Source organism: Falco rusticolus, chromosome Z, assembly GCF_015220075.1.
Source record: "Falco rusticolus isolate bFalRus1 chromosome Z, bFalRus1.pri, whole genome shotgun sequence".
NCBI classification, from domain to species: domain Eukaryota; kingdom Metazoa; phylum Chordata; class Aves; order Falconiformes; family Falconidae; genus Falco; species Falco rusticolus.
The window spans coordinates 81,010,164-81,081,709 of NC_051210.1; the positions used below are offsets into that span (position 1 = coordinate 81,010,164).

At 49.4% G+C, this 71,546-nt stretch overlaps 1 protein-coding gene across 1 annotated transcript; it reads right to left on the minus strand.

The window, feature by feature from the left end:
• Positions 1–9,764: 9,764 nt before the first annotated feature.
• On the minus strand, positions 9,765–20,074 carry ZBTB7C (zinc finger and BTB domain containing 7C). The gene is made up of 2 exons (XM_037374564.1): positions 18,888–20,074; positions 9,765–13,526 (listed from the first exon to the last, which is right to left on the minus strand). The coding sequence occupies exons 1-2, from the start codon at positions 20,060–20,062 to the stop codon at positions 12,890–12,892; spliced, it is 1,812 nt and encodes a 603-aa protein (XP_037230461.1). The 5' UTR covers positions 20,063–20,074; the 3' UTR covers positions 9,765–12,889.
• Between the last annotated feature and the right edge of the window lie 51,472 nt (positions 20,075–71,546).

Sequence of the window (71,546 nt, forward strand, 5' to 3'; positions counted from 1 at the left end):
CCATGATGAATTATGAAGATGCTGGAAGACAACACACTCATGCAGATCCTCTTAGGCTTTGGTCCTGCACCAGCAGAGACAACTGCAGCTCCATCCTTGAGCCACCAAGCTCAAGGCTTGCGTGGCTGGGTTCTCTCTCTCATGTGGGCAGGGCTGGAGCTTACAGGTTCACAGTGCTGCAAGGACTCTTCCTTCCCCCTGTGCCTGCACGCGTGAGGAGCTGGATTCTTCAGTTTACAGGAGATGAGCTCAAAATGTGAACTACTACAGCTGTAGGTCCCATTGCAGCCCCTCGGGCATGCAACCCCGAGCAAGCACTTTCTACCCTTCAGGGGGTCCCGAGCTGAAGCAGAGGACAGGGTTGAGGATGGACTAAAGTTCTTTTACTAAGGACTGTTGCCATGGTGGGTGTACTACCTGAAATCAGGGTCGGTTTTGGTCTACAGACTGTAGAAGAATGGCTGCAGAAGCATGGCTTTAGAATCTCTGAAGAGCTGCGCAATCCAGGCCTGGTATCAGAATAGGCCTGTAATCAGAATTGTGCTGAAGTTGCTGTGCTGGAGGTAACAAGAAAGGTAGCCTTGAGCTACTCTTGAATCCTGAGACCAAGTCATTATGTTGTGCCAACAGGCCGTGGCTGTAACGAGCTACAGCTGCTGGGAAAGAGGTGCAGGGCCAAGAGAGATAGGGACCGTACGGGAAAATAGGGAGTAACAAACTACAAGGCTGAAGCACAGCAACACGATTAGCTACATGGATAGAATGCTTATTTCAGTCATGATAATTAGGGGTGTGAGAACCGCACGCGTTTAGAGACTACTAACCAATTTTATTTCTGCTTTACGAATATGCATGTGTATCGGTTCTATGTGAGTAGTGTTAGAAACTAATAAAGCTGAGCAGGATGCATAACTCATATTGAGCGTCTTCTTGACTCCGGCGAACCCTTCTTCCAACAACAGACATCTTCCTAGCTTTAAGTATCTTAGTAAGGAGACCTGCATTTGAGCAAGAGACTCTGGGCTCCCCTTGAAATCAGTGGAAAACCACCAGCACTTTGAGGCATGATCCATTTGTGACATCTAAAGGAAGAGAAGAGAAGCTATGCCCTAAAAGCACCTGTTTATCTGCAGTGACTACCTGAAGATGTCACAGCAATGAGCTTAGATGGTCCAGCTCTAGCATCAATCCAACCCAACATCCCACAGCCAGATCGCAGGGTCCTTGCTTGCTGTAGGTGGACACAACACAGCCCAGCTTATGCCAAAATTCTGGGCAGGACAGGGAACTGAGCACATGTTTTATATATCTTGGGTTAACATGTTACCAGAAAAACATCTTCTCCTTTCCGTCCAGGTTTCCAAACCTGAAGCAAACCAAAAGAAACTCACACCAGGGTCAGTTCCTGCAGACTGCCCGCGTCCCAGAGCACAACCATGGCTTCACTTAGTAGCCCACAGTGGCATTGCTGGGATTTTTAAACGCCTCCTAGCAATTAACAATCCTGAAGCAGGCTGAGATTTTTCCCTTGGATACCACAGCAACAGGAACAAGGGCATATATTGGAAGAAAAATGCTTAACAGCTGATGGTGGCTTTAAATACTGAAGAGTCTTTGGTCAGGGTACTGGTGTGGGGCACCTGAACTGGTTGCATTCTGGACATGATCAACTGTGTTACCTATGACAACTGTGACGGAAAAGGCATTGTTTTTTTCAAGCGTAATCGTTTAGTTGGAAATTTTGTCAGTCATAGGAAGAAAAGATCGGATGACAGGGCAGCACAGCATGTTTAGTGGTATTTACACACACACACACACACCAGCCCTCATCCCTGCAAGCCCGCCTCATCCCATCCCACTTGATCCTCCCACGCTAGCGCTGTACTTGCCCTGGCTGTGTCCGATGTGGGGAAAAGAGCAACTCCCAAAGGGGTTTTGCTCACCCAGAGTTTGATATTTGTCCAGAAGGTGCACCTGTGACTTCCCCAGGACATCAGGAGACAAGACTGTGTGCTGCCTTAGGCATTAAGCTTGGGTGTGTACAGTGAAACAGGCTGAATTTAGGGGTTTGCCTACACTGCTGGGTTAAGTCCCGGCCCAAACCCGCTTCCAAGACACATCCCTGTCCACATCAATTCTCTGCCCAGTGCTTGGCAGGGAGGCAGGAAAATGCACTCTGTACACTTCAGCTTATGCTTTCTAGATGGATCTGGGACCCTTTGTACATCCCTGCCATCCATTAATCTCCTGGTAGTTTCTCCTTTCCAGGCTCCTAGAACTCCTGCTGTCCCACCACCTCCTCAGCTGCCATTTCTTACAGCTTCTTTGTCACCTCCTTGTTTCAGCTTTTGCACTTTTCATGCTTTTCAGTGCTTAGAGACATTTCCCATGTCTTAGCCGATGGTGGACACACACACGAGCATCAGTACATGCACACAGGTTAAGGGCACAGTAAGACTCATCTCTCCTTACAGTTAACCCCCCCAGTTTCTGCCTGAGCAAGTGGCTCCCTGGTTGCCAACAGGGATGAGCACGTACCTGCTCCCCTCACGACACTGAGATGAGCTCCCAAATCCCTCCCTCCCCTTCTCCACTGGCAAGTCCCACCACACCCTTGGAGTAATTACGGCCATAGCAGGGAAGCAGCATCCCAATCAGTATGGCTAGTACGTGCTCTCACACTGGGCTCCCTCATCGGGGCACAGCAGAGTCTCAGATTAAGCAGTAATCCTCACCACAGCCCACAAAGATGGATAAAGTCATCATTTCCATTTTACAAACAGAGGAGCTAAGGCGGAGAGATTAGCCGCCTTCCCTCGAGGAGCCCAAATCTCAGCCCTGAACTCAAATGAGATGAGCTTCTCTCTAAGCAGGGAGATGGGGCAGGTTACAGCCAGGGGCTGGCAGTCACAGCGTGCCTGGGGTAGGTGGTGGCAGAGGGCACATGGCAGTTTATTAAATGTAGCAGGAGGCCTCTAAACCTAGCTTAGGCCTCTTGCTTTATTTGAGGCCAAAACTCTAATATAAATTGAATTTTCAAGCCAAAAAGTGGTTTTTCAAGCATTCTAACTAACCTTTTGCATGATGCAGGTATCCCCTCTCACCTGGATCTGGCTGAGCTACTGAGGATGCAGGAGAAATCCCATTCACCCCACAGCAAGGCATGAAGGAGGTGCAGATCCCACCATCCCCTCCCCTGGGAGCTAGGATTAACTCAGCACAGCCTAAAGCCCCTTTCTAGCGCTTTGGGCTGAACCTGTGGAGCTGCAGCTGGTTGTGGCCCTTGTTAGCCCTTCATCCAGCACCTAATGAGCTGTGGGCACAGCCTCCTGTCTCCCTGCCCTGCTGATCCATACAGGGAATTTTGCTGTTGGTACCATGCTGTATCCCACCCCAGCATTTCAGTGTGTCAGGCTTTTCAGCGGTGGTTAGTGAAAGCTTTGAATGGAGTTTGCAGCAGCGCTGGGTCACTGTGCAAAGGACCCAGTGCTTGGCAGGAGGCTGGTAACCAAAGGGACAGTGCATGAGAGGGGACACTCAGGACACACATCCTCCTTTCCCCATGACTGGAGAGCAACCAGCACTTCAAAAGTGTCACTTATGTGACCCATTTCACATGTTTACCGCATGAGTGATTGCTCCCAACCAGTAACTACAGGAAGAGTGTAGATGGCAAGCTGAGGCATCGGCATCTCTGGGTGTCTGACCTAGATGAGCTGCATTCCATCCCTTCATCCATCCTGTGTCTGCCACCCAGGCAGGAGATGCTCCCAATGTGCAGAAACACCCAGCACCTTCAGATCTTTGACATTTTTGATATCTGATATTTTTCATAGCTTGCTGGTGTCTTCAAAATCCCTTTTCATAACAAATTTTGCACGTGCATCTTCTTGCCAAACTGGTTTAGAGAAACACATTGCAAAGTGTCGGTGATGCCCTCCGACACCTCCTCAGAATCTCCCAGCTCCATTTTTAGTTGTTTCACATCAGGGGCCCGTTGGTGCTGTTGGGCATGGAGCCACTTGCCCTGTGCCTTCCTGCATGGGCTCACACCCACTGAGCATCCTTCCTGCATCTCTGGTCCCCAAGGCCTCTCTAAACCATGTCTGCTCCCACGTGCTCGGATATCCCTTTTCCTCCCCTTAAGTCCCATGCAAGCATCTCCCCCCATGGATGGAGCATATGGCCTGGCATATGGGGCCTTAATGCAGCAGCTGGCACGCAGCGGTGCGGGCTTCGGTGCGGCAGGCGCACGCGTTTGCTGCAAACAAGAAACTCATGTGCGTGACGTGACCATGTTCCGTGCTGTGGGCATCCCTGCCTGATTAGGGGGGGGTGGCGGCAGTGGCTGCATCCCCTCCCCACTGTTGGGGTTTACTCTGATGCTGCTTGTAGGGGCATCAGGAGCAGGGTTTCTTTCCTCATCAGCATTCAGAGTCATCCCTGTGTTTTGTTCTCCCTCGTTCTCGCCCGCTTGCTTCAAAGCATCACCGGGTGGGTCATGGACATTTCTCTCTGGTGTTGCTCACTCTGTTATTTTTCTGGAGGGAGAGGGGGCAGCCTTCCACCCTTGGAGACAAACCTTTACCGCAGATGCCTGTTAAGGCAGTGTGGTCCCCTGAACCAGCCACAGCCACACGGGTTCCTGATGGCTCTTGCTGCCCTCACTGGCTCATCTGAGCACAGTCTCCTTCAAAAAAGTCCTCTCTTTGTCACTTTCTTTTTCCCTCTTGCTCCGAGTATCTTTCTCGCTGGCTGGCTGGTGATTTGCGCAGTGGCCTGCCACACCAGACGGGGATACTGGAGGCGAGGAGACAGGGCTGCACAGGGTGCCCCCGCCTAGCATTAAATTGAGCGGGCTGACGAAGCCGTTGCTAAGGCTGACCACTCCCCAGTGACGGTTTGCACCTGCACAAGGACCCTGTGTAACGGGCGGGCTGGCAGTGCACGCCCAGATACTGATCCCTCTTTACCGATATGAGTAAATCCCTATGCCTCTCTGTGCCTCAGTCCCCGTGTGCCCCCCAAAGGACAAATAATATTGTCTTCCAGCTAAGATCTGGTAAGGATAACAGCTAAACACATATTATGCATATGTAGGTCTGCATATGTATGCATATGTATTTACATGTACATTAGGGTTGTTGAATCTATCCTGAAGTAGCTACATAGGTAGCCAGCTTGGCCATTTCTGCTCCAGGGAAAAAGCATCCCAGGTGCTTGGAGCTACAGAAACTTTTGTCATGGGCTGAGCTGATCAAGCACTAACGAGCAGGACACCAGACAGCTGGGTGAGGAGCACATTGACACCTGGGCTGCTGCTCCAGCGGTGGTGGTTGCCCTCAGCCCCACCATTTCCCCATGGCAGATCATTTTCCTCCCCCAGTGGAGCCTCTGCTCGCTCCTCACTTTCCTCATCCAGCTCTTTTCTTCACATTTTGGTGCACCACAGCCCAGTTCCTTCACCCCTGCAGTGACCATTGGAGCAAACCACCACTCGTCCTCACTTGGGATCCAAGGACTGTGTCTCGGGAAGGCTGTGAATGCTGGTGGGCTGCAAAGTACCTGGGGAGAACTTTGTGTTGCCAACTGATTTTGCAGTGATGACTATCAAAACCTCCTGACAACAGCCAGGGCCAGAAACATCTCATAAAAACTGCTTAAATGAGAACCCAGGTTCTGAAAACTCAAGGGCAAAACCTTAAATATTCCCCAGATGCTGCAGAGCTCCAGTTAATGTGGGAGAAGCTGGTCCCACCAAGAAAACACTGTCCTGTTTACTATGGAAACTGAGTTAACAGCTACACCTTAAAGGCAGGCAGGTTTACAGCCGTCAGGATAAGGATTTGCTGGCAGTTACCCAAGAGCAGAGGAAGGCTTTAGCTGACAGCCAGGGTCTGTCCTTAAAACCTCAGCCCCTGCCTGCTCCGGGCGAGCCAGCGCCTTGTGTGCTTTGCATCGCCTGCCTGCAAATTGGCTGCCTGAATTTCAGATGACCCCCGAGGCTCGAGGCGCTGCATGAACTATTAGGAAGCCTGATCAGATTTGTGACATCTCAGTCAGTGTCATCTCCGCAGGAAGAAAGAAAGAAAATAAAACTTCCAGTTGTAAAGGGGTGGGGGTGGCACTGCTTCTCCCTTGGTATTTGTATTTGTTTTTTAGCCTCAGTTCCTAAGGAAATGAGCTTTATCCAATTGCAGGAGATTTATATTTGCCCCCTCTGCTCACCTGAACTGGGCAACATTATTAGTGGTACCACAAGGGAAAGAGGGAAATGGCAGCTGGGGCCATGCTGGGCGCCAGAGGGTCCACCCCTGGCTCACCCTCGGGCTGCAGGGAATACCCTGTCTCAAAATTAGGGTCCCCACAAGGTCACTGACGGTTGTGGCTGGGATGTCCCAAGCCTCACTGGCCCAGTGATTTGGTTGTGGTTGATTGGGGTGCAGAAGGCAATTAGAATCATAGAATCCTTCAGGCTGGAAAAGACCTTTCAGATCGAATCCAACCGTTAAACTTGTCTTGACGTGGCTGAGGTTTGCATTTCCCTGCCTGGCAGGTAGCTGCGGCTGGGTGTGATGGGAGGCAACAGAGGATCGTGCCTGTCCTGGTGCAACCAAGACCCCCAGAACACCTCCAGATGCAGGTCCCAGACCACCGATGTCCCCAGCATCATTCTGGTGGCAGAGCTGTCACCAGGCCACCACACGAGGGCACTGCAAGTTTGAGCGTGCCAGGGAGCAGGAGGAAGCAGATGAGCAAAAAATGGGGAGAAAAGCCCCAAATTGTGCTTCGTTTGGTTCTTTTTTCTGCAGATTCCCTGCTGGAATATCAGACATCACCACACTTGTAGTGGCAGCCCAGATGCCACACGAAGGGTCACCCTGGAGGGCCACCACGAGGTGGGCCATCACCCGGCTCACCAATATTCGATGCTCTGACTTCTCCAGCCCCAGCCCCACGGCAGCATTAAGGATCCACGAGCTACTCACTGCTTCAGGTAATAGTTTATTTTCTCCAGGGGTGTAAAATGTGCAGCAGGTACGTGTACAGGACTGCCATTTTCTGCAGCTAAGAGGAGTCACAACCAAACAAGAGACCGAAACAAAGAAACTCTACAGTAGCCTGTCCTACAGCAATTAGTGCAAGTCATGTAAAACATTGGTTCAACACAGGAAAACAAGGAAAAAGAAAGGCATTTTCAAGCCACAGGTATTTCACCTCCTGTCATCAGGACGGTGGGGATCCCCAAGGTGGGGTGGGAGGCCGGATGGTTCACTTGGGTTTTTTTTGTCTTGGAAAGAATGACATGTGTGGAGCAAGGAGGTGCAGGCTGTCAGAGGTGCCAAAAGGTGATGGCAGACCTCAAACACCCAACGGTGGGTGACCTGCTGCAAAACACATTTTCTTAGCGTGACATGGTTGGGGTCTTGCTTCATTGACTCTCTTTTCCTCTGCAACCACACGATCTTCCAGCTGCAGGGCACTGAGAATGTAAATAAAGCACTAATCCCTTCCAAAATGGGGGTGAAAATGCCCGGGGGGAGGGGGGGCACGGCAGGTCCCAGGGGGCTGTGGGCAGAGCAGGAGCAGGGCAGAGATGGGGCAGCGTTTGCAGCCCTGCTGGTGTCACTGGGAGTCCTGCTGAGAACCACACACGCGGCCCTAGAGCATTTCAGGGGGGGGTCTAAGAAATTATTCACTTCCCCCCCACCCCCCCCACCCCCCCGCGGTGCCTGCCAAATGCTGAAGCCTCTGGCTTCCCAAAGTGCAGGCTCTTTCTTTCCTTTTAATTTTTTTGGTGTATTATGCCTCTTGCACAACCGAAGGAAGAAGCGTGTGCACTGCTCGCCAAAGGCTTTCAAGCCAAGGACACGGAGTTGCCCATCCAGCTCCGTGCTGCTCGTACACAAGAGATGCTCCTTTTGCAGCAACACCTGGTGCAAACAAACGCTGTGTGCGCAGCAGCACACTGGCACTATTTCCCCTCCTGTGGTCTGGATGATCCGGCAGATAACAGCAGCTGTTCAGGAGCAAGAGTGTAGCCATATGTTGCTGCTAACAAGCATTTACTGAAGCTGGTTTCTTTCTGTGATTCCCATGTGTCTGATTAGTGCACAGCTCCTCCGAGCAATTTTCAGAATTTTCACCTTCCCCTTCCAAAAAAAAAATAATTTTGGCATTATAAGCATTATAAGCAAACCAGAATATGAGCATAAAATGGGGTTAAAAGCCGCAAGATTAAAAAAAAATATTTAAATAGCTAAAAAAGTAATTCACTTAATTTTCATTTTGTATTTTTTGTACTTAGAAACACATTGCTTCTGTGCTGCCCCTGCCACGGTCCTCTGGGCTCTGAGCAGATGACATGCTCAATGACCGACTGCCTGCCCTTGGTGGGGGGATTGATATTTGCATCGTCTCAAGCCACGTTTTCGGACCGTGCCTGGAGGTCCAGACCCCTGCCCGAGCACCCAATGCTGTGCGGCGCTTCTTGGGAGTGTGAGGGAAGGAAAATAACCAGTGGCTGTGAGAACTTGGTGTGTTTTGCTGCAATTGCAGTGGGGCATATGACTCATGAGCCCGAGACCCTGGTGCCCAGGCTTGTGAGGGTGGGCTTGGACCCTTGTTTCCCATTGCATTCCCAATGAAAACATACTGGGAAGAAGTCAAGCTGACTGAGCTGGGAATGGTCCCTGGGCTGTGCCATCTTTCCATCCTCCTGGGAAAGGTTTTGCCAGGGACTGCCCCATCACCTGAGCAGAGAGAAGGGAGCTGCAGTGACGGGAACGTCCCTCTCCACGGCTGACCTTGTCTCACAGCAGCTATGGGAAAAGCAAGCAGTTTAGTCCGAGCTCCTTTTTCCCAACCACGCTGGTAGGTAGCAGGTAGGTGCTGTGGAAGGTGATTCATCCCACTCTTGGGAGGTCCAGCGTAGGTGGGGTGACTCACCCTCCAGCGGTACCTGCCTCCCTCCAGAGCCAGGACAGCTTCAGAGGAAGGCTGGAAATCACGTTGCAGGTTAGGACACCCAGAACTGAAGTGTCAACATGTAGATGTCTCAATGTGCGCAGGGTGTCTGTTACTTCACTTCCAAATGACTGAATGACGTGGGATGAGTCCCACCGTTCCTACTGGGAACCTATTTTCCAGGGGGTTGCACCTCTTTCAAAAATAATGAGGAAATTTTGCAACTCCTCAGCGGCAACAAATTACAGGGCTTGTGTTCATGTCAGCTCATAGAATCATCAAATGGTTTGTGTGGGAAGGGACCTTCAAAGTCCCTCCAGCCCAGCCCCCTGCCATGGGCAGGGACACCTTCAGCTGGATCAGGTTGCTCAGAGCCCGTCCAGCCTGGCCTTGGATGTTCCCAGGGATGGGCCATCGGGCACCTCTCTGGGCAGCTGTGCCAGTGTCTCACCATCCTCATCATAAAACATTTCTTCCCTCCATCTAGTCTGAATCTCCCCTCTTTGAGTTTAAAACCATCCCCCTTGTCCTGTCGCGACAGGCCCTGCTAAAAACTCTGTCCCCATCTTTCTCCTGAGCCCCCTCTAAGTGCTGGAAGGCTGCAGTAAGGTCTCCCCGGAGCCTTCTCCTCTCCGGGCTGGACAACCCCAGCTCTCCCAGCCTGTCCTCCCAGCAGGGGTGCCCCGGCCTCTGACCATCCCCGTGGCCTCCTCTGGCCCTGCTCCAGCAGGTCCCTGTCCCTCCTGTGCTGAGGACCCCAGAGCTGGATGCAGCACCGCAGGGGGGTCTCACCAGAGTGGGGCAGAGGGGCAGAGCCCCCTCCCTCGCCCTGCTGGCCACGCTGCCCGTAACACAGTCCAGTGCTCCCCAGTACCTGCTGCAGCCAGGCCCTAGGAGCCGTGGTGAGAAGATGAACAAGAAGCCACCACGCTGTGAGCTGGGAGAGAGCCCTGTGTCCTTCCAGCCCCAGGCCTGTTGCTCATCACAGCCTGCCTGGCTGGGGGAGGCGAGCAGAGCCCCGGGAAGGCACCTCCGCACTCAGCTGGGCTCCCACCGGGATACCTGTGGCCTGGAGTCACTGCACAACATCAAAACAGGAAGAAATAGGCTTTTCTCTAGTTGTCCCTCCCCACCCCAAGACATGATCAATGCCAGCACCCAGCTCCATCCGACCCAACCCAACCCAGTGCAAAGCGGGAAAATCAACCTTAACTTGTTAATTGTCATCAGCATCACAACGCCAGCAGCCTCCTCGGGTTGGAGCCTGTACCAGCTAGATGCTTCATTCATCTGTGATCAGTTTAGCTTTCCAAAAGGTGCCACTGGAAAGCACCAAATCTACGTGTCCAGCAAACACCCATAGACCTGAGGCCATGGGGATGGCCATGCCAGCCTGAGGAGGGAGGCCGCTCAGCATCTGCAGCAGCTTCGCCTTCTCAGCATGGCCACAGGCAAGAGAACCAAGTCCTGCTAATAATTTAAGAGCATCAATAATACAGTTTAATAAATACATAGAAGGATCAAGTCTCTTTTTTTTTTTTCCATCCACTTTCTAGCATTGATGAAAGTTAAGGGTGATTGTCCCGTGAGTAACTAAGGCAAATTTGTTTGTGTGTGTGTTTCTCTCTCCTTTTTTGATTTTTTTTCCATTGTTTTGTACATAAAGCAATCACATAAAAATAGTTATAAATAGAAAAATTGCAAAGGTTTTTCCCCCTAGACAAATAGGAAAAAAAAAAAAACCAAACCCCAACCAACCCAACAAACAAACTGAGACACAAAAAACACCTTGCTTCAAGTCCTTGTAGATTATACAGTACTCAGCATCTTTGGATACTTTACAATGACTCCAAATCGTAGACAAAAAAAACACCTGAAGTAACCAGTCATCTGCAAAACGTCGCTTGTGTAAGAAGTTGATATGGATTAAAAAAAAAAGTTTGATGCAGTTTTAAGTTTTCCTTTCTTTTTTTTTTTTTTTTTTTCCCTCCATTGACTTGTTGCACGTGGAGTCTTTGTGGATTTCTTTTTGGAGGAGGAAGTGAGTGTTGGGCAGTTCCTTGGGATCGTTCTGCTGTGGATGGTCTCAGAGCAGAAGTCCTTCGTGCCCTCATGGGGGTCTGTGGATCCTAGACCCCCTGTGTCCCCACCATGCTCGGGTGGGGAGATCCTCATCCAGCTACTGCTTCAGAGTGGCACCATTGATGGGAAACCCAAAAAATTTATGAACCCATGGTCCTCTCATGCCCTTTTGATTCTGCTGACGTTGAAAGGTAACAGTAAAAAAGAAAGAAAAAGACCTAATTTGTAACATTTACATTTTCAAGTGCTGGTTTCATGTAAAACCAACTTCCCGGGGCACCCACCACAAGCCATCTCAGCCCACCACATCTGAGAGGAGACTCAGGTGGGGTCCCACCACATCTGAGGAGCTGTCGGATGCAGGTGGCCATCAAAACGCCTTTATCCTCAAGGGTAGCTCATGTTTTTAGGGGCTGAAGGAGGCTGACAGGGCAATTCCAGCCAATTGTCTACCAATTTTTTGGTCTCAAAAGAATTATTAGACAGGGGTGGCCAAGCCAGGGTCTGCAGGGATGTTGCAGAGGACCCCGGACCTATTGGCCACCATGGGCGACCTTCAGCTTGGAGCACCCCATCATATGCTACTGTCTCATCTTTTGAAGCAACAAATGGTGAAGAAACGGTATTTCTGCTTGCTTGCAAGTAGACAATCTCATCTGCAAGACATCTTTAGTGGACTCCTTTCCCACAAAGATCCCTTCAGACAAGCAGCAGTGATATTTGCACATCCATTTTTTTCCCATCAGCATCGCAGATTGGGGGACACTCAGGTGTTTTGCAAATTTTTGTTATCAAAATATATATATAGGAATTAGGGGGAATTAAGAACAAAACCCCAGATATTTCAGAATGGTCAGCGGCAGTGAATTCTGACTCTGGTTTGAAATGACTTTTCCATTTCAAAATTCCCACATGGTTTATTTTCACATAGTGAGGGTTTAATAAAAGCCCAGAATAAAACATTTCTGATCCTTCTAAAAACGTTCCTTCACCTTTTCAACCAACTGAAGTTAAAATACTCAAAAGAGGCTTTGGTTCTCCTTCTGAAATTTTGAAATGGCCAAAGAACCAAAACAAGTAAACCCCTCCTTTTCCACCCAGATTTGCTCCTGGATGTTTTTCCATCTCTCTTTTTTTTTTTTTTTTATTATTATTTTTTAGGTTCCCAACTCATCCTGCACAGCAGGGCTTTCACCAGCCCTGCAAATCTGATATAATGCTGAGAAAGGCAACAGCCAGCATCCTCCCCTTCCCAATGCGGCTGCTTGACCTTCCCCTTTATCCCCTTTAGAATAAGTTTTGTTGCCAGACATAGGAATTGATTTAAAAAAAGAAAACAAAAATAAAACAATCCTTTTGACCAAAAGGGCCAAGGAATGTAACGTATCAAAACCAAGTCTGGACAGTTTGTCAGTGTCCAGCAGGACTTGCGGGTGGAAAACGGGGAACACCTCCCCCAGAAGAGCCATCTCATGGTGATGGCCATGCCCTGGACTAAGGCAAGTGACATTTTCAGGAGTATTGAAGAGAGCAGCAGTCCTGGCCTGGCCTTCCCAGGCAGAGCCACGAGCGGTGGGTGGCTGGACAGGGCAGTGCGTGCCCCATGGCCCCAAAGCCAAGTGCGTTGCAGAGTCTAAAGTGCCGGTGGCCATGGGGCGCAGCACCGGCCCCCCCACCCGCTGGTCCCAGGGCTGCCCTGTGCCCCAAGCCCTGCGGCAGGCCACAGTGGCGAGGGGATGAAGAGCTTCTTGGGAGCCAGATGATGTGCAAGGGCAGGTGGGGACCCTGAGGGAGCCGGTCGCCCTGCTGGGAAGGGAGTGGACCCATGGTGGGGCCAGGTTTAGTTGCTCGTCTCAGAGATGGGAGCCACGTGGCCGAGCCCTGCCAAGCCGCTGAAGCCTGTGCTCCAAGGATCGGGGAGGGGGAAGAAGGGTTGGGCAGCGAGGTTTTCGTTATGGCCCAGGGCGAAGGCAAAGATGCCCGCGTTCCTCTCCATGTCTAGCTGGGCTCGCCTGAAGAGTTCCATCTGGGTTTCTTCAAACTGGCTCTCCAGCTCCTGCAGGCTGAAGGGGGTCTCGGCCCCGCTCAGAAAGTGCTTGGGGCTGGGGCCGGGAAGGCACATGGCCGCACCGCCAAGGTGGCCACTCATCTCCTCCAGCGTCGGTGGCATCATGAAGCTCTTCTCCACTGGTGGCCCACCAGGAGCAAAGAGCAAACTGGCCGCCCTCCATGCTGCTGGCTTGCGTCCTCGCCGGGGCCGTGCGATCCGGCAGCTCTGGCGTTTGATGTGGCGGTGGAGGTGGTCAGAGCGGGTGAAGCTTTTGTAGCAGAACTCACACTGGTAGGGCCGCACGCCTGTGTGGATGCGCATGTGGTTCTTCAGGTCATAGTTGTGCACAAATTTGGCGTTGCAGTGGATGCACAGGAACGGCCGCTCTCCCGTGTGCTTCCGCATGTGGATTTTGAGCTTGTCCTGCCTGCAAAAGAAAAGGCGCTTGGTCAGGTGGTGTGGGCTGGAAGGGATGTGGGTGGGATTGCTCCTGGGATCAGGAGAGGGAAAAGCGATGGGAAGGTGCGGAGCTCATCCCGGGGCTCCCCGCAGTGTACGGATGCTCTCGCAGGCTGGCATTTGTATCCGCCTCCTTCCCGGTGTGACGGCACCTGAGCATCGCAAACACTTATCCCTCCACAGTAGGAGTTTGCAGCCTATCCCAGAGACTTCAAAACAGCCTAAATTGGAAGAAAACTCCCTCTGGAATAAACCCTTAAAACGTATGGGTATATCTAAAATAGTACAAGCTATATTCCTGGCTGCAAATAAGGAAATCAGTTGGGTTTTGAGAGCCGGGCAATGTGGGGTAATACTGCTCAAATGAAGTCCCTCTTGGAGGTGATGCTCCTTCCCTTTTATCCTTGCACTGACCACTGGGTGTCTCAGGAGCTTTCGTTTGAAGCAGGAGCACGGCAGAGGGTGAGGCAGGCAGAGATGCCACTGTGCACCCCACTGTCCTTCCCTGCCATGTCCCCCAAGGCCAGCACACACCCAGCCCCACACCCATTCTGGAGAAGGGTTTTAAACACAGCCGTGGGACAGCATAATATTCATCCCAATGGCACTTACTTACAAATACAGTTTGGTTGGGTTTTTGTTGTTGTTGTCTGTTTTGTTTTTTGTTTGGTTTTTTTTTAAGGGGAACATCTAAAAGCCGGAATATTTTCCCAAGCTGGCAGTCTGATCGCTATTTTTTTTTCCCCAACACACGTTTCCTTTTGCAGTCTACAAAAATCACAGCTAAGGCACACGATTATAAAAAGCAAAGCTCATCGTAGCTGAGCTGAGCCGAGCTCGCTGCCTAGGTTGCACCAGCAGAGTTCAAGTATGTGAAGAACAAAGTGGGAGAATTCAAATTCATCTTGCTTTCCCAAATGCTTTCAGTATGATCCCCCCAAGACGTTAGTCATGTGATTAAGAATATGTAGATTATATGGAGTCACGTCATTATTATATATAAAATATGTAAGCATGCAAAAAAAAAAAAAAAAAAAAAAAGGCAAAATACACCCAAAAAATCCATTTACACTGGCAGGGCATGCCCTCAGAGCCTGCAAAGTGCTGCCTTTGCACTAATTTCTGCCAACCTGCCCATGTGCATCTTCAAATAGTTTTTGGTGACACGACCGGTGGCACACTGGTGTCAGCTACACCATGAGGAGTGCAGCCCTGGGATGGACATCCCTGCAAACCAGTCCCTCGGGATCAAGGATGCAGAGAAGCATCCTAGCAGGAGAGTCACTTCCTCATCAGCTGATGCTTTACTGCCTTCGGGGACCGGTCCCAGCCTGGTCCCATATCTGCAGTGGCAGCGCTGGCAGTGGACATGCTCCCTGCCTTTACAAAGGCTGTAACGAGGTTTTTAGGGAGACAGAAAAAAAGCCCCTCTCAGTCCCCATACCAAGCCTGGGGACTGCTCCCAACTTCCCACTCCGCAAGTTTCAAAGATGCTGTTATCCCAAGATTTTACCAAGGGCCCGTTTCCCCTGAAAGGGCTGAAATCAGTTCTCAGCAGCAGCAGACAAAGCAGCATGGAAAATTTGATCCCGACCAGATAATGTGCAGTGAAGTTGTAAGCAGATGAACGCAGGGGCTCGTAATGTGAAGAGCTGGGAAATGTTAATAAAAAGCTGAGTTACCAGCCCCACCTGTAATATAATTTAAACCTATATATGCAGTGTTTAACCTAGCAGGATCACTTTTCCTAATAAACATGCAGCATGCCAGGACCGTATAATGTAAATACAGGCAGAGGTTTTTTCAGGCTGTTACCCATCTCTGGCAGCAGACAGGGAGAAACTCAATCCTCCCTGCCCCGGCAGCATCCCTGTGGGGTGGAAGAGAGGTTTTATGGCTTTACCTGGAAAAGCTCGGAGGCTAGGGAGGAGCGAGATGCTCCAGCTGCGGTGAAGCACCCAGGGGAGGATGTGGCACGGGAAACACAGGCTCTGCGAGATGGGAGCTTGGCTCGCAGGCTCTCCGGAGGAGAACCGCACTCCGTGTGTGTGAATAACCTTAATGCAATTGCATTAGGAGAGCGATTAGGGCTCTGCAAGCTGTCACAACACAAATAATAGGAATAAATAACGTTAACCTTTCTGCCTGGAACGGTTTCTCCTTGAGCACTCCGGGGTTGTCTTGGTGGAAAAGCTGAAATATTTGCAGTTTTCTCCAGTGTTTTAGCAGGGTAAAACAACAGACTAGAAGCTGAGCAGCCTTTGTTTAAGGAAAAAATTAATGAGCTATTAAATGAAGTCCTGCTTCCTGCGATCAGATAACCCTGGGAGTCAGGAGCAGCAGATCCAGGTGCATGAGGGGTCCTTGCCGTGGGATGCAGGATCCCACTGATGGGAAGGGATCTGATGGGGAGGTTGGGGGATTCCCCACCCAGGAAAATATATTTTCTCTGTTTCCCCCAGCAAATTTGCTCCTCCACAGTTCCTTAAACACAGAAATAATGCAAAGGACTGATGCATTCAGAAATCCCATTTGGGAACCTCCGCTTCCCTGCACTCTCATTCCCAGGGGACCCCAAAGGGGACAGCCTGGGCTTGCACCTCCCAACAAAGGCACTGCTCGCTGCCGTGGCTGCAAGTCTGATGTTTTTGGGAAGCACAAAATACCCTCCTCTGAGAGCAAAGCACCTAACACAGCGGCAGCGTTCAGGAAATCCGGGCAGAAACCTCTTTCTACATCTCAATCACTGCACTTTGCTTAGATACTCTTTCCCCTAAAGGAGAGCTCTCACATTAGAGTAATGCTGAAAATGACTTAAAAAAAAAACAAAAAACAACCACACAAAACCAAACACCTGCGTGCTACTCAAAATACTTCCAAATGCATTTAAAAATCAGCCAATGTTTTGAGATTTCCACTTTGGTCAGGGTGTTAAAGAAGGAAAAGCCCTCCAGCCTTCAGCTCTGCGTGGGGTGACACAAACAAACAACTTCATTTTCATGAATGATGAAGGGAGACTGCACCGTTAGGTTTATCCCAATCTTCTTTGTGATTATTTTATCGGACTGTAGTCCCCCTGCCCCTGTGCTTTGTGTTTAGAAGCTGTTGAGAATACGGGTGGGGGTGGGGAATGTAGAAGCCGTTGGGTTTAAGCCTGCCTTAGTAAGGCCACGCTAGACCATCTCGGTGGGGAGCTTTTTAACCTCCAAGGTGCTGATTCAATCTGTCTGGAGCAGTGGTCAGGATACCTGAATTCCCAGCTGAACCCTCCTACCAAACTTCGAAGTGACTGTGAGTCAGTACCAACATCTCTCTGTGCCTTAGTTTCCCCAGACGAAGCCAACAGTGCTGCCCTTGCTTGTGCCGGACTTTGGGAGCCCTCTGGGAGGGCTCAGCTCTGTCCACCCTGTTACGGAGAAGGTCTCGGTGATGGGTCAAGCCAAGCTCTTTCCTCATCAGCAATTAGCACCTGCAGCATTACACTCAGGAGAGGGATGGGGACAGCGGGAGGGGCTGGCCAGGTGGTCCCTCCGGCTCAGGATGCAGCCACACTCACCAGGCTGAAGGCACCCCGCTCCTCCCAGCAGAACCTGCGTCTGGAGGTGATGATCCAGTGCTAACCTGGGGATGCAGCACCAGCAGGAGCCGGATCCAAATTCCTGCAGGCAGGTATTAGCACCAGGCAGCGGCCTTTCCCCTGCAGATACCAGGGTAAGCCAGCTCATGTCGCATACATCCGCCCAAGGCATGATGCTCCCCGCATTATAATATGGTGTCTGCTGTGTTAATGGAGGGGAGCATGGAAATTTATTTTCAGGTCAAATCCTCATCATCTGCATAACTTCCACTCGAATGTTATCACAGGGATGGCAGAAGAAAAGACAGGCTGAATGTGGGAGCACCCCAGGTGTCTGGCCATTGTCAGGAGCTCGCCTTTGCCTACTGTGCATATTATTTTCCTGTGGTTTGCTCGCCCCAGCCTAATAGGGCTCTCTCTCTCACACGCAGCCAGGAGCTGAAATACCATGCTCTTGTCAGAAAGCTTTATTATTATGGTAAAGATTGTACTCATTAGATATTAATTATACCCAGCAAGAGCAGGTCCAGGAATCTATTTGTCTCTGCTCGCCGATTAAATTTGCTCAGCTTTTCAGAGAAGAGTTGCAAGCCGTAGCATTAGATTTGTGTAGCCCGCTCTGATTTATTACCATCGAGGGGTCTGCTGGGGCTGCGAGAGGTGCAAAGGCTTTTGGTACGAGGGGTGGATCCGGCCGGCCATGCCTGCCTCGGAGCAGCCCATGCCGGGGCTGGCCTCATCTAGCTTGAGATACCTAAAGGTTGCCTTAGTTTAAGCCCCGCAAGTTGTCTTTGTGGTCAGGGGTGACGCCTTCGCTCATTCCCTTTCCTCTTCTACCTCTCTGAGGGTGCTGATCTCTTCCCACTGACCATGGAGGGAGTCAAGGTGCCAGGCTCGGGTGGCCAGCATTTGGGGCGATGAATCACAGAATCGTTTAGGGTGGAAAAGACCCTGAAGATCATCCAGTCCAACCGCTAACCCATCACGGCCAAGGCCACCGCTAAGCCCTGGCCCCGAGCGCCACAGCTACAGGTGTTATAAATCCCCCCAGGGCGGGTGCCGCCAGCCCCCCGGGCAGCCTGTGCCAGCCTTGGCCACCCTTTCCGTGACGGGATTTTCCCTCATTCCCAACCTAAACCTTCCTTGGTGCAACTTGAGGCCATTTCCTCCCATCCTATTGCTTGTTACTCGGGAGAAGAGACCAACACCCACCTCGCTACTAACATACAATAATTAGGACCGCTCCAGCCTCAGAAAGCCCAGACGCTGTCATGCCTAAACATGTGCAACTTGGTTGTGGTCTACACTGATGCCAAAATGTGCAAACCCAAACTAATTACATCCCACAGCTGAATGGCCCTCCCAACTCAATGCATCTCCCAGCACATTAGAGATGAAGCCTCCTTGGCTGTTCGACCATCTGTTTTCCAGCTCCCTCTGGTCCAACTGTGGTGAACGATGGTGGGGTTGAAAACAGCTTGTTACTTATTTAAGCTTTTGTCCAGCAAGGGGATGGATCCAGTGAGTTGTGGATGTGATCCACAACCCACCAAAATCAGTAGCTTTGTTTTCTTCCTCCACCCTCCCTTCCTCCCTTTTTTCCTGAAGGGGTAGAGATCGTGCCCTGCTTTCTTTGCTGTTTTTTGGGAGGGAAAAGAGACGTGTGGCTTAGGAATCAGCCATGGGTGATGATGTGGCCCCTCCAACCACCCCACCCCCTCCTCACGCACGGCAGAGGTCACCAACGCATACCTGGTAAAGCGAACTTCACAGATATTGCACATATACGGCTTCTCTCCCGTGTGGGTCCTCATGTGCCTGGGCAGCTTGCCGGCTCCCATGATGACTTTGTTACAGATGGGACATTGCTGGGACGCCTTGGGTTTTATCTTCCTCTCCTCCTTCAGGGGCCATGGGGGAAAAACTCCTCCAAACTGGGTAGCGCTTAGGAAATTGAGATAAGCGCTATAGTCAGTCTCTGCCTTAATACGCCCTAAGGGAGCTGCTGGGGTGTTGGTAAACATGTCCTTGAAGAAGTCATTAGGGAAAGGAGGCGGAGGCAGGTCTTCCTTCTCCTCCTCTTCCTTGATCTTCCTCTTTTTGATCACCAGATCCAAGGGGCCGTTGTCTACTTGTGGCTCCTCGAGCTGGGAGAAGGAGCTAAAATCGCCATTCCATAGATGAGGGAAGAAGCTAGGGGCGAAAGGAGAGAGAGCTGGCCTCCTTTCTGGGATGCTCGCCTTAGGGTACAAGTTTTCCCTCAGCAAGGACTCGATGGAGAAGTCCCGTATCATGCCCAAGTGTCCAGAGGAGTTACTGGCTGGGTAGTGATTTGGAAAATCTCTAGGTGCTTCCGTATATGCTTCTTCGGTAAGATCAGACTTCGAAGGGCTTTGGTGACAGCTTACTTCTTGGACATCGGTTAGGTTCTCCTGACCGACAAAATTTTCCACTTCTTCCTCCTCCTCTTCTTCCCCTTCATCTTCATCTTCATCATCATCTTCATCCTCTTTGTCATCTTCCTGCTCCGCCTCTCTGTCGGGCTCCATGATTTCAAGGCATACGTTGATAATGCACTGTATCTCCAGCATCTTGGCAGCGCTGAGGATGTGCTTGACATTTGAGGTGGTGATGGTGAGGGTTGAGGTGTAGGCAAACTCCAGGATGGCAGAAAGTGCTTCAGGCTTGACAAAGTCAATCTCGTAAACATAGGGCTGGTCTGTTAAAGTGCCAGTAGTGAAGAGTTTTTTGAAGTACTTGCTGCAGGCAGCAAGGACAGACCGATGGGTCCGGTACTCCTGGTCCTGTACAATGAGGATGACATCGCAGAGGAGACCATCATGCCGCTGCTCATTTAAACCACATAAGACTTCACTGCTGTGGTTCGGGAATGGGATCCCGATAAGATCTTCAATGCCATTGGCCATATTCTCATTTAGCGCCCTAGGACAAAACAGACAGTAGAGCATTAGCAGAGGAGTCCAATAATGCCAAAATGACCCTGCCTCTTCTCGGTTGTCCTCCCCTCCCTTCTCACTCGGACCTCTGTAATCACCTCCTGCTTGCACTGCCCCAGTGAATCTCCATGTCGCCTTCAACTCTTTCCAGGTCCTCTGTGATTTAACCTCTGCTTCCCTCCACACCTCTTCATCGCATTCTTTATCTCTGTCCTTCCTGGTTCCCACCCTGTTCCCCTTTTCATAACCACCACAAGCTCCCTCTTGCCTTTCACCCCTCCCCTAGGAACCTTGTGCAATGACTCCCTCCCATCATGTTTCTTCCACATCCTCCCAGAGCCAACATCTTTCTAGGCACATGCTGGATTTGCCCTGCCAGGAGCTATGTGGTGAAAGGGTGATGCCATATTGCTTCACACTGCCAAGTGCCAGCACCTACAGCACTTAAGCGAGGGGAGCCATGGAGTGTCCATCTCATCTACATGATTGTTTTGGGGACTGGTACAACTGGAGGTCCCAAACAGGAGGGACTGTTGGTCATGGCTGTGTGCCGCAGTAGGGGAGCAGTCCTTATGGATCAGCAGGTCTCCAGTTCTGCAGCCTTCTGCTGCTTCATGCCTGGAAGGTATCCCATGTCACCTCAGCATGTGGACAACCTGCATAGGGACATCTTCCCAAGGGATCTGGGAATGGGGGAGGCAAGCGAGGAGTTGTATGTTGCTGCACCTAAACACTCAGAGAAAGACAACCAGGGAGCAAGGGCCTGGCCAGAGGCAGATGACTGCCTGCTGCCTTCACCCATGAGCTGAGCTTGCTCCATTCCCAATCCTGTTTGGACTTGTTAGCATGGTATCAAATGCCCTGTGCATCTTGGCAGACACCTTCCCCTGCCAGAGCAGCTCCAGCTTCAAAGGGAAATTCGGAAGCAAAAAGCCCACACCCAAAAGGAAAACCTAATTTTTTTCCCCATTCTTTTATCTGTAAGATGTTTCCTCTTTCACATGGCTCCAGCAGCCCTTCCACTTGAGAAATCCCAGGAAAGGAGAGTGACTTCCTCCAGCAGGTGATGAATACATTAATCCCATCACACACAGAATACATCAAACAGCCAGAATAACTTTGAATACACTAACCCTTTGGAAACCCCCAGGACACAGAGCATGTGTTCATGCAGTGTCACCTCTACCAGCCCCCGCTCGTGGCCCCGCTGCAGGTAGACACTCAGTTCACAGCCGAGCTGTTACCTCCGAGAGAGCCCAGGGTACACATTAAGGAACACTGCAGCCCCACTCCAGCCCCTTTTGCAAGGCTAAGACCATCAGGCAGGTTCTCAATCCCACCCTCTGCATCTCTAGCAGGTTCCCAATGCCACCCCATGCCACCTCCGCATCTCTTGTGGGATCCATCACCACCTCCTGGATGTCCTTCCCTGCTCAGTTTCTGGCTGCGCTGACTCCAAACCTCCTTCCCACCACTTGCGGGGACCTGGTCTGCCTCATGGTGAGGGGCTGGCTCCCACCCTACCACCTGCCTCCAGCCCTCAGGGATGGAAAGAGCCTGGGTCTGATGGACACTGTCCAGGAAGCTCCTTGCTTCACCTTGTCCAGCAAGCCAGTGACCCTCGGGGGAGGCTGGGGAGCCGCAGAGGGGATCAGACTTGGCAGCAAACATTCCTGTGGGAAAAGGAATGCCATCTCCCTTCTCCTCCCTCCACAGCGTCAATCTCCAGCTGAGACCTTGCAGATATCTCCCCCACACCTAATCAGCACTGCCACTCGCCGTGTGGGAGCTGGTGAGCAGAGGCCTTGGGAAGACGATGCAACCGCGATGGAGCACACTCCGGGGAAGGGTTACGGACCACCAGCCTGGTGGGAGCAACACTGGACGGGGGACAAGCTAGTCCTGAGCTAGCGAAGCTTCGTGGGGGGCTGCAGGGCACCCCGTGCCCAGTGATGGGGAGAGGGACTGGGGCTTACAGCCCTCCCAGCCCCACCGCCATGTTCAGCCGAGGGACGATGCTCCAGCCCCACATCCCGCGGTGTGCCCATTAGCTTCACGCTAATTATGTCTGTTGTCTGAAACAAATTGATTCATTACAGTGTGCTGTGCCTGACTGTGTTAACTAGCTACGCTCCTCTGTCAGCCCGACCGACTCCATATCAAATCTTCCTTGAAAATTACCGATAAATGAAAGTAAACCCAATGTGTGCTCCAAGTGGAGTGAAAGATAATAAATAAGCCCTGAGACAGGGAGGAAAAGACAACTTCTTTTTTAGGGCTTTGTATCCTCAATAATAAGTGTAAACAGTTAAATCTGTATTGCTGTATTTATCTTCTACTCATTTATTTTTGTTTGGAAGAAGCATCAGTGTTAAAGGAGCTCCCTACTTGAAGGAATGTGTCTTCCTACAAATCTGTTTTGATCTTTTATTGCCAGATCTCCCTAAGCGCAAAATATCAGAAAAGCAGAATATTAAGATTACGCTGACAATTATTTTTATAGAGGTTTTTACTGGACGCTAAACTCCATCCTCCCTATTTCATGGATTATTCACTCAGCAGCAACAAAGCAAGAAAAAATGGAATTAGGAGATCAGAGGGTATGTGATTATAAACTGAACTGATGTACAGCTCCTTTTGGTGGAAATGGAAACCTTTTCCTTTCTTTTCCCCTCCTGGTCCTCTGGAGACGTGGTTCTGTTAACTGAAGCACTTAGGCAAGCCGATAACTTTACAGGATGCTGGCAAAATTGAAGGTGATTCATGTCATTTAAATGGGGGGGGGGGGGGAGAGAGAGAAACTGCCCACTCATTTGCATACATTTGCATTTTTTTAACTCGAAGGGTGGTTTGACAGCTCCAGAGCTCAGTGAGCCTGAGAAATGACCTTATGGTTCCCATGCCCCCGGGGAGGTCGATGGCCAGAGGGTGGAATTGTGCTAAGGCTGACGTTTTCCTTCCTCCCCCTCCCTCCTCTCCCTCCTCCTGCACTCCCCCCTTCCCCTCCCCAGGCCAAGGGTGGGGTCCTCAAGAAAAACAGGCATAAAAATAGTGTCTGATGGTGACAAATGTCAGGAGTGCACGCACACACACACGCAAATGCTAAGCGGACTACATGGAGTTAAACAGAAAAATCCCATTTTATAATAGAAAATTACAGCATTGTTAAAACAAACCGGGGTGGGGTGGGGGGAGAAAGGGTGGAGGGCACCTAAAATAAACGTATTCTGCAGGTGACGTCTTGAAACATTGCATTTATGGGCATGCCTAAAACTCATTCATTACTTTCTTGCCATGAAAAGCCCCATTTATAAAAAGAATGATCCTGGGAGATGCTACTGGCATACTGGACCGCTGCCCCCAGCGCTGCTGACGGGCACACGTGAGCTCTGCCAGCGTCTTTAGGCACCTGAGGCTGCAACAGGAGAAAAGGGGGAGTGGGGGGAGCTGAACTTTGCCCCTTTTTGGGCGAAAATCCTCCTGGTTTTGGGAAGGATGGGGCTTTGCCGGCTCAGGGTGGTGACCGCCGCACCAGCTCAATGGAGACGTGTCGGCAGATGCAGGCAGGAGCCTCAGCTGTGATGCCAAGGTCCAACCTCACTGCCTGCCTGGACGTGGGGGTACAACCCAGACACAAGCCAGGGACCACAGCAGTATCGTGAACAGCCTGCAGTGCGCGATGCCTGGGTGACCCAAAGCTCATCCAGGGCACCCTGCTCCTCAAAAGTCCCTACTTCAAATACTATTTTTTTTTAGGTCACTTTATTCTCACATTTCTCTTTAATGTCAAGTCTCCTTCAGTATAGTGCCGCCTCTGAAAACCAAAAATCTAAAACTGAAATATCAGAAACAAAGGTGAAATGCTCATTTAGCGTAACGGTAAATTAAAAAGATGTATACTCAATAGATTGCAGAGATATACGTACAGCCTACGCTCACTTCTATGAATGGAAAGGAAGGACTGCCACAGCTCGGGGGAGCTCGGGGAGAGGTGTGCCAGTCCCGCAGTGGGACAGGATCCTGCCCCTGGGTCTCGTCACTGCACAGAGCCAGGAGCAGGAGACCTGTGACCCGTGAGAGCTCCTCATCAGCGCTTCCCTCTCCCATCTCCTTCCTCATCTCCGGCAACAACGCCCTGCCCAGCCGGGCCCTCGGAGGAGAAGAAGGCTGCCAAGAAGAGCCCAGGCTTGTACAACCATGCACCTGGGCCAGGGCTACGGCAGGACTGGGGCATGTCCCCTTCCCACCCGCTCCATCCCTGGGACAGCGCTTCACAAGCTGAGTCTTAGCTGGGAGAGGGCAGTTTTGGCCTTTAATTGTATGCTGGCATGTAACATTGTTACTGTAACATGCAGCATTTGAATATTTTAATATCTTACTATATATTATATTCTTTTCATATTTTTATATTAATCGTTTATATATGTATATAAGCATGTATGTATATACTTATATGTCTATATTTTTATATTTCTGTATTTCTATATTTGGATATTTGAATAGAGATTCTCGGAGTATTTCCTCCTAAACTGCACCTCGCTTGGCCTTCTCTTTGCTATGATTTTCCCCACAGGAAGGCCCTGGCTCCTGACTACATTTCTTTTCGGTGCGCCTATATTCATTCTCCCTGGGAGTGCCACCCCAACGGTATGGGGTGCCCCAGGGTAAGCTGGGGAGTGCAAAGCAGCTGCCCGCCCCCCCATGCCACACTCATTCTGCATTCAGCACAGCTGAAGAAGGAGCCTGAGGCTCTGGCTGATCTCTGCATGCTACTGCTATCAAAATCACATTTTTCCAGGCAAATCAGTGGCATCTCCAATCCTTCCCTTCACCCAGCCAGTGCATGGAGCGGGGTTTGGGGTGCAAGCCCAGGGGCAAGGCTTGGGGTCGAGCATCCCCAAACACCGCTCCCCTGGCCATACTCCCAACAGAGCATCCCTCTTGCTTGGTCCCTGCAGGCACAAAACCCCAGGAGGGATTCAAGCTCTACATCTGAAGCATGAGGCCATCCAGCAAAGCATCCCAGAGGTGGTTGGACCTGAATTTGGGGTGCTGAGCATCCCTGGCCACCCCAACCTGCTGCCGGCGGCAGGAGAGGGAGTCAGCAGCACGTCTCAACAGCTTTCCCCATCCCGATTTATTTTCTACCACCAACTCCTTCCCTCCCCTGCCCGGGGCACTCAGCACCCCGAGGGGACAGACGTTTTGGCTCTGCTGTTTTGCTGCCTGCTCCTCTTTCCCAATCCCTGCTCCAGGCTGTGGGAGTGGAGGCAGCAGCCGAGGTGAGCTGGCTGCTCTCCCTCTGCATCTGCCTGTGGTCCTATGTACACAGAGCTGCCTGCTACATCCATCAGCCCATAAATATATATGTTTTTCATTTTTTTTCCCCAGGTTTATTTGTGGGGATTCATATGTGCCTTCATAATGAGGCAATTAAGATGTGCATGTGAGATTACCCTAATCTGTCAAAATATTACAGCTGCTTTCTATGGGATATGGTGACCAGTGATCGATAGCTCCTGCTCCTTAGCCGTGTTATTTTTGGGGTATAGGGATGCTGGGGCTCTGTTCCTGCATCTGCTGACTGCTCTGTGACCTTGAGCAAGACCTTGTGCGAGTGTCCCTGCATGAGGCCACAGACATTGACACCCCACCCAAAGCCGGCCCCATGGGGACACCACCATTGCCTTGGCCAAGCACTTGACTCCAGTTTGCTAGATGCCTTCTTGCACACCACAAAGGAGTTGGGATCCCTAAAAACCTATTTGAAAGGCGGACAGAAAGGTGTTTTGGTTTTTTATAAAAAAAAAAAAAAAGGTGTTTTTTCATTTAAAAAAGAATTAAAAAGGTGGTTTTTTTAATAAAAAAAAAAAGGCGTAAAACTCAAAAAAGGGAAATATTTCCTTAAGCACACCGCCCCTCTGAACATCTTGTCTCCAGAAGAACATGTTATTAAACCACCCACCCCAGTACCCAGCGTTCCTCCCCTCTGGCAGGAAGGTGGGGCAGAGCCTGCTCCTCACCTTTCAATCGCTTGCCTGAGATGCCTGAAACGATGATGAAAACGCAGTGACACCAGCCGCTGCCTCCCTCGCCAGGAAACCGTCGGGTTTCTAAAGGAGATGAGCCACTTGGTGGGCCCCGAGATGCTGGTGCGGCAGCGATACGGCTCACCAGCAACAGCACTGGGGTTTTACTGCTGGGATGGGCACCCACCTCAGCCTCTGGTAACTGAGACCAGCCTTCCCCTGGGACCAGTCTGGCTTGGGGAGTACGGGGTTAAGCTGGGGGGGGGGGGGGATGGTTTTTAAGAGGTGAAAAATAATAATCCAAAACGGAGGATGCCTCCTGAAAAAAAATAATGGATTTTGCTTCAATCTAGACAAAGTAGCAAAGGGTGGAGGTCCCCAAAGTAACGCTTTGGCAAGGATGGATGCAAAGAGGGTCACATTCATCATGGAAGATGCGCTCTTGCAGCAAGAACAGGGAGGAAGCCCCGTAGGTGTCTGCAGAGGTGGCATCACCCCATGTGGCTCCTGGCAAGGGAGCAGCTCCGTAAATGGAGCAGGTCAGTACAATTTACGGGGATGCTCCATAGGATGCCAAGGCAAAGGCTGCCTACAGCGGCCAACCAGACCCCCAGCGATGCTAACACAGATGAAGACCTGCCACCAATGCTGGGAGGGATGGCCAAGGAGCCCTGGGGGGACAGCTCAACCCTTTCTGGCCAGCCTCCACAAAGCCGAGGACACATGAAATGGCTCCTACTTGAAGGAAGAGCCCTGGAAATCAAGCCTGGTTTGATCACATAATTGAAGTGGTTACGCTTCAGGGACTGAGATCACACAAGTGACCTTCACCCTGGTATTTCTCCATTCCTACTGGACTTCTTAATAGTAATACTAATCTCTAAACAAAATCCTTGGGCTTACAAGGATTCATCCCTATCAACATCTGGCTGGCAAGTTGAGCCCATGTGAACCATATATATTTACACATAATATACAAAACTGACTTTTTTTGGGCCGCAACTATTAGTTTCCCATAAGCAGGCCATCAGAAAGACATCTTCACCTGAAGTCCTGTCAGGGAACCCAAAATAAAAGGTGTTCGAGAACCACCTCTAGAGTGTCCAACAATCCCCCAAAATATGTACTTAACCCCTTCCTCATTTTAGTGACAGCCACTCTTCCCAGTTTCCAAAAGTCATAAAGAGGTTTAGCCGGCCAAGCAGACCTGAGGCACGTCAGTACTGGAGATCTTTTGTATTTCTGTGGTACAACATCACTTGGGAAGTACCATGAGGACTGTTTGCTTACGAAGATAAATAGTGATTACAGATGCCACTCATTTGCTCACCGAGGTGTGGAGGCACAAGTGTGTCCCATGCCCTGTGTGAATCCATCCTTGGGAATTTTTAAAGGTTAGTTATACACTGCAGCGAATATTACGCATCTCTCACCAAACGGATCCCTGCGGGTTAGCTCCAGCTACCAAGGGCCTACACGGCGCAGCCTGTACTTCAGCAACTTCGTTTACGTGCAGATACAATCTGGCCAAATTGCAAATTATGAATCAAATCCTCCCGCAGTGAGCTGAATGGTTGGGTGCTACTGGTTGCAATGGGAATTTGCCGCTACTCCACGACAACCAGGACCCAACCCCAGCCCACGGGATATTTAAGTTAAAGCTACATTTCCTGGCCTCAGCTCAAGTTGGCCCCTCGATTGGTAGGTGACGATGAACAGGTTGAGCTCCTCCTCTCTCCCTTCTCCCTCATCATGGCAAGCACCAGGTACCTGAAAAGTCCCACCATCCTCTTAGATCTACGCCAAGGTCTCCCACCCTGGCCTGACCTAAGCATCATTTTGTAATGAGCTCCCAGACCCTGGTATGAAGTTTGGTGGATCTACACCTCAGCCTTTGGGTGAGCCTGCAGGGACCTGCCACCCAGCAGCTCCACATGCTGTGAGACTAATGCTGGGAAGATGCCATCACACCACCATGACCAAGCCCCACGGCTCTCCTATTTCCCTGAAACCACTTCTTGGGCAGCAGATAAATGCAAACAGGAGCTCTGGCAGGGATAGAGTAGAGTTCAGTGCCTCTTATAATTGAAGTGCCATGTTTTGACTTTGGTCTCTTCTTTCCAGCTTCTATATATTACCCAGTACAATTTCCAGTTGCAGAGTTTACATAAATATCCAAAATCAGGAGCTCTGGGTCACTTCTGCGTGGCAGCTTGATTACGCCTGCATGACGCTGGCAAGTCCCACCAGATGTGCTGAGCAAGTTTTGGCAAAGGGGGATCCCAGTGATAAATGGTCAAATAAACATAAAAAATTAGTGAAGCTACACGGAAGGCACAGCCTGGCTCCAGACGGTGCTTTGAGGGCTTCACCTATGCACAAAGCAGGTGCCATGGAGGGGACTTCATAGCGTGGTCACATCTAACCGTGGTGCTTCCTTGTTGCCTTGTGTCATGCCCCATCCATGTTGTGTGTGTCCCCCCCAAATCCAAGTAGCTCCCTGGATGTCTGGAGCTTGAGGTGACAGTGCTGTGTGCATCAGCTCCCTTCTGCTCCTCTCTGCTGATGTTTTGGGAGATGCTGCAAGGCTGCTGGTGCTCAATATCCACAGTTACGTTGTTTTTTATTTTGAAAACCTCAGTGGTCCCTCTCTACACGACTCAGCCTTATCCTTGATGCTCTCCTGCCCATGCTCCAGCATTTAGGGACTTTTAAATATGTCACCAGTACAGGAAATGATCCTGGCTGAATATCTCCCCTCCCGATGTATCTATATGCACACACATATATATAGATTATACGTGTGTGTTTGCGTGCGCACAGAAATCCTGTGGGAGGGGGAAAACAAAAGAGTTTCCACTCACCCTGTGCAACCACCCCACTCACATGGAAACTCACTCACACATTGAGTCGCACGTCCCCCTCCGCACGCCATGTTCTGCAAAAAAAAAACCCCACCAAAACCCTGAAAAAAACCCCAAGAGAAGAAAAAGAGTGATAAAACGAAAATCCCACCAAGAGATTCACCCACTCCGGAGCTGGCCTGTCTGAACATCAGGTTGTTGGTCCCTCCAGCATCTCTGGCATGAGATGGATGAGGTTCCACGAGATACGTGACATTGTTGGTGGCGTTTCTGCCCATGTGTTTCCAGCCACTGTCCTCCAACAACACCTTCCCCCTTGTGCAAGCTCCCCAGCCCCTGCTATAGGGTGTATATATGTATCTATAGGATACATCCCTATGGGCGCACAACTTTACAACCCTATGAGCCTGTCAGTGGTGGGTACCTCCTTGCAACACAGCCTTAAAAATAGCAAAAAAAGCCATTTCCTCCCATTCTGGACTCCCCTGGGAGAACAGGCAGGCCCCTTCACTCCCTCTAGTTCTGCTCTTCTTCAGAGCCAGAAAAAGGAAAAGAAATTAAAAAAAGGCTCCTATTGAACAGCGTGCACACACTGGGTGGGTTTGCTTCCTGAAAAAAAAAAAGAAAAGAAAAAAAAAAACCCACGGTGGAAAAATGTGCCCAGCTTAACCATGGAAAACTGGTTTGGCTGGCGTCCCTCCGGAGCGGACAGGATTGTGAGGGACTTGGACGTGGATCCGGGTAAGGCTGTCACCAGCCTGCGTGAAAACACAGCTCCAAACTAAAATACTTGTTTGGATGCGCCAATGAAGCAGAGGGCAAAGGATGGGGCTCCAGCTCCCCCTTCTCTTCTCTCCCCTTGCCCCCAGAGAGAGAGCCACCGAAGGGAGGACTTTGGAGTAAAAATAAAAGGGTCAGAGCGCTAGCACGTTAAATCAGAAGCAGATGTGTGCCTGCTCGCCAGCCTGAGTCACCGCGGGAGGGTGGGGAAGGGGGGGGGGGTTATCGCTATTTTGGTGCTGGGTGTGGGGTACAGAAAACAATGCAAGGAGAAGGCGGTGCAGTGTTTGAGCAGGCTTAATATCGGCTTGGGAGCAGGTACAGGCAGGCTCCAGAAGCGGTGGGGTGGGAGGCTCAGCTCGGCGGTGGCACTGGCAGCGACCATGCTCCATGCTCCTGCCCAGGCTGGGCTGCTCCTCCAGACCCTCCCCGGGTCCCCTGCAGCATGGCTGGGCATCCCCAGCCACCCACATCCCTGTTTGGGGGAATTTCTTGCTGGTCCCTGTTGCGCCTCCCAGCATCATCCCTCCAGGAGGAGCCCCCATCCCCACGCGTTGGCCAAGACGTGCCCACCGCCGTGCCTGAGGCACCTCCAGCCTTGCACCAAGGCAGTGGCAGGAGCTTCGTCCTACCTTTTGCACGGACAACCTCAAGAGCTAGCGCGTCTCTAAACCCAGCTTGCTCTGGGTCAAGCCCCATAACACAAGCTCAGCCCCACATTTTATTCCCACTGTGCCTTCTGCTACTCATACCACGCCGGTGTTCCTTGGGCGCACTCTCCCATGGGTATTTATGAAAGCAGTACCTCAGACTGGTCTATTTTACTCCGGCATAACCCAAAATATTATTTTCCTGCTTGACTCTCCCGAGAGCCTTTGCAGCCTCATTCATTTTTAATTGCCATTTAAGTCCTACAGCTCTAAGCACACGAGCTCCCTGGCTACGGCCAGGCCAGAATAGCTCCCACGTGGACATAAAGTGACTTTTGAAGAGATGTGATCATAGAAGGTGCCTCTGCAGAGCATCTCATCCTGCAATGGCGATCCAGCCTCCAGAGACATGGCCCCTCCAGCATCCCCACCCCATTATCTGTCCCACGGGCAGAAGTCTAGTCCTGGGCTTGGACTGTGCTGCCACAGTCAAGCCCAACACAGGATGAAAATTCAAGTCCCTGCCTTCAGAGAGGGGACCCAACCCACCCAGATTTTACCCATATGGGTGTCTCCTCAGGGTCACCAACAGCCCTGGCTCCATCGTAGAGGGGTGTTTGGCAGAATGGGAGAATATTGCATCTCCCCATCCTTTGCCGACCCGAGGAAGAGCATCATGTATGTCCCATTCCTGGCAACATCCAAGGCCAGGCTGGACGGGCTCTGAGCAACCTGATCCAGCTGAAGGTGTCCCTGCCCATGGCAGGGGGCTGGGCTGGAGGGACTTTGAAGGTCTCCTCTGACCCAAACCATTTGATGATTCTGATTCTATGATCATTTTTCTGCTAGCCAACACACATATCCTGACCATGCTGAAATCCCAGCGAGATGCATCACTTCTCTAACCCTTAAGATGGGTGTTTCTGGAGGAAACGCTGCCAGGTTTCAGCACAGGATGACCAGGGAAGGGGGATGAGACTTTCATCCAGCCTTCTTGTATGTAAACCGACCAACTAATGAGCTCTCTAAAGACCACAGGTAATATATAAGCATAACTTTACAGTGTGGCCCAAGCAGTGAATATCCAGAGGCAACTCCCTATCATCAGGGGATGATTCAATCCAGCTCTCAAGGTTACAGCGTAATTTAACTGAAGATCAGGGGTCAGGTTCAGATCTCATTTGTATCTCAACTCCTCCTGTGCGCGAAGCCCCTGGTTTCTCTGCCAACCTGCTAGAAAGCCAAACAGCAGCTGAGCCGTCAGCTCAGCCCTGAGCCTGCACAGCCTCACCCGCCTGAGCAATCTGTGTGATCTGGAGGGGCCCACCCATGCCCAGCTTGGTAAATATAGCCAAAGCTGGTGGAGGACCAACAGAAAAAATCCATCCGAACTCTCCCCAGGATATAACCTGGAAAAAGGAAAAGAAAAATATCTACTGCTTAGATGTTTCAGCTCAAGCTCATGAAAAAAAAAATAAATTGAAAATCAACAGGATTACATTTTTAACTGATGCTTCTGCAAGCAAGGAGGGGGGTTGCAGGATTGGGCCCCCGAGCAAGGCAAGTCCTACATCCCAGCTGACTACACACACATGCCAGCTCACAGTCTGATTCGATTTAAAACAGCTGAGTTGTAAATGAGGCTTATAATGGAATTGGCAAATGACCCTTCAACGACAGCATTCAAAAATAACCAGGGCTCGAGCCAGGACTCAGCTCTCGGCCGGGTGGGAGGGCAGTGTCAGGGGTGCCTCACCCTGCCGGCTACGAAAACAGCCCAAGCAAGCGGAAAGAAACTCCAGCCTCCCCCCTTTTAGGCATTTTACAGGGGTGACCCTTCAAAAAGGAAAAAAATAGGGAAAAGGAGAAGAAAATGCAGCCCTGCCATGTAAAGAGAGACAGTCTTGTCTGTTTCTTTTGGCCTGTCCTGAACCCCTGGCAGTTTCCAACCGGAGCCCAGAAATGCTGATGGTGTTTGGACTCTGTCTGCATCCCTCCCATGACGTGAAGAGGCATTCAAGATGATGGGCTGGGACTTTTTTTTTTTTCCCCCTAACAGCTATATTTACTGTTACATTTTGAACTCCCCATGCTGTCATTACAATGTCAGATGAAATTACATGTGCGATAACCATAACATCAATGCATGCATAAGTTCACAAAGTCTTAACATGGAAACGTTTTCAAGGGAAGCTGCTCACATGTCCAGACTCAAAGGGGATGTCCAAAGGAGTCTTTGAATTACAGGGCACGGGCTACAGCCAGAACTTGGCTTTGTTGGAGCTGAACAGATGGATTTTACGCTTTTTTTTTTTTTTGGCTTTGCTGGGTAAAACATATTTTTATTTATCCTGGTGTAATTATGGATTGACTCCAGGGATTTAACTGATGCTATTCTGGATTTGCACCAGTGCAATGGGGATGAGGATGTTACAGTGCTCTGCAGGATGCAGACAAATCAGTCTTGCATACGGATTCGCATTGCACCGTCCCACAATGAACTTTAATGCTGGTGCCACCATGAAGATGTTGGCATGGGATCTCCAGCTAGTTCATGACTTACAGAAAGAGCTAAAACAGGGACAGTTATACCATTACAAAAGCATCTTATATCAAGGTGGATGATTCCCTGTCACACAAAGGACTACATATGCCCCTATACAGCTCTTGAAGACTGAGGACAGGTGCTCTCTCCAGGTCCAAGATGTGCTAGAGGCATAAGAAAGGACCCGTAGCTTCCCATCCACTCTCAGGCCAGAGGTGGGTTACTCCTCACAGCTCTGCCTTTGAGACTGTTCTTGCGAAAATCCCAATTTCTGCTGGGAAAAAGGAGCAACCATGTTTCTTCCAACTGCTATGGGCAGCTGGGTGATGGGAACTTGGCTGGTGCTCCTGGAGGATAGTTCCAGCAGCACAGCGATAGAGGCAGCAACCTCCAGGAGAGAGGCATCTTCTCCCATTGGCACAGCTGGATGCATAAGGCAACGTCTGTACAGCTCTGATTGCATCTGGTTAGGGGGAAAAGGCACAAGTACAGCTAGGCCAGTCTAGCTGAAGTTCTACAACTTCCAGGCAAACCTAGGGGATGTTACAGATCAACCTCGTGGTGCAGTACGACATACCCATACCTACAGAGGGTTTGGCTCGCAGCCTCTAGACAGAGAGTATCTCATGGAGCAGCTGCTTTGCTCTTGCTATCTCACACAAAAACCAGAAATGCAAACATCTGACACAATGGCAACCCCATGTATCCATGTGTGGAGAACGGCACCGCATGTGTGTGGCTGCTTCTGCAGGCTCTCACCAGGGTGCAGGGTGGATCCACCTCCTGAGCAAAGGACCAGAGGATGCTATGGGGGTGTGTGTTTGGGAAATGTCCTGAAGAGCACCAGCAGAAATGCAGAATCACTCACACTATTTCAGGACATACTTTTCTGTCCTGGGAGGGAAAACATCAGCATTTCACCCCACCTTGACCATCATTTCACCGTGTATTTTAAATCTCCTTTTACAGCATAAACACGTCAGTCTCTGGTTAAATGTCGTCCAGTGAATTCTCTTTAGGAGAGGAAAATTCATTAGTTAAGGGGCCACAACACAAGCAGACATTTGGAAACATCTACCTCTCCGTCCACCCACCTTGCCTCCTGTCTCTGGCATTTCTAATCCACATTATGTTGTTTCATACATGCATCGCATTAGCATAACATCCCTTGCAGCATTTTAATTTCTTTTCCTCATTTGCCCATGAAGACACTTATCAAAAAGGAGCCTAAACTCACTGCCTTGCATTTTACATGGTTTCTTATACACATACACACACACACACACATATATATATATATATTTCTCCATTCAGCCCTTCCTAGGAATGGGCAGGAACCCAACCCCACACTTCAAAGCCGCACACCAGCGCTCGATGAAACACCAGTGCCGCAGCATGCTGGGGACTTTCCTTTTCCAAGTCAGTACTTCAAAATGTTTATAAATGCACTTAAGCCCCATTTTGACCACTGCCTCTATTTGCAAACCCTGCCCTGAGATTCATGTCAGGTCGAGGGGAGTTACGCTCGCATTGTTGGCATACCTGAGGACAGGCAGAGGGACTCGCTCCCTGCACACAGAACAAAGCCCTGAGTTATTGCAGAGCTTTGTTCTCCACCGAGTGCAATTATGGTTATAGAAAACCCTTGTTTATAGCAGAATCCTTCCAGTTGGGGAAAAAGAGATTTAATTATAAGGTAATGATGCTGTGGGCGTGTGTGCGAGCGGAGCGCAGATGTGGAGGCAGGAGGCTGCGAGCAGGGCTGTTCCCTTTGCCCAGGTGGATGCTGGTGTCTCCAGCCTCTGTGGACGGTGAAAATGGGAATTTGAAGTCTCCCTCCATAGCTGTTGAAGGCTGAGCACTGAATCAGGTGCTTGCACAGGGAATGCAAAGCATGGAGAATAGAAAAAAAAGCCAGGAGAGATGTCTGCCTCACCAGGCCAGAAGCAACAGGAGGGGTTTTAAGGGGAGATGGATGGCCAAAATACCCAAACCTTTTCCCTTTCCCTTCCCCTGAGTCATGGCCTTGGAGTCAGGCTCGCTCAGGCAGGTGATGAGCCACCTTTGGTTTCCACTCCCTCTCCCAAATGGTATTGCAGAATCAGAGCTCGGTGTGAGCTGCTGGCATTTTACACGCAGAGATGGGCTACAGGACTTCATAAGCCCAAGGGCTCGACCTGGTCCTTATAAAAAGCACCTTATAGAGGAAAAGATGTGATCCAGCTAAACATCCGCAATGCTGCGTATGCCAAGGTACAGGCTCATGCAGTGCGTGCATCAGAGAATATTTTTCTAGTCCTGTATTTTTCTTCCATTTATTTTAAGGAACAGAGTGTGGTTTCCTCTCCTGCATTTCTCATATTTTGCTTAAAAATAAAATTTGAACCTCTATCAAACCAAACACCTTCTTGCCCAAGGTGGTAAAAAAAAATACCCAAAACAAAACCAAAAAGCCTCTTCTATGGTGAACCCACCAGGAAAGGGGAATAGAAGTTCCCCTGTGGCTGTACTCCCCCAGCAGCACTCAGCCCCCAAAAGCCAGTGCCAAACTTGCAGTGGATCCTTTCTACCACCACACGTGACTTCTCGGAAATGTATAAGGCATCTAATAGAGCACAGTCTGATTTATACTTAGAGCAGGGCAACTTTAATGGCAGCAGGAGTGCGGGTGTAAATCTCCAGGCACGGAAAAAGCAGCTGCATAGCCCTGGTCCTCCGAATTCGCTCTGCTCTGAATGCCATTGAATAGGAATGAGGCTTTAAGGTAAAAAAGAGGGACATGTCCTTCTGCTGGATAGGAGGGATTTCTAAGGGCGCAGCACTACAAATAATCATTCAGGCCACTTTGCACATGCCTCGTAACCCGAAATAAGCCACAGAACAGGTATTGGAAGACTACAGAAACGATCAGCAGGATGGAACGCCTCCCCTCTGGGGACAGGCTGAGGGAGCTGGGGCTGTTCTGCCTGGCGAAGAGAAGGCTCCAGGGGGACCTTATAGCACCTTGCAGTGCCTAAAGGGGCCGACAAGAAAGATGGGGACAGAGCTTTAGCAGGGCCTGTCGCGACAGGACAAGGGGGATGGTTTTAAACTCAAAGAGGGGAGATTCAGACTAGATGGAGGGAAGAAATGTTTTACGCTGAGGGTGGTGAGGCACTGGCACAGGCGGCCCAGAGAGGTGGCCGATGGCCCATCCCTGGGAACATCCAAGGCCAGGCTGGACGGGCTCTGAGCAACCTGATCCAGCTGAAGGTGTCCCTGCCCATGGCAGGGGGCTGGGCTGGAGGGACTTTGAAGCTCCCTTCCCACACAAACCTGAATTAGCAGTGGAGGCTGTTGTGCATTCTTATTCACCAGCGTGTTCCAAAAGCTGTAAGCTGTCCCTGTCCACATGCACAAGCAGAGATGGCACAAGTCCCCTGGGGTGTACACAGGCCCTCCCCACCATCTGACCCTACACACCATGCAAATGCAGCCTCCTCCCCCTGCCCGTCACAGGGGTGAGTCGTGGGGACAGTTGCTGCATGGCAGGGGACGGTGACACACTAACTCCTCCACCACACAGTCAACCCACCCCTAGGCTCTCAGGCCCATCCCGACTCCAGACCAATATCAAATAAACAGAAATATCCTTGCATGCAAGCAGGGACGGATGGCAGGGAAGCATGTTGGTGACTCCACCATCCACTTTATTAATTTCTCATTATTGCCAACTCTTGCTGTTCAGTGTGTGTTCTATCTGCAGAGCAGAAACCCATCTCTAGCAACCCTGCTGAAGTCCTAAATGACCTTCATTTTCCTTTGACCTTCATCAAGGGCTGGTTGCACCTCTGCTCTTTAGGTGCATTTGAGTTTGAAGGCATTGGAGAAAACTCCATCTGAGAATAAAGAGGAGACTGCTTGTGAAAACACAGGCTGAAATGAGAAAATGAAATAAATTGCCAGTCCTAAAAGAGAAAACTCCTGCCATAAAGCAGATTTTTAGAAAAAAAAAAAGAAATGGTTGTACATTGCCCTGCTTTGCTAAACAGGCAGATGGGACCTGTATTTCTCTTCTGAAACTTTAATGGGAAGAATATGATTCTGCTGCAAGCATATTTTATATGCCTGGCGATTAAAGAGGAAGGGAAGGGCATAATTTATAGAATTGTGAAACACAGAGGATAGCTTTCTGGCTGTAATGTTTCTTTATTTTCTTGTTATTCCTTTTATTCTTCCTTTAGCTTCTAGGCTTGTGAAAGGTGATGGATGGGCAGCAGCGGAGACAGAAATCTTCCTTTTATATTCACAGGGCAGGTACCGCTTCAGCAACCACAGCGGCTGTACAAGCTGCACCTCCTCTGAACAAGAACAATCCTGAGACCAAAAAAAAAAAAAAGTGCTTCAGTGTATCCTCAGGCATTCTGCAGTGCTTTCCTGCTCCTACAGCCATCTCACCTCTCAGTTGTTAACAGGTCTTACGCTTTCAAACACGAAGGTTGAGCCTTGGTTGGTTCTTGCTTTAGCTGGCAAGACGATGTGGGCCATCTGACACCCCGTCTGATCCTCCAGACCCTGCCTTTCCAGGGACAGTCTGCTCCTCACCCTTGGAGCTTTGCCAAGACCCTGGCACCTCCCGTCCATGCCACCTCGGTAGAAGGCAAGAACCACCTGTGTTCAGCTAGAAAGCCACCTTGTCGGAAAAAGACCTTGTGCTCCTGGTGGCCCACAAGGTGCCCAGGGGTCAGCAGCATGTCCTTGCAGTGAAGATGGCCAGACATAACATGGATTTCATTAGCAAAAGCACTGCCCAGAGGTCAAGGGAAGTGATCCTTCCCCTCTATTTATCACTTGTAAGACTAGAGCGGGAGTGCTGTGTCCAGTTTGGGCTCTCCAGACAGGCACTGTCACTGTGGAGGTACACCAAGATGGTTAGGGAGCTGGAGCACACAAGGTAAGAAAAAAGGCTTGGTCAGGCCAGACAAGAGGGCGTGAAGGGGGAATCTAAGTTTTTCGTCTCCCTAACTAACGCATAACTATTGAGAAGACGGAGTCAGACTCTTCTCGGAGCACCAGAAGTTATGGACAGAAGTTGCAGCAAAGGAAGTTTAGATCGGGTGTAAGAAAAAAGTTATTTTAGAAAGAGGCTGGTCAGGCTTTGAACCATGAAGCCGGAGAGACACTGGGATTTGTATCCTTGGAGATACTCAAAACACAACCACACAAATGCACGACCGAGAGCAGGAAGTTGAATCAGGAGCCTCCAAAAACCATTCCGACTCCATGCTCCAGTTCTGCAGATAGGGAGCCAAGGCACAAAGGAGATGATATAATACAAGTACAGACACGCAGGGGACCTGCACCTGAGGCCACATCTCCAGAGAGCCACCTAAAGCTGAGCTGTCCCCTCATTGCTTTTGGGTAAATTAAACGCATCACCATAGTCATATGTGTGTGCTAGGCTTTCTGGGGTCATCTGCTCCTCTTGCTTCCCTGGTAGAAGGTAGCACTTCTCTAGCTGCAAAATTCTTTAGATTTCTTTTTTTTTTTTTTCTTCTTCAGGGCCAATTCAGCAACTCATCTTTCTGCTAAGACTGTCAGCAAAAGTGTCAACTGTACGGCTGGTTTCTGTGATGTGGAATCATGCCCACCAAGACTTGGACCAGGACTATGCAGCCCATTTCACACAAGCCACCAACCAGCCCACACTTGGCAAAAACTGAAGACTGTATCAGCCATGCCTGCATGACTTCTGGCTTTGGGCCATTCTTCTCTAACCCTCTGAGCAGCCACGATATAAATCTTGCTCTTCTTTCACTAGTCTTTGCCATGACAACACAATCACTTGGCTCCCCATGCCACACTCTCGTTGGGTGTTTGTCAGAGATGCGTCAGTGGAAAAATGAACTCTGTACCCTGGCAAGAAAGAAGAGCAGTTCTTCATAAAACTAACCAGTGCTGCTCTTTCTCATCACACACGTTTGCTGCAGGAGGAATTCAAGTCCTCGTGAAATCACTATGAGTATTTACCTACACCAGGAGCAAATCCATATTCCTCCCTCCTGGGGAATAAACAAGAAAACCTTGCCCAGATAAATGCAGGGAGAGAGTTTTCCTTCCCCTCCAATACCAGCACTCTCATGCCTAAATATCTCCATGAAACATGTGTGTGTGTATACACATCTTTTATTCAGAGCTAAATTTACTCTTTAGAATGAAGAATGCTTGTCCCATTGAAGTCAGAAAAATGGAAGAAAGTCTTTACTGTGAGGGTGGTGAGACACTGGCACAGGCGGCCCAGCGAGGTGCCCGATGGCCCATCCCTGGGAACATCCAAGGCCAGGCTGGACGGGCTCTGAGCAACCTGATCCAGCTGAAGGTGCCCCTGCCCATGGCAGGGGCCTGGGCTGGAGGGACTTTGAAGCTCCCTTCCCACACAAACCGTTCTGTGATTCTATGATAAGTTTGCTGAGTCCTCCCATTCACCCCAGCAAAGCTGCAAACTCCTGGTAAACAGAGAAAACCATTCCCAGAATAGGTAAAATTGAAGCTCTGTAGCAATTTTTATATAGTTTCCACTGGATGAAACACGTTTATGTTTTTTTCTAATTATTCCAAACTCTCTGACTTTAGGGCATCGCTAGAGCCTGCTGATGGGATGCTGGAACCTCACTGCATGCTGGATGGTGCAGGAACGTACATCCCCAATGGCCACCTGCGGGGAGACCATGAGGCCAACAGAGAAGACAGTGGGGCTGGACATGATGTGGATTCAGCTCAGGAAGCTCACACAGTTATTGCACTATTAGCATGGGAAGGTGGAGTCCTACTTCTGTCCGGAGAGAGGGAAGACAGCCCGTCCCTTGCTGAAAGCTGTGGGTGGATGTATTGCACTTGGCCAGCCAGAAGATTAAGGCAGGTCCCTTAATTTCCCAATGGAAGGGAAGAAAAAAGCAATCCAGGGGGTAGAAAGAGCCCAGGTAAATTGCCACTGCAGAAAACAGGGTGGGTAGGGGAGGCTCCTAGCAGAGAGGAGCTGGGAGGAAGGCTTGCGGGGGAGAGGAGGCTGCTGACTGCTCGAGCCACCGAGCGCTTCAAACACAGGGCACAGATAAGTGGAGTCATGGAGCAGGGTGGGAGGAGATGAAGGAAGCAGGCAGGAGAGAAGATTACAGGAGTGCAAGGAACAACAAAGAGGAGGAGAGAGGAGAAGGAAAAATTATGCAGGGCCTCGAAGGTCAAAAGAGTCAACTTCAAAAGGATCCCTTAAAAGACACAAAGCCAATGTCTTCATATTCAATTATTTAGTGCTCACACAAATCTAAGTAATATAGGGTTGGGGTTTTTTTTTGCCTCCCAACACTAGATTTGGCACAAAGGGAAGATGAAGTGGAGGGACGATGAGAGAAGCGTGGGATTCTTTGCTTTCCTAGTAGACCAGACAGGGCTGGAGTTGGTGCTACCCCCTTGCAAAGGATGTGGAGCAAAGGAGAGGACGCTTTTCAGGATCAGGAGGGTGGGAGAGAGCAGCACTTCTCCTTTCTAGAACAAAAAAATGTTAAAAAACTACTTGCTCAGCCTGAAACAAAATGTTTTTCCTAAATTCTGGGCATCTGTTTAATTAAAAACACAGGAAATGTTGAGGCAAAGAAATCACGCTGCCTGTGAGAGTCAAGACTTCTGCTTTGAAGATGCTGAAATAAAATGCTTCCGTTTTTCACAGTTCCTCCATTAATCTGACAAAACTGACCCACACGCACAGTCTTTTTTTGTCATCAAAAACTTCACTTTGTACTAAAACATAGTCAGCTGAATTATCTTTCCCATCTGTACGTAAGGAAGCTGAAGTGAAGTACAAAGCTGAAAGAGCCAGCTCCTGTATCCTGGGGCGTTCAACCCATCAGCACAGTTAAAATCCCTGACAAGCTATGGCAAGCTAATGTCAGTAAAATGGTACCCAACAGGAGATTTGAAGCCAGTGCAGTGAGCTCTACAATAAGTTCCAGTCCATTACACACCAGGCTTAAGTAAAATATTAGAGCAGGTCGTGTTTTAAAGCAGACAGAATAGGTTGGGGAATCACTAAGGACCCATGAGGATGCTCTTGGAGGAGAATGGAAATTCTGTCATAGCCTTTTTCATCTCCCTGACCTAAACACCATCGTTTCCCTCCTGACTGTAGATGCTCCCTCTCACTCAGCACAATGTTCCCCACGTGCCTCTCCAGCAGCGATGGCAGCAGGGACCTGTGCCGCCGAGGCAAAGCCATGGTGCTGTTACATCAAGCATCTGCAGGGCTACCATGGCACCCAATGAGGTGATGACCAGCCACATTGGAAAAAAACACAGAAACAAAGTGACTTGTTGAAGGCCATGTAACAGGTCAGTAGCGGAGCAAAGAGCAGAAACCTTGTCCTCCGGTTTCTGCCCACCTGGATCCCAAGTGTTTAGTACTTTTCTGTGTTCAGCTTTGACCTTACGAGTTCCCTTAACCTTCTCCTGGCAGCTTCCTAATGGGGAAATAAATCTCTGGAGAGTATCTTAAATTCTTTTTTATCACAGACTGTATCAGTGTGATAATAAGATCAGCCTTCAGACTCCCCATTAAGTCACAGAAGGTGTGGTCATCAGTCATGCTTTTCCCAGCCTTAATTGCCAGACAGACACTTTAAGTGGAAAGTCCATCTAATGAGCCCAATCATTAAAACATCCCTGGTTCCTATTTGAGATGGAAAATTATATTACTCTAATAAGGGGGTTGCATCTTTGCCCCCCTATTCAATCATGTGGCATGGGGAAAGGTGAGATTTCTCTGCGAGTTTGCCTTGGATGTGTTTCATTTAAATACAACACCCTATTTCAGGCAAGAAAAAGTAACAAAATCCTTCACAGAAGGAGAACTGGGTGGTTGGAGAAGAAGGTGATAACCTAGAGGTGAACAAAGGGGTCACCATGGACAGGGGGGGGGTCACCACTGACACCACAGATGCCTCTGAGGGCTGGCCAGGTGGAGATGGTGGAAGAGCCACCACAGTGGCCGTGCTTGGGTGTCACAGCACTCCCCAGACTATCAAGCTGCAACAAGGTCTTTTACCATCTCATACCAGCATACTCTTCATACAGTCCCTCTACTGCCTTCTCCTTGTCTTGCCTCACCCAGGACCTGCTCTCTCTTCCCTTGCTTCTTCCTCAGCTGCTCTCTCTCCATTGGCTCTCAACCACTTAACAGAACCAGCCACAGCTGCACCTTATCTACATCAGCCAGCCCACTGCCCCTGCAGCCAACCCACAGCTGTATATTATCAATGATAATTAACCCAGCTTCATTCCTCTACGCTTGGGTGGAGAAGGTGTGACATCTGGTGTGCTTATGCAAAAGGCTGTATGGGATGTACGAAACAGGCTATTCAACTGGACACCTCTTTCCTAAACAGTTTGCAAAAAAAGGCTTCATTTGGAGAAAGAATTGGTTATGTTGGCCATCATCAGGAGCCTGTACCATGTGGATGAAGCAGTTGGGTAGTCATGATTCTTATCTCAGAGAGAGAGAGGAAACTGAGGAAGGGCAGCACACAAATTCAAAAGCCCTTGCACAGTGCAAGTCCAACCAAAGTCCCTAAAACAAGGCTCAGGCTAGAAGTCCTCTGCAAAGGAGTAATCCTCTCCTGCCCTGTCCAGTGCTAACAGAAATACCTGCCTCTCCCACCTCTCCATCTCCTGCTGCTACTTATCACAGAAAGCTCCATCTAGATAAACTCTGACTAGGAGCTCAGCCTAGGTAAGATCAGTCCAAGTCGGTGGTGGTCACCAACCATGCCAGACGTCTCTAGCTACATGCCAACGCGTCCATCCAGCTGCCCCAAGTGACCCGCTCCCACCACAGGGAATCCCAGTGGGAAGCCCAGGCAAGCCTATAGTTACGATCTCCACATCCAACGGCGGCTTTGCCAGGTGCTTGGAGCGCTGGTTCAGAGCAATCCCTAATAAAAACAACGAAGCACGGAAGGGTGTGTTGCTTTTGGGTAATAATACATCTTAAAACTGCACGGTGAGGCAAAGACAACGCCGCACCCTAAGCCACCCGAAGGGTGTGGGCATTATACAATGATTCGCCCACACCCAGAGCCTCCGATGACAATTAACATCCAGCCCTGCGTAAGAATCGGTAAATACCGTATCTCAAACCAGGAAACGTCAACATTTTCCGTGTGCATGAAAAAAACCCCAAAGATGTGTCTTAACATGAACATCACTCTGGGCAGAACGGCACCATCACAGCGCAGAGTGATTATTTTCTGCTCTTCTTCTGAAGGAAGCCAGAGTAAAGTCAATAGCAGTTATAGTTGGAGTTCTATTAAGCAAGGATTTTGGAGTTTTCATCATTTCCCTCTTTAAAAAAATCAACAAACAGACATGATGGAAAAATTTAAATGTATAATTACATTTTGATAACGGCTAAGTCATGCGAGGTGCTTTATAGATAATAAAATGACAAGATCTCATCACACCCAAGTTTATTTTCATAGCCATAAATCTACTTCTGGTAAAGTCACAGGGAAAAGATTTTACTGTTGAGTAATAATGGAAACAAAATAGCGCTTATTAAAGGGAAATGGGAGCAAGAACTCACCCGATGCTGAAAGACAACAGAGAAAATCAGTTTGTTATTAGGAGACCGCAGAAATAGCTCTTTTTTGCCGGTCTGAGATACCGGTCGTGAGACCAGCTGGTTATTAAAAGAGATCCCATTATTTTTAATTTTTTTTCCCCCTAAACCACCGTGCAGTTGCTGTGATGCTCATGAAAACAGCAATTAAAGATGCAGCTCTGGGGTTGCACCTCCAGCCACCAGTGTATCTTAGAGGAAAAACAAAAAAGCACCAAAACGAGAGTGTCTCCAGACCCGTTCCTAATAATTTCTGAGGTCTGGAAATTCAAGTTGCTTTTCCAACATAAAGTCACCTGTTTGCTAAAAAAACCCCAAAAAACAACAACACCAACAGATGACGATTATGATAAAACTACCTTCTGGGTGATCCCAGGTAAAAGGCAGAGCTGATGCTACCGGCTTTGTGTCTGTGTGAAGGATGGAGCTAGTAGAGTTGCCATATACCTGCCTGAATATGTATATGGCTCAAAGCCTTCCCAAGGGACAGGCGGTGCTCCTGAGGAGGAACGCTTGTTGCAATATTAATGAGGGAGGAGATCAGACCGCCAGGGAGAAAAGAAATATATCTTCCTGGCTGACACAGTGGGGACAGTTTGGATAGCTCAGGAACAAGGGGGTTATGCTGGATCTTGCTGTTTGCCTTCAGCGCAGTCAATTGGGGCAGATCAGAAGGTGTTTGCATGGATAAGAAAGTCCTGCTTGAATTTCTTAATCCTGATTGTGGGCAGGAGAAGGGATGGATTTTAATTCTCCAGCTGTAGATCCAAGTAACAGGAGCGAAGCATAGCCCTACCAGCATACGTACAGGCAAGGAAATAAAACTATCCACTATTATTGTTTGCTGATAATAGCTTGGAGAATCTTCAGATCCAACTAAGTTTCTACTGTGCAAGGTGCAGGATGATGATGATTATTATTATTAATCATTATTACCACTGTTATTACTACTACTTGCAGTGACCGTTTATACTGCACCAATGTCTTACATTACAAATGGGATGCTCATCCCCTTGTAAGCACTGTATAAGCAAGACCAAAGAAGGCGCAATCCACCCCTAAATACCTGTGCTCCAAACAAACAATGGGAGAAAACAGGTTTCCTGGTTTCTACAGAGAGACTTGGTGATTTTCTGAAGGCCACGGAGGAAGCCCATGGTAGAGCCAAAATCTGGTGTTAGCTCTTCCAAATCGCAGCTTCACACTTTATCTAGTCTATCAGTTGCCTAAGGCTCAGCTTTATCCTAAGACTAGAGGCAGCTTAAAGCTCAGAGGGGCTCTGGATTGGGGCCACCGCGTGGGCTTCCCATGCTAGGTGGTTGCCACATGCTGAACCTTGCGCCCGCACCTCGTGGTTGGTGGTACCAGCCCACAGCTGGCTGGCTCAGCCCATCACCAGCGGCATTTTGGCACCCGGCAAAGCCAGAGGATTTTCGTTTGCACCAGGATAGCATAAATCACCCAAAGGAGCTGGGATGGCAGGGTTTGGGTTGGTGGCATTCTCACGGCTCACCTGGGATTTTCACCAAACAAAAGCAAAATGATTTGGGCATGAAGAAAAAGCAGGTTTCCAGGGAAGGCTGGAGAAGAGCTCCCAAGGGAAACACAGGGATAGTCAGAAAAGCTGAGAACAACGGCTTATTGCATCCAACGCCCAGCCTGGCAGGGCACTGGGGGAAGGAGGGGGCAGGGAGGGCTTTGCAGGCAACCAGGGATGCTCAAAAAGAGGTACCAACAGCAGCAAAGTGGGGCTTTTCAAAACATAAACAGTTTGGGGGAAGAAACGAGAATGGCATGCGAGCTAAAAATAAGCAGCAGCAAGTGAAAAAAGGATTAAAGGAGCCAGAAAGAAATAGCGAACAGCAAATTGCAGGGAATTGTTCAGCAAACAATAAAAGTCTCCTCGCCATCTCCCTGCAACAGGCAGGTGGCACTGGGAGAAAGCAACCAAAGACAAATGATAGCTGCAATAGGGGAGATGGAGCGGGGGAGAAAATTCAGACCTGGCAGATTTGTTAAGTGGTTATTTTCCCTCTGTCTTTGCAGAAGACAAAGGGGAGGTAAAGCTCCCCAAGACAGAGATTGTATTTCACTCCGTGGTCAAGAAGGCTTTCGAGTGTCTGCAGATAGCGGCAAGAAATGGTCCTAAAAAGATTAGAGCTCTTAAGGTAGGGCAAAATACTACATCCAGACAACACACTCAAGTTTTAATGACAGTGGCGAGAGAACTGAGTGAAGCATTGTCTGCTGCCTTTAGGAAACTGAAAACTTAATTTGAAACGGTGCAGGCTAGAGCTGGGCTTTTCTCATGAGAAAGGCTTTACTCCTGCCCTTTAAGCATCACTTTTTATCCTTGACATATATTTTCCATTCACCGCTTTCCCACAGCCAACACCGGTTTAGGAAGGGTCTTTCTGTGTTTTTAGAGTGATTTGGGTAGCTTGCCTTTGAGCATCTCCCTGGTTATCATGTATTTCTTCTCGCTGCAGCCCTCTGTCAGGCTATTATCCGTGTTTACGGATACCCAGCTGAGGGATAAAGAAGTGGCTTCCTACAGACGCATAGGGAATGTGCTGGAAAAGAAACTCACACTGGATTCCCCAAGTCTTAATCCCCAGACCACCTCCTGCCCCTCCTGCCTCTGTGGTTCCTACGTTGGCTTGTTAAGCTGGACAGGCCAATTCCCAGTGGATGTAAACCAGCAGAGCTTCCATACAGCCCATTTTATACTGGGAGCGAGACCAAGAATCGTGTCCAGTCTTAAATCACAGAATCATTTAGGCTGGAAAAGACCCTTAAGATCATCAAGTCCAACTGTTAACCCAGCACTGCCAAGCCCACCACCGACTATGTCTTGACTGGATCAGGGATTTGGTGATTTGGTGCCCCCCCCAAAAAAATAAGGCTGATAGCTATGGGCCCCACAGCGGCCGATGTGCTCCATGGGAGTAACCAGGACCCCCCTGCACCACTTGGCTTGGGACAAGGACAAAACAGGGCATTGCCTTGCCCTCGTGGATTCTGAACAATTTCCCCTGAACAATTCTCGTGGCTGCATCCAGCGGGGCTGGGGGGACATCGCCCCTACGTTGCCCCCACCGCCCCCTCTGCTGGTGGGTGACACGGAGATGGCCCCACCGTTCCCATCCCAGCTCCTGCATCCTCCAGCCAAGCTGCAGGGCAGCAGGGACCCCCCTGACCTTGCCCAGGGCTCTGTTACTAAGAATAAAACACAGCGGGCTGCGCTGCACTGGCACGTGGGGGGATAATTGCAGGGAAGCGGCTGCTGTAGCCCAGCGACCGCAGTAATTGGGTACGGGCCATCCTGTAGCCAGGTTTCCCGTGCTATTATCCCCTTATTAATAGAAACCAAATCTACCTTTGCAGAGACAGCACTGCGAGCCTGGGAATTATGCGGTGCAGGGGCTGCAGGAAGGCATCTGTGGCATCTTTGCAATAGCCACAGCCCTTTGCCACCCAAGGGCCGGATCCTGGCGGGATCCACAGGATGCTCCCACCCAAGTCATGGCAAAATCCCAGCCATCCCGACCCAAAGCCCTCTGTGGTCATTGGAAAGGTGAATGTTAGACTCAACCACATGGCAACTGCCCTCACGGAGGCAGGCGAATGAGATTGGGTCTATTAACTAATTCATCCCAGTAGCATCCCAGCAAGGTACGGCAGGAAGTATTAATTTCATCTCCCAGGGATGAAATTTCATTTCCAGGGAGGAAAACTGAAGGTCAGACAGAAAGGCTTGAATTTCCTCTTGCCCACACGGATGGGGTATGGCGGGTCCCACAAGCTGAGCATCCATGGATTGAGGGCTGCAAAATAATGTGGGGCATCTCAGCTGGGATGCTCTTGCCTGAGTGCCATGGGATGTTGAACATAAAAGACAAAGCTAAAAGTGACGGCATCATTTTAAGGAGAATCAACCCACAATGCCAGGGCTGTCCTTGCTGGAAGGTGTGAAAGCAAAGCACTGATTTCTAAGAAACCCAAGGACAAGGTGAAAGTCTCTGTGGGATCTTCCACGACAGGACTTCAAGGTCAATATGGTAGCATGGCTTTCCACGACCAGGACAAATATGGGTCTCTTTCCTCACCTCTCTCTTATTCCAGGTTAACTTCCCCTCTGAAGCCCAACTTGGAAACAGTCCTGGATAAAATGTGCCCCTGATCATGACTTTATTCATTGGGTAACCTGAGATGAAGGCACATGGCGTGAGCCAATATTAAAGCTGGAAGGTAGGTTAGGTGCCTCCCTCTGAAATGCAGTTGATAATACAGAGAATAAGATCTGCTTTGGTACATTTTTGACGCAGATAAGAAAAGTAGCTTTATTAAGGTCTTCAGGACCATTTGAATCTTGTCTCAAATATGGGATTTGGTTTGAAACTTCCCCAGCGATGTTCACTTCTACCTCCCCTCCTGACTCATGGTAGGCAAAGCCTAGCAGATGGCCTCCTACAGTAACGATTTTAACTATCAACACTGTTAATACCTCAAGAGTGACGGAAAGAATTATCAACCCATAGTATTTCCAAGCTTCCCCATTTTCCTTCACCTCTTCTTTTCCCAGCCTTTAACGCTTCCCATTTCGACGGCAATTAATACCAGCCTTTCTGAAGATGAATCCTACAGGCTTGCAACCAAGTCCTCACAGAGCCAAATCAGCACAGATACGCTAGAGAGCAATGCAGATGGTTTCTCCTTCCCTTGAAACTCGAGACTTTGCTTCTGCTCGATGCTGCGTTGTTTTGCAGGCTGGGTATGTCAGGAGCACGTCCCTCCCCATATGGCAAGCGAGAAGTTGTCCCAGGAAGATTAAAGCAGAGAGAGGAGACCTGGGCTGCCTCCTGCATTTTTCAGCCCTTCTCCATCACTTTGTGAAAGGCTGGTGCTGTTAAGCAACTACGTAAGACTTGAAAAGCATGGGGGAAAATAAATAATACATAAATGCCAAAGTTGCCAAGGTCACCTCCGGGATGGATCTGTACCCAGGCGTGCTACCCTCCAGACGGCTGCCTGCTCCTGCCCTGGAGAGATGTCACCGAGAGTGAAATGGAGCTCCTGGGCAAGCCGCTGTTTCAGAGTGATGCATCGGAGAACCTTGCAGGTGACAGAAACTGTAATTGCTGTGATTAAACTTCACCGGCCCATTTCACCACCGTGAAACCCAGCTTCGCTGCTGATTTCAGCAAAAGCAGAATTGCTGTCCCTACCAGGGGAGAGGCTGGGAGTGCTAGGGAGACCTCTCCCCAAAGCATGAGCGAAGCCCCACTGCCTGAGCAGAAGGCTCCTTGTGCCACCTTGTACCCTCGAGGCCTCGTGGATGCTCTGGCTTCCATGAGGACCAGAGTGATATTCTCCATCACCCCTACAAGTCCAAACCAGGTGCAGACAGCCAACAGCCTGACAAAAGGGGGTCTCAGACCCAGTGGGAGATGCTACAGAGGACTCTTGGGGTTCAGGGCAGCGGTGCCCAGAGGCTGCAGAGACCCCAGGGGAGCTACGCTGCACCCCATCAGCTCCATCCCCATGTCCTTATTTCAATGGCAGCTTGGTCACGTCAGCCTCTGTTTTTCTCAGCAAACCTGTGAGAGCTCAGTGGCTCTGTAGCAGTAAGAGAGAATGTATTGGTCACTTCAAATACATGATAGAAATGTAAAATAAAAGGTACCCACCGTGGCTGGGTGCAGCCATGACCACGGTGTGTGAGCTGCCCAGGCTCACAGCATGGAGTGCTGGCTGTGCCAGTAGTGCCAGCAGCACACTGGAAAAGACACTGGAAAAGAATCTTCTCCCCACTTTGTCCCTTCCATGGGTTAGGAGGTGAGGCATCTCCTCTGGAGCAGAATGCCTGTCCTCCAGAGATGATACAGGAGCATCCAGCCCTTGAATCACAAGGACACCGGGAAGTGCCCAGGGTTCTGGGAGGTGATGGTGAGGACTGTGGTCCTTGGGGTGGCTGCTTCCAACCTTGTTGGCGACGGACAAGTCACGACATCCCCCTGCCTCACTGCCCTTGCCTGGAAAACTGCCAAAATATCCCCAGAAAAGCACTTTGCAGCCCACTAACCCCCCTCTTCTCTCCTGTGCCTGCTGCAGAGGGCAGCTGGAGGGGCTCAGGAGACACAGCACGCAGCAGAGCACACAGGGATGCTGCAAGGACTCCTAAAATGAGATCATTCAGATAGTCTAATGCCTCTGCAAAAAAACCCCACGCCTGCTAGGATCAGAACTGGCTACAAAGGTTGAAGATGTTCCTTGAGAAATATTAGTTATATCTGTGTCCATGTATTTTCTAGCAGGAGATTACAAAGCAACCGGGAAAAGAGGGGAAAAATACTTCCCTTGTTTAGCACAAAAATATAGGTAACAATTATTAGGCAATAATTGATTCATCCGATACTTTATTAACTGGAGTTCGGGTGTGCAAGTGACAGGCTCTGCAGTGAGCCTTTCATGTGACACGTTATTAAAGGCTCTTTTTCTGGCTCCGAAAGGCGGTGGCTGGCAGATCAAAGGTCAGACATTTCAAGGAGTAAATTGGTTTAATGTGGCTGCAGATAGCCTCACAAAAACCTAATAAATATGCAGTGAAATGTAAGGAGAGAAAATTGTGGACAAGAGAGACAATTACTTTGAAACCAGGATAAGAGCAGCACAGGCTCAAATTAATCAGCGTATAGACTTCTCTCCATCTCAGGATTTAGTATTCAGAGCAAAAGCCCGGCTGATGGTGTGATGTGCTGGGGCCGGTGGGGGGGGGCACTGGTACCCAATGCCAAAATCTGCCAGGAGGAGATGCTCAAACTCTAAGCCACAGTCAGGGTCGTACCTGGAAAGCCACCCCTGACCCACAGCAGAAGATGCTTATGAGCATCAGGGGATTTTGATGGTGAAGAGATTATCCCCTCCATGGCTGAATCCTGTGGGAAGCCCTTGGTGTGGGCTCACGGTGGCACTGGGACACCAGCAGACAGCGACTCACAGCCCAAACCCCAGTGTTCAGTGGCAAAAAATTAACACAGAGGGGTTGAGTTGTAAGAATTGATGCTTTTAGCTCATCTCCTTGGTTTTCACTTGATCTTAAGAATTTTTCAGAACCATACCTCACTTATTTTTAAACTCCAGGCAGCAATGTCTGAATACTTTGGGGTTTTTGTTTGCATTTCTTGAAATGCATTAACTCAAATGACTTCCAAATGCTTGCAAGGCAGGATCTCTTTGCTAAAAAGTCACAGCTTCGCTCCTTTTAATTAAAGGTGAGAAAACACCCACTCCAGTTCTCTAATCTGGAAAGGGACTTCCTGCACAAAACCAAAGTGCGATATTCCCAGTATGGCTGGAAACAGGAGTGGAGGGAACAAATCTATAAAACAAAACGCCCGGTGCCCCTCGGAGAAGCAGATAAGAGCGCAGCCTCTTTGTATTCCATTTGCAGGCCACCTTCCCCAGCTGAGTCACCGTGCTCCGGTGCAATTTATCATGGCCCCACCACACAGCCTGAGAAGGATCAGGCAGCACAACCTGCCTGAGATTTAGCAAAGCCAAGCCTTGCCTGCTCACTCACATGGAGAATTTCTGCAAGCAAGAAAAAGTTGGGACCCAAGGGCTAAATTGCTCCATCAGGCAGGTAATCCCACAGCCTGGACCACCAGGAATGAATGAGATCTCTCTGCCCACCATGTTGGTAGCTTGTTGCTGGCTCTGTCCCTCTGACCAGGATGGAGTTGCACGCAGGGCAGCACTGCCACCTCCCTGGTGAAGAAACCTCAAGAGAAGCTTTGGGGATGGGGCAGAGGGGACAGCTGGTGCCACCTGTGTTCTGCTGGCTGTGGGACACTTCAAGGAGAACCCACACTTCAAGGAGAACCCATGCTTGAAGGAGAACCCATATTTCAAGGAGAATCCACACTGGAGGGAGAACCACACAGTTCAAGGAGAATCCACATTTCAAGGAGAAACACACAGTTCAAGGAGAACCACACAGTTCAAGAAGAACCCACATTTCAAGAAGAACCACACAGTTCAAGGTGAACCCACGTTTCAAGGAGAACCCATATTTCAAGGAGAATCCACACTGGAGGGAGAACCACACAGTTCAAGGAGAATCCACATTTCAAGGAGAACCACACAGTTCAAGAAGAACCCACATTTCAAGAAGAACCACACAGTTCAAGGTGAACCCACGTTTCAAGGAGAACCCACATTTCAAGGAGAATCCACACTGGAGGGAGAACCCACACTTCAAGGAGAACCACACACTTCATTGGTCACCCACATGGAGAACCGATGGGGCACTGACCCCCACACCTGCAGCCCACACTGGCAGCTCTTGCCCTGAGTTATCTGTGCATGTATTGCTCTGCCATAAATCAGGAGCACTGACAGTGTAATTTGTATCTGGGGAACCTGGAGCAATTACAAAATCAGCCCAAACACCATTTGTTTCACAAGATTTTGCCCTTAGTTAGCACTGTCGTTCTGCTTTAATTACACTGCAATTAATTGCAACAAAACTGTTTGGAAAGTGCACGTGCACGGCAGAAAGGCTGGGATATTGCAACCTGCCTGCTCCTCTGCAGCCACAAGCATAAAATCTCTGATCCTCTTTCGATATAACACTTGACCCTGATTTTACCACCCTCTATCAAGAGCATCTCCCAATCCTCTCAAAAACAGACCAAGACCCATGGAAGGTGACCACTGACCCATTTTACATCCAGGGGAATGAAGGCGTAGAGGAGCAAATCTCTTTAATTTCTCTTCAGACACGACTAAGAGGGCAGAAGGTGCCAGAACTGGACCGAGCTTGGGGCTGGATGTAAATCACAACCTTCCTCTCTGCCCTGGGATGCTCAGATATTCTCGTGTTCCCTTGCAGCTCCCAAAGCCACCCAGCACCTTGAAGGTGCTGGGCCCTGCCTCCTGTCCATGGGGAAGGAAAGCAGCATTAAGCGACACCTCCCAAAAGGCAGTGAGACTTGGACCTGATGATAAAGGAAAGCAAATCCAACCCGCTTCTTTTGCAGTTTGTCCCCTTCTAGTATTTCCAGCATCTAGCCATGGCATGGAGATGTTAATCCTGACTGAGGTGGACTTCCAGAGCCCCCTTTCAGCTGGCATTCAGTCTGTCGGCACAGACGATAAAAGCAGCTGTAATGCAACCGCGGGGCTGGCGCTAGGGAATAAGAAGCCGCCAAATATAACTGAGGATGCCTCGAGTCTCATCCCCTGACTGAGTATTTCTGTGCAAGAAAGACTGCCGCACCAGAATTCTCTAGCCCTGCAAGGAACACAGGAGTCAGGAGACGGGGATTAGCCGATGTGAATCATCTCCTCTCGCACACCACCAGCGAGTGGCCAGGCCAACAACTGGCTGGGAGGGCAGGAGGGGAAATTTCTCATTTTGGAATTGCTCAGCATTGATAATAAAAATGTTCTTTTCCCTCCCGCCCCCCCCAGCTAAATACCTTGCCAAAAAAAAATGCTCTTGCTTTTCTTTCCCCTGCTGTTTTCTTTTGCCCTTCCCTTCCCTTCCCTTCCCTTCCCTTCCCTTCCCTTCCCTTCCCTTTCCCTTTCCCCTTTCCCTTTCCCTTTCCCTCTCCCCTTCCCTTTCCCTTTCCCTTTTCTCCTTCCCCTCCTCTCTTCTCCTCTCTCGTCTCCAGTTTTCTCCCAGGAGGGTGTCAAACCTTCTCACCTCCATTTTTCTGGTAGCAGATGGGAAAACTTGCCGCAAACCACGGGAGAACAGTGACAGAGGACATGAGCAACGAGAACGCTACAGATCACTGCCTGGCCAGCCAACAACGGGCACAGACCCCACGTGTTCTTGGAGGCCCCACCAGCCTCTGGATCGCTCCCCAGCAGCCCAAAGCCACAGCCAGATCGGGGAGAAGGGCCCAAATTTTGCATCAAGGCAGCAGTCCCAGCACAGGGGGCTGTGAAGCCACCTCTCCAGCTGCCTGGCTGGCACTGTGGTACAACACGGTGTAAGGAGACCTCATGGCAGAGGTGAGGAGGCACCTGCTTGGAGGATCTCATGAGCTTATGGCAGACCAGAGCTGGCCAGGGACCCAGCAGGCAGTGACAGAGGGTCCAAGGGCAGCAGCAAAATGATTTGGATTATCCCAGCAGCAGTAACTCTGGAAGATTCAGCTGATCCAGGAGACCTCCCAGACACATGCCTAGAGAGCCTGGGGTTTGGCAGAGGATCTGCTCCATCAGCTTCAACACACCTTGGCAAAAGGTGCCCAGATACCATGGTGACGGGCTCGGCAGGGATAAACACCGAACATGGGTGTGGGTTGTTTGCATAGTTAGGAAGCTGGCTGGTCTCCATCCCTCCACCCTGCCTTCTCCCAGAGTGCCAGGATCTCAATCCAAAGTGGTCTCCTACCTCCTCCTGGTCTGGCTCATCCTCGGGCAACATGGAGGCACTTCCTAAACTGGTTCCCTGCTAGGCAGGGCAGGGTGGGGGATGGTGATGCCAGGCTGCTGCTTCTCCCTGCTCCCCAGGAGGTGGAAGTCATTTGGTGGTCCCAACATCCACGTGCCTGCCTGGCCTCACATGGAGATGGTGCAGAGCTTTCATGGTGTGGGACATTCCCTCCTCCTCCTTTTCCTCTTCTGCAGCTGCCAAGCACATTGAGCCCCTTGCAAAACCACAGCAGCTGAGATGTGGCATCCTTCCCTCCCCCGCAAAAAAAAGCACTCACGACCACCATGCACCCATTCCTTAGGGTCAAGGACATCTTTTTGAGGGACAAGGAACGAAGCAATCCCACAGCAGCAAGAAATAAATCTATAATTAAGGCAAGCCGCTCACATGAGCAATACTTGAAAATTATGCAGACCTGTGAGCAGCATTGCCATCGGGCGTGCGGCTCCTCTCAGGCTTCCAGTAAGGAATAAAAAACCTCTGACTAACATAAAGAGGCCTCCAAATCATTCTTGGCAGAAGCATCCCAGCCTCGGATCCCCTCCCTCTATTCATTGCTAAAGCTCTCAGCCAAAGGAAAATAAAGTGTGCAGCTACCTTGCTGACCCAACCCACAGCGTGTATAGCTGGGTGCTGGCTGCCCCTTCTGCACCATTAAACACTAATATAATAGTGCATAATAGATATATGATACATTATATAAAGGTATATATTTACATTATTATTATTATTGCTATTATATATAGAAATATTTATGTATAAAAATATAAATATATATATATACATATATATATATATATGTGGGGGGCTGCATGGGCAGCTCCACACAGATGGGACCTGGTGTGATGCTGCGTTCCTGACCCCATCCAGCCGGGAGGGCAGGGGCACGGGCAGACGCAGGGATAAGCCCTCCCATCACTGCCCGCTTTGCTGGGATCATCCACACACGCTCAGTAATACCACATTTCAGTGCGGTCTGAGATCCTTCACCTTACCTAATTACTTCCAAGTTTATAAAACCATTCCACCGGTGACACTTAATGGGAAATAAGACTACGAACTGGTGAGGGAAGACTTAAGTGTTTGGAAACTATTTTAATAGCTTACTATTTAATTAAGAGCAATAGCTCTGACATTATGTCAGTGAAACTTGCCACTTATTTATTAATTAGAGGAGGAATTTCAAAGGAGGTTAAGGGAGTTAGGTGCTGGACAGCCCCGGGCTCGCTGGAAAATCCCAGGTTTGTACAGCTAATGCTTGCTCAGTGCTCAAACACGCCAAATCTGACTCCTCATTGCCTGGCACCTGAAGTAAACAGCATCAAGCACAAGCATAAAGTGGGTGTTAAATGCTGCCTGCTCAGAGCACAGGTTTGAAATGTCCTTTTTGCAGTGGTGGGAGTGATGGAAGGCATTGGAAGACCAGGGAAAGGCGACAGAGCATCACATCTACCTCTCCAGGAGTTGCTGGGCTGTCCTGGGGGGGATATACCAGGATACATGCCAAGAAGCCTGTAAATGGTTTGCTCTCCAGTGTGGGGTGTTGGGGATGCCAAAGGGCTGGCCGTGCCCTCCGCACCCGCTCCCTGCGACCAGGGCTCAGACAGACCCGGCTGTCTTTGCTGCTCCCAACCTCCAGATCCTCCCAGGGGGAGAAATCTCCATCCAATTCCACTTCCACCAAGCAGAAAGGAGGGAAAAGTCCCACTCGGTCTCATTCCCCCAAATATTGTACCTCGGTGAACTGGAAGGTGGCTGCCACATCCCCTTTTCGAGGGCAGAACAAGCTGCAGGAATGACTGCGCCAAGTATTCCGTCCACCCGACACGCTCCGGAAAGCAACACTGGGATGGCTGAGCGCCGGTTCCTCCTCTGCTGAGCACATTCCTCCCCTCCTGTTTTCATTCAGCCCAACCTTAAACTAAACCACGTCTGTTGTTTTTATCGGCAGCATGGCTCTGGGAATTACCTACGTGAGGTCAGGGGAGCTGGAGAGGGGGTTTGTGCTGCTGAAACAGCATTTAATCTCAAGAAGGAGCTGTTAAAAATATTAAAGTATAAACTAGGTGTAACACACCGTCCTGCTGCATCCCATTTGCCAGTAAAGAAGCAAAAAGATCCTGAGGTAGACTGAGATTTAAACCCAAACTCCAGGTAGGGGCTCTGCAGATAAAGCACCTCCAGTTTCCCCATGAGATCCCCGCTTGCGGCACGGGCGGCGCGGAGCAGGTTGGCTTGAGCCGGGCTTAACCCTGCGCCAAGCAGCAGCCTCATCCCAACTGTGCTTCCCAGCCTGTCTTTAATCATGATTTCTCTGCCAGCACCAAATCTGCTGAGACTTTTAACTATTTAACGTTTTTTTCCCCCCACAAGTTTTCCACAAAGAACTGAGAGAAAAATGACTTTAAAACAAGTATCTACAAGTATTAAAAATAGAATAGAATATATAGAACAGACCAGAATATATATTCTATTCTATTATAAATTTTAATCGTCTGCCTCATCTGAGCCCTTCTGCCCACCCAGCAGGAGATGTTAGCAAATGTGTTTTTGCACTGATATTTCCTACCTAAAACAAACAAACAAACAAACAAACAACTATGCCGAACTTGGGGGGTGGGGGTGGGTGGAGAAAATCCACAAATTGAGAGGTTGTATCACACAGGTGTTAATACGCAGGTAAAATCTCCATGCTTGGTAAAGATTCAAGATACCAAGCAAGAAAATCAGAAAGAAAATTACAGTTTTGAATTGAAACAGCAATTAAAAGTGCATGTAAATGGCGACAGATCTGTACAGAGGATCACTACGACGTGCCGAAGATTTCTAACATGAACACGATTAGCCTCCGAGCATGAAATTCAAGCACCTTCCCCTCCCCTCAATAAACTGCAAAAGCTCTAAAAAGGGGGGAAAAAAATTAAAATCATGTATTTCAGAAGCTGAAAATGCAGCACCCGACCCACCTTCCCACTCCGGATGCCGACCCTCGTCCTCCCCTCGCCTGCCTTGGCTGCTCGGGGGATCCGGCAGCGTCGCTCCCCGGGTGTCTGCAGCCGAGTGGAGATTGTCATTGATTTGTGTGTGGAAAGTTAAGCCTTTCTAGGAGCGGTTAGGAGAATTCACTCCCACCACTCCCTCTAAACCAAAAGTATTTGGCACAGAGCCCTCCTCGTCCACCTGTGCTGTTAAGGTCTAAACAACATGCGGGATGTGGACTGATTTTACTGGGATCTTTTAATGCTTTCTTTTTAAACAAGCCTACAAAGTTATTTGGAAAGAAAAACTTGGCAGTTTGTTGTATTTTTGTTTGTTTGGTTTTAGAATCTCTTTTTTTCTTCAAGCAGATGTATTGCATCCTTTCTTATTCTCCATTGCACATCCTTTTCGCTCCCCACGTGTGAGCCAAGCCCTTCCCTGGTGTAACTGGTGACCCCTGACCACACGAGGATTTGCCCCCACAGGGATAACTCTGTGGGTAACTTTCAGACCGATCTGTTCCGCTTCCCCTGCAAACTGTGTCCCTGTTTGGATAAGACAGGGTAAACCAGGGGGTGGGGTATAAAAACCTTCCCTTTTAAAAAGAGCCGGGTACAATTTAACTAAAAATTCAGGTTTGTGCATGAATGATCCAAGCGAGCAAGAAGATGGAGGCAAAGCATCTTCAAAGTGGGGGGCAGTTGCTTACCGAAGTCCTCAGTCACTGTCTGGTCCAGGTTACAAGACCCCAAATTAGGTGCCAAATCCAAGGAACAAGTGACTGGGAAAACCTTTCCCCAAGTGCCCAGCATGGAGCTTCAAAGCCCCCTCGCCCCCAGGTTTTGAAGCCATGCCCTGGCCACCTCAGCTGCACCCACACAGCCAATGACCCCGTCCTGCACCCACCTCCTGTTGTCCCCATCCACGAGGCTGTCCCCAGCACAGGAGCCACCCCACCGGAGCCCAGCTCAGCAGAGCGCGCCACCTCCGCGAGCAGTTCACCTGGCTCAGCCCGGCTCGCCGGCATGTGCGCAACCCCAAAGGGCTGGCCATCACGCTGAGTGATAAATAACAGGTCCCTCCTCTTCTCCTTGCTGCATGCCCTAGGGATCAGCTCATCCTTGAGGTTCTGCCCCAAATTCAGCAGCCACATCTCCAAGCATTAAGTTAAACACTGCATTTAAGAAAACACTAATTCCTTTCTGGCACAGGTATTACGACAACAAAGAAATACAGGTTTTTTTTCTCTAATACAATAAATCCAGTGACAGCAGCTGGAAACAGACTTCCATGTTACATGCTTTGCTTCTGGTTTTCTTTTAAAGAAGCACATTAAAAAAAAAACCAAACCAAAACAAACCCAACCCAAATCACAACCAAAATTGTTTATTATTTTTTAATTGTTTATTAAGGGAAACCTTTCTGAAGCATGAGGCAAAATCAAGTGTAAGATAGCCTGGGGCAACCTGGCACTCCCAGACACGGTTTGGAAGAGATCCGTGCTCAGAGCACGGTAACTTTTAAAACTTTTATTACATGTTTTCTTTGTCTGTAGGAAAAAAAAAAAAATGCTGCTTCCATCCCCACACCCAAACCACTATCTGCAACTCCTCTGACTACTGGGTTTCTAAGGAGTGTCTGGGTAAATCAGTAAATGAAGTTGGTGCAAACAATATGTCTGGCCCCAGATAAGGGTAAAGCAAAACTTGGGCAGCATCCAGCAACTGCCAAGATAGTGTGGAGAGGAACACCAATTGCCACCTGCTGCTTTCCTTGGTACTTCCACAGCCTGCATCCCCCATGGGATAAGAGAACCCACTCAACCGCTCACCTGTACCCCGGCCAAGATCCCCAAGCACAAAGCCAAGCAACTTTTCATTTCCCATAAAAACTACATTTTTTTTCTCATCAAAACGCCTTGCCTCCATCAATCCACCAAAGCCAACGTATTGAAGAAACAATTACGTCTATCCCGCACTATCAAAGTGCATTTTTCATGGTACTGCTTCCCAAGATGGTTTTTAATCAACGTGTATGGAAATGTCCCCAGCACCACTGAGGGGCTGGAGCGTGCCCAGAGCCGAGCAGGGGGCTGGGGAAGGGGCTGGGGCACAAGTGCTGTGGGGAGCGGCTGGGGGAGCTGGGGGGTCAGCCTGGAGAGGGGGGGCTGAGGGGAGACCTTCTGGCTCCCTGCAACCCCCTGAGAGGGGCTGGAGCCAGGGGGGTCGGGCTCTTCTCCCAGGGAACAGGCGACAGGACGAGAGGGAACGGCCTCACCTTGTGCCGGGGGAGGGTTAGGTTGGGAATGAGGGAAAATCCCGTCAGGGAAAGGGTGGCCAAGGCTGGCACAGGCTGCCCGGGGGGCTGGCGGCACCCGCCCTGGGGGGATTTATAACACCTGTAGCTGTGGCGCTCGGGGCCAGGGCTTAGTGGTAGCCCTGGCAGTTTTAGGTCAATGGTTGGACTCGATGATCTTAAGGGTCCTTTCCCACCTAAACAATTCTATGATTAAAAATGTCCCCAAATTCCTGCAAGCCAAACCCAATATTTTCATACAGAAGAATACTTGGGGATGGACAGTGACAACTGAAACATCTCAGTGATTCCTTTCAGTCCAAAACCACTGCAGACCAGTAAGTCACCACTGAACCCTGGAAATTATTTGCCATTATCAATGTGAAATTGGTTCCTCGTTTTTTGATCACCGCTAACAGAGGGATAAACAGGTCTCCTAGACTATAAAAGAAGAGAGGTTAAATTACTTCTAACAGGGTGTGAAATAAGAATAGCAGGAGAAGAGAAGAGAAGAAAGAGTAGTGCCAGACCCCACCTTGGTTCACAAGCACAAGGAAACACCTAGTAAAAAACATTAATAGAAAAGATTGTCATGACTGCTTATCCCGGGTCAGGAAAGCTGTAATTACACATATATTGAACTGAAAGCTTTCCAGAAGAAAGAGCACTTGAAGGATGCCTGTCCAATCAGAAAAATAAATTACCATCAAATTTAAAGGTTTTCATGGGCAAAATAAATCTTGACACATTTTTGCTTTCTACACTTTAGGGGTTTGGTGGTGTTGTTTTTTTTTTTCTTAGGAATAAACAGTGATTCATGGATTTGTGCAATCTTTTGGTTTTTTTAGGAATAAACTATGATTTGTGAATTTGTGCAATTTTTCCTTTCATACCTGAGTTTTTCAGGCTGGTTTTAAACTTTTGCTAGTTGGAGCCCAATAATCAACCTCAGTGAATCCAGCTCTCTTAGGAGCCAGAGGAAGATATTTGCCACTACAAGATGTGCTGCGCCAGTCTTATTTTTCAAAGGAAAATAATTTTCTTCTTCAAATATCCTTATTTCATTACCAAAACCTGTTGGTAAAAAAAAATATTTTTTTTTACAGGTTAATTTTGGTAAGAAATAAAACCCAGCAACATATTCCGCCCCCTCCCCTGCCCAAATCTCAGAGAAACTGCTTGCATATGGGAAACTTGGAAAAGCCTGGCAAGGTTTCCTTCAAGGTGTCTATCCCACACACCCGCACGTGTTTCCATTTGCTACGGTGCACATCCCCATTAACTTCCAACACTGCTCTCCAGGCAATAAAGTTTTGCCTAAGTGCTTCCAAATGTTGGCCTTATTTTGAAGGTGGTAGAGTAACTGGAAGGAAGAGATGGAGCCCACAGCCTTGATGCACACCTTCATCACTGGGGTACCATCACGTCAGGAGGAAGGAGGATGGGGACACAACCCATCTGGTTTAAGAAGGTCTCTGCGCTCATGGCTTAGGTAAGAGCTGCTGGGTTTTCATCTTTAAAGGTAATTGTGGACATTGGAAAAGGGTGAGCAGGTAAGCTGTGAAAGAGGTTTCCTTGCCAGTTGCCTCACGCTCCTTAGATGAGGAGCAGTTTCCAGCGAGAGGGTGAATTGCCAGTTACCCCATGACACAAACCGGGCAGATTTGCTGGTCCAGGCTGTATGTACTGGCACAGCTGCTGTCACAACACTCCTCTCAAAAAAAACAAAAAAACCCTCTAAAGCAAATCAGTGAAAACCAATGTCGATTAAGTGCTTTGCTAAAACATCTAGCCAGAGTCTCAGTGACTTCGTATTTGGAACCTTAATGGTCATAATCCAGACCGCTCCTAAGGGATCTCCAGTGCTTTGCCTAACATGGATGGTGGAACTCAGTGAGGCTCCATTGTCGTCAACAGAAATACAGTCATTTATGCTACCCAGAGATTTCCTTGAGAAATGAAAACACACTTTGATTTCTATCGAGGAACAGGGCTGGATGTATCCAAGACGATACTGTATGGGTATACAGGGTGCACAAGTACAGATACACACTGTATGTGTAGCTATATGACAGGATTTTGCTACTTCATATGGCTTCCTTCAGAGAAGGAGCTGCACCTTAATGTCCCCTCTTCCCCCAGTATATCTGCTCTGGCAGGACTGGTACCGGCTCTGGAAATGCAGCCATCTCTGAGTGAATCACAGAATCACAGAATGGTTTGGGTTGGAAGGGACCTTCAAAGCCCACCCAGTCCCACCCCCTGCCCCGGGCAGGGCCACCTCCCCCCAGCCCAGGTGGGTCCCAGCCCCAGCCTGGCCGTGGGCACTGCCGGGGACGGGGCACCCACAGCTGCTCTGGGCAGCCTGTGCCAGTGCCTTGCCGCTCTCACAGTAAGGAATTCCCTTCTTCCTAATATCCAATCTAAATCTCCCCTCTTTTAGTTTAAAACCACGACCCCTTGCCCTATTGCTACATGCCAGCCATAAAGCTGGCCCCACAGCTCCCAGTCCCTCTTGATCCACAGTTCCCAGGCTTTTTTGCTCCCCTGCAACTTCACGGTGCCACAAGGCCATGAGAATGATCCCATGTTAGCAAGAATGTGACAAAACATCTGCACAAACTTCAGATTCAAACTGTATTTTGCTTGGAAGACCTTTCCCCACTGAGTCTTACTCTTAAGTCTAATGAAAGAAGATGAAGCTGGGCAAAGCCATTGCCTCAGCAATCTCTTGCCCAGTGGAAGAGAAAGATCATCTCCCAGGGCAACAGATTAGGATGTGGAAGGCTTGGTGACATGGCACTGGAGAGGTGCTGTAAGGCTAAATGCATTACATCCCCCTCCAAAACAAAGCCGTAGCCAGCTCCTCTCGGGTAAGCGCCATTCTCAGCGCTGAAGATCAGGGAGGGGCCACGATCCTCATCTCGTCCCTGAAGCCACCAGCAAGGAGGGAATGACACCAGCTTCTGCTCCCCAGGGCACACGCTGTGTGCGCGCACATCTCCTCCTCGAACCCATGCCTATATAAATACTTGATGTATCACTTGATTACTTCATCAGATGACACGCGCCTCAAGGCAGTAGCCAGGTCACTTCACTCGGTTTTAACACTTCAGTCCTCCTTTCCTTTTCATCAGGAAAGATTTCTGAGTCTGCTTCAGCTTGTGTTTGTGCAGGGCTGGGACTGGGTCAGGGCAACTAAAAATAAAGGATCATAGGATGAACCCTAAACACAAACGGACATTAATAACAAAAGGCATGATGTGGATCACAGAGCCACTTTGCAGAGCTTGACAGGTTGGCACAGAGTTTGATTGGAGGCACCTCTCCCAGCCCAGGGCAGCTGAAGCTGGGTGAGATGAAGACCTCCAGGGATGCTCAGACCACATAGGGCTTCTGAACATTTACTTTACATGTGTCACCACCCCTGATTCCAAAAAACCTTCCCAGCACCCCAGAGTGAACTTGAGATAGGTGGTTAAAAAACTAAATGATGTAAAGACAGTCTGCTGGGAGGTGAAAAGGAGGCAAGTGGAGAGCATCTAGTGATGGCTACAGACTTCAGCCTGACTTCCACTGCAATCACTTTAAAACTCCTTGCACAACCCACAGCCCCAGCACAATTGCTACGTGCAACTTTTGAAACGCATTCCCTGCCTCGCAATTTCTTGACAGGTTATTTTTGCTTTGCTCTTGCACAAAATGAGCCATGACTCCTTGCTGGGGTCTGCTCGCACCATCCCACCCACGGATGGGCTAAGGACAACCAAGCAAACTGCCCACTGTAACCAGCATGCCAGTCTCCAGGCACTGATAACTGTCTGCCCTGACCACTTGCTTTCATTTCCACAATCTAGGAAGTTATTCTTATCCGGGAATAAGAAATTTAGCAGAAGCTCCCTGATGTGGGTGGAAACAATCTCATTTGCTTTCAAAAGCTGTGGATCAGGCCATAGTTCCTTGCAGAATATCATATTAATAGTGAGAGGCAAATGAACCATTTTACTTCTCCTAGCTAAAAAAAAAATATATATATGCAACTGACCTGATTTACCTTCCTGATAACATATTTAAAAAATGCTCCCAGGCTGAGGACTTCGCCAGCTGAGATTTCATACGAAATGAGACTGTTTATGTCATGACCGCAAGCTTCTGAAAAATGCCCCTTTAGATGGGAAAGCTCACAAGACCCTTAGGTATAATGATCTCAGCCATATCAATAACCACATTTCGGCAGATTCATTATCTGCTTGCTGGCCTGCCCAGCCGCACCGCGAAGTGTTGCAGCAGGATGGAGTGAGAAAGGAAAACACTGAATTCAGCCATTCTTCCCGCAGAAAAATTGACATGGTGGGTCATTCTTTACCTTAGCAAAAGCCAAGCTTTTATTTCTTCTGCTTTCACGCCGTGCTCAGGAGGGAGGACCTGAGCTACACACGATATTGAACACAACCGATCAACCTCCCTGTAGTGGGTGCAGGAGTGTTTTCCTTCACAGCCTGCATCTTTGTTCCCAAGCATCCTCACCCCTCGCTGTCACAGCCTTCGAAGCAGAACATTTTTTGCCTACTCCTCATAATATTCACTCCATTATTCAAGATTTTAACACCTATGCTAACTCTATTCATGGATTTCAGGCCACACTTTATAGGAAATTTAGGCTCTAAAACAAAGGTTTATTTCATACCGGTATTTTCAAGCAACAGGCACCGCTATGATCATGTATTATGCCCTCCAGCTTCATAGAAAATAAAATACTTCACCCAGTAATTTCTGCAGTGAGGCTTTCATTCCTGCCTGCCCTCCAGCATTTAGAAACAGAGGCAATCTTGGCTGGAAGATTTCAAATCAAGGGTGTCTTGCCCTGATCCTTGGCAAGTGTTTCTAGCAGTTTATTAGCCTCAGTATAAAAAATGTGCATCTTTTTATATTTTTTTTTTTTTTTTTGCCTGGATGTGTCTAGCTTTAGTTTCTGAGCATCTCATCAAGCCTTTTTCTGCTAAAGAAAACAGTTTGGCTCTCTTCCCAAAGTAGGGACTTGAAGGCTATGATCCTATGAGCAAGGCTGAGAGCTGTGAGCATCTCCTTTCCACAGCATCTCACTGCTGGGCTACACACCTCTGCTGGCAACCGATGTGGCTGCAGAGAGCTGGACCAGGGGTGGAGATTGCTCACAAAAAAAGCCATGGATAGGTTGTTGAGGGCTTCATAGATTAAAAGATGGACCCTGTGGTCTTTTCACACCACTGGGTCTCCTCAGCCCCCAGCTTCCCCTCTCCCCATGCCGAAGAAAGCTGGAGGGGGCTGGCAGAGCCCCATCTTCTTCGAAGGAGAAGAAAGAAAGAGGCCTTCTGCCTACCTCCTCCCAGCCTGGATGGGCTGGAGCCTGCCACGAAGGCAACATAGGAGAGAATCATAGAATCATTTAGTTGGAAAAGACCTCTGAGGTCGAGTCCAACCATTAACTCAGGACCACCAAGCTCACCACCAAACCATGTCCCTAAGTGCCTCATCTACACGTCTTTTAAATCCTTCCAGAGATGGCGACTCCACCACCTCCCTGGGCAGCCTGTGCCAGGGCTTGGCCACCCTTTTGGTGAAGAAATTTTTCCTAAGATGCAATCTAAACCTCCCCTAGTGCAACTTCAGGCCATTTCCTCTACTTATGGGCCAACATGGGGCAAAAAACCACGCCTGTTATCCATGCCCACCCTCCGTACCCCCAGACTTCATCAGACCCCACTTTCCTACACTCAACCAAGAAAAAAGCAAAATACAGCTGATCCAGGAAAAAAACACAACCACTAAACCCAAAATGTGGTCGTCCTATCTCCTATCTCAAGTTGCCCTTTGAAGAGGATGAGATTGGACTCGTAGTGGGAGAAAACGTGTTTGTATGATAAACTCTTTAGTACAGATTAAATGATGATAGCTGCATGTGGTCCTGTGGCACACTTGCTAAGGGGAGTGGTGTGAACAGGGACAACACAAGAAGAAATTCTTATCAGCCAAAAATATTAACCTAAGTCCCAAATGATACTGCCACGCTGTGGATGGGCTGTTCCATCACCCTAGAATCCTCAGGCACTGCCCCAGAGCATGTGCAGTAATTGCAGGTCAGAGCCCCTGCATCGCCTCCCACCTTGCTGAATCAGCAGCAGGGATAAGGGATAAGAAGGGATAAGAGCATCACAGAAGCAAAACTCCATTTCTGGTTCAGCCAGCGCAATCTGCACATGGGAAACTCATGTTGTCCTCATCTTGCAAGAGCTGCTCAAAGCTGGGAGCGAAACGTTGAACAAAGGGGAACTGGTGACCATGGGTTGCAGATGGAAGTAAGGCTGCCCTTTCTATAGGGCACCCAGCACCCCTATCTCACCTGTACTGGTAACACCAGTCCCAGGGCTCTGCTGCCTGCAGGAGGAGCTCCTGGAAGAGCTCTGCCCCAGCATCAAGTGCATCTGCCCTCCCTGCCCCAAGCCCTGGGATTTATTCTTGCAGAGAACTGGAGCAGGAGAGAGCTGGGGAAACAGGAGGAAAGGAAAAGAGCAAAGATAAGAAGATAGAAAGAAACAGCAACTCTCTTCTAGGTTGGTGGAGAAAGCAGTCACAAAGTGCTAAGGAGAGATGAGGACTTGTACATCCATGGATGACTAACCTAAAATTAGCACAGCAGCATGGAGGCAGAGGCATTAACAGGTATGTTAAGGTGGAGAATGTTCATGACTTAAAAATGAAGGTTTTGGAGGCAAAGATCATCCTTTGTGAAAGCTGAGGGGGCCAGTGGTTTTGGAGTTTTTGGAAGTGGCCCAACTGCTCAGCAACCCAAATGGATGGGCAACAGTGCAGCAAATTAATAACTCCTCCTTAATAAATGCAAAGCGATGCAGGGAAGGGAGAGGAATTTCTGCTCCTCAGGCACCTGCCAGGGTCCTAAACTGTGTCAAACCAAGGAAGGGACTTCCCAGCAACAGAGAGCACCTCTGCTCTGCGCACAGCCACAGCCGCAAAGCTAACAAGATGTTCAGCTGCATATGGAAAGGGACGGCAGATAATCCTGGAAATATTATAATGCCTTTGTATAAATCAGTAGCGCAGCCTCAGATGGGGAGAAAAGTAATGATGCAGAAAAGGCAAGAAGTGTTCAATCAATATTTCTGCTCCACATTTGGAAAGAAGCAGGATGAGATGCTTGTATCACATGAGGAGGATGAAGTACTTTCCAGTCCATTAGTAACCAAGGAGGTTGTTAAACAGCATCTACTAGCGATAAACAATTTTAAATCAGCAGGCCTGGATAACTTGCTCCCAAGAGCCCTCCAACAGCTGGCTGAGAAGCTCTCTGGCCCACTGATGTTAATTTTTAATAAATCTTGGAATACTGGGGAAGATCCAGCCGGCTGGAAGCATGCAAATACTGCACTGATTTGCAAAAGGGGGGCAAGCAGGATGGCTGGATGAACAGGTTGGCTTGTCTGTCATCAGTCACGGGTAAAATAATGGGAACCCTCCTGAGAGTCAACCAGAAGAGGAATTAAAGGACAGGAACACAGTTAATGCTCATTACAGAGGTTCTGTGGCAAACATACCATGTCAAACAACACTGATTTTGCTCCTTGAGGAGATTACAAGTTTGGTTAATAAAGATAATTGCCTAGAGATGATATACATAAGCTTTTGTAAGGTGTTTGATTTACTATGATGTGATGTGCTGATTAAAAAATGAGCGCTGTATTGTAAGAATGAAGCACAGGAGCAGGGGATTCAGAGCTGGTCACAACAAACAGCTGTCAGAGGGGAACTGGACTGTTTCCAGGGGGATTTCACAAGGCTCAATCCCACCCCCCAATATTCAGCGTTTTCTTATCTAGAAGCAAATATAACATCGTTGCTGATAAATCAGCTATGTGCTACACAAACAGGAGAGGCCAAGCCATCTGAGCAAAGCGGAGATGATGGCAGCCAAGCATCTGGCTGGGGTCATCACTCCACCTCAGAGGATAAGAAGAAGGGAGCAGTCAGTGAAAAACAGAAGCGGGATGCTCAGAATCGATGCAGAATCTGGGAGGTGACACCGTGGCAGGTGGTGGTAGGGACCACATCCCCGCAGAAAGTTGTGGATGCCTGCCCTGGCAGGAGGACAGAAGGTTGGATCTTATGCACACCCCAACATCTCCAAGGAAAAGCCCTTGGAGTGGGTATCAGGAGGTAAATCGGAGCCTGGGATGAGAGAGGTTGAGAAGAGTGACTCCATACTGCAGGTTTTTTGCAGCATCTGGGGTTGGCCTTTGCCTAGGAGAGGATGCATGACCCAGACCAGCCCTTTCTGCGCTCCTCGCAGGGCTTAATTCCGATGCTGACCTTTGTGACCCCAAGGAAATCAATTAAAGCTGGATCCAGCTTTTTCTAACAAGAATATTCCATCTGGCCTTTCGTATCCCTGACCCTTAGCCGCCCCTTGGGAAAACACAGCAGTTAATGCATGGATGAACACCTCAGTGACACCTCCAAGGCAAGCATAGGGGCACCGAGAGTGGAAGTCAGCATCCCTGCGGGCAGCCTTGCGGACTTGGACATCTAGGTCTTGCCTGCTGCTCCAAAACCAGAAACCTAACAGCTGAATGAAAACACTTTTTAGAAACCTTCAGCATGAGAAAATGGAAATGCTTAAACAACCCTACATGATGCAGCTTCACTGTATCCTAGGTACACCAGTAACACACTATTGCAAGCATCTTCTTAGCATCACCACTTCTCCCTGAACAGGCACCTTCTTTTTTTCTGAAGCATCATTCAGCTCCCCCTGAAGTCATGCGCTACTACATCTTCATTTTTATTGTTTTATTTCTACTCCCCACCTTAGAAAAACAGGAGTTACTCAGCAAAGGCAGCACTGCCTGATGGACCAGGTGGCTGATGCGGCAGCGAGGAACAATGCTGAGTGATGGGCAGCTGGTGCAAAGGTGCCAGTGCAATGGGGATGAAGGTGGAGGGCAGGGAAGACATGGTGCACAGGAAGAGCTGCTCATCCTGGGCATGGCCAGCCAACATCCATCCCTTGCTTGGGTGGATACTGGAGATGAGATACGGGGCTCAGCAAATGCATGGGAGACTGCTTTTTTCCAGGTTCAGAGCAGAAGAGGGCCCTGCAGGGCAGAGGAGGGTGCACATCCGTCGGCTCCTCACTCTCATATCCCAAGGGTAGTCCATGTCCTTGGTCTTCAGGGCACTGCAAGGGCACGGAACAGGTCCCTTAGTGATTTGGACACACCAAGCCAGGTCACGGGATCAGGGCTCCCTGCCCAGCCTTTGTTTGTGTCTTCTGGGTATGGTAGGGCAGTTTGGTATCTGCCCTTCTTCCTGCTGCTTCTGTGGTTGCCTTGGAAGGGACCAGATCTGCTCTATCATGTAAAAGATGACGGGAGACCTCTCTGTCTCAAGAGCTAAGAAAGCCCACAGCAACCTCATGAGCACACCAGGCACATGAAGGTTAGGCCACCTCATGGAGGTTCCTGGGGCTGCTGTGCTCTCCCTGCTTTCCCAGCCCTCGGGGCAGGGGGAGAGAGCAGGTCCCTGGGGTGGCAAGGATGGGGAGGAGGGTCTCATGCAGGACTGACTCTGTGGCATCTCCTAGGGAGGAGCCCACAGGGACCCTGGAGAGTGACCTGAGAGGTTTGCTCCCTAATCCCAGCCTGAGACAAACCCAAAGGCTTCTTTAGCTCCAGAGGTACCAACCTAGCAGAAGTGGGCAACAGTCTCTGGGAAAAAGCCTTACAGAAAAGCATTTTTTTTTTACTCATGTCTTTTTGTCCTCCTAAAACCTGTCCAAGGAAGAATTTAGCCTCCAACCTATTTTTTTTCCATCTCCCAGGATTTGCAGAGGACTTCTTACCACTGCATGTGTCCTAAACCTTCAAGGAGGCTGGAGAAGTCTGGCTAAGGGCACTCCACTCCCCTGGCCTAGTTTCCATTTGACTTTGCCACTAACCAGTAATGGAGAACCTGCTGCTCACACCATTCCTCAAGGGCTCCTGCAACTGTTCTTGCTTCAGGGACGGAAAGGGGTCAACAATTCACATCCCAGATGTTTAACTCAAACAGGCCCCATCCATCAACATCTGAGCAGAGGATTGGAATACATTGTTATTGCTGAAGGTGAATTCAAGAGATAATGCATTAAATCAAAGTCTTACCTAACGTTAGACATTGCAAAATGTTTCAAACTTGGGTGGAAAAAAAAAACCACAGAAAAAAGCCAGTTTGGCTTAAAATCACTGAATCACTGGATCCCACCACACACAGTTATGGTGAGGTTATCCATACTGATGGCGGAGCCTTCTTCAAGGCAGTCGCAGCCACCTCACTGGGCTGCCCAGATGCAAGGTAAAAATTTGGTGTCCCCATCAAAAAAACACACTTTGGGGTCTCATTGCAAATGCTACTGGGAAGATGCAGCTCGTACCAGCCACAGACCTTGAACCTGGGATCATCCTCCCCATTGTGGCTCCCATCACCCAAGCTGCCAGCAGCTCACAGAAGACTCCATCTCCCCAAAGCAGCACTGATTTTTGTTTCTTCTATCTCACCCAAATTTATCAGAAAGGATGCACTGACACCAGCAGCACCCAAACCTCTGTGGCTGCCCCTGAGCACTTTGCTCCCGCGTCCCTGCACTAAAGGGGGGGCAGGACCACCATGACATCGTTCCCAAGTGTGACCTCAAATGTGTGTTTTGCACAAAGTCCTCAGTGGGTGAGAGCCCTGCCAGGGAACACCCTGCGCTGCCTGCTGCCTTGCCTGCCTCCCACCATCTCTTCCTCCCTGGCTCTGCATCCAGGAGCAGCCGGAGCGAGGAGAGTAATGCAACCACAAGCACTCCATCCCTCCAAAAAAGATATTGCCTTCACTCCCACCTTCCTCCTCGCCTCCACCCCAGCTCCCTGCTCGGCCAGCATGTTTTTCCTCTGCTGCAATTAGCACTTGACAAGGCAGAACATCCCCCCCCCCCCCCCTCCCCCTCCAGCCAAGCCTGAGATGGCGCAGCCAGAGCAAATTATTTAGAAGAGAGGGGAAAAAAAAAATAAAATTAAATAACCACAGAGGACAAAGGCTTCTTGTCTTAAAACCCTTACTCAGCCGGCGCATCGGGCAGGCTGGCACTGCGATCAGGGGTTGCTGTGTAAGCAGGGGCTGTGTCAGGCTTGGTTCAGGCACCCTGTTGCAGCACCCTCCCAAATTCAGCAACAGGGACCCCGAGTGCTCACCCAGGTTCAAGCAGGCAAGTGGGACCCAGGACTGCACATTCAGGGAGACATGTAAGACCCGGGCACTGATGTGGAATCAGATCACTCACCCAAGAGGGACGGGATTTGGCCCTATGAAGTTCCAGCTCACTACAGCTGCACCCCAAATCCCAGCACGCGGGGAGCACCCCTGTCCCTCCAAAACGCTCCCAAAAGATTTGGCTGTGACTGCTCCAGCAGGATGTGATTTTTTCAACAAGATGAAATCGTAACTGCATATTTCCCTCCCCCACCCATATTAAAAAAAAAAAAAAAAAAAAAAAAAAAAAAGGAGGAGGAGTAGGACGGACTCATTTATCATGTGCAGCCAAACCCCAGGCTGGACTCAGTGAAATGAAAACGAGTCGGTGACACTTTGTATAATGGCATTCCAGTTTGTTCTCCTAAATAATTTGTATTTTAATGAGTCCTTTTTGCTCCACCACTAGTTTGTAGCCCCTACACTTTCTTAAGTCCTTCTGTGCTTTAATTTGATTTTTAAAAATTCCCACTGTCATAGTTTTATTAACAAAAAGAAAAAGACAAGCAGGCTGGCTTCTCTCCTGGCTTAGATGGGAGCAGGTAATGAATCTCTGTGTGCAGGAGACGGCTCTTAGCTCCATGGCCTTGCTGTTCCCAAACCTGCTCATTTAAAAAACTCCCCCATCATGAGATAATGGGAACAGAGAAAGTCAGCAAAGAAACAAAAAGGCAATCAGGAGCTTTTCAGAAGCAGGGGAGCACCATGATTTCCACCTGATCTTCTTCTGCTGGGACAGGTCTTTAGGTCAAGATACTGTAAACGAAAGTAAGTCACTTTGGGGAGTGTAATCATGAGAGATGCACTCTACATCGAAAAGCTCTTTTGCAGTGCTTGGACTTGCTAAGGGCTTCTCCACTTGGGTCATGTTCAGCTTGCCATGGAGGAGATG

What these genes read in the sequence shown, in the direction of transcription:
- ZBTB7C (XM_037374564.1), bottom strand. Translation starts at nt 20,062, where the DNA reads ATGGCCAATGGCATTGAAGATCTTATCGGGATCCCATTCCCGAACCAC. An exon ending in TGTGAAGTTCGCTTTACCAG is followed by an intron (nt 13,527 to 18,887) that starts GTATGCGTTGGT and finishes TTTCTTTTGCAG; the next exon opens with GCAGGACAAGCTCAAAATCC.